The sequence below is a fragment of the Tursiops truncatus genome, chromosome 17, assembly GCF_011762595.2.
Source record: "Tursiops truncatus isolate mTurTru1 chromosome 17, mTurTru1.mat.Y, whole genome shotgun sequence".
Classification (NCBI taxonomy): Eukaryota; Metazoa; Chordata; class Mammalia; order Artiodactyla; family Delphinidae; genus Tursiops; species Tursiops truncatus.
This window is the reverse complement of record NC_047050.1, coordinates 1,208,915-1,281,003: the sequence shown is the minus strand read 5'-3', so window position 1 is coordinate 1,281,003 and position 72,089 is coordinate 1,208,915. Positions and strand designations below refer to the sequence as shown.

Sequence of the window (72,089 nt, the reverse complement as noted above, 5' to 3'; positions counted from 1 at the left end):
TGGGCAGCTTTACGGAGAAAAGCGTTAACGTCTGCTAACTCACTGCAGGTCAACATCACACAACCTGTCCATCTTCACCCAGCAGATTGTAGCCAAACAGCAATGATCTTACTCTGTTTCATGGACCTTTTGAGAGGATTGTCTTTATCATTCAACTGTGACGCCGCTGTGTTTTTCACTATCGTACGTCTAGTCTGTAGCACCTCGGCTATGCGAAGTAGTTCAATAGTTCAAGCTGCGGTGCGTCTCAGGGTCACCTCAGGAGTTTGGAAGATGCAAACCCTGGTCCTCCCACAAGCCTGGGTCTCTGTTCCTGTAGCTCTTCTAGGAGATGCTACCACATATCAACTTTTGAGGACCTTATAAAGTGACAGGCAGTGAGATCCAGAGCTCTGTAGAGTTTTCTAAAACACTCTCTCTCAATTATTTTTATACAGTTCCTCATGGTTTTCTCTCTTGGCACATTGAGAAGATTTATATTCTCTGGTGTTTCCAAGTGTCCAGGTGTTTTGGCATCTTATACCCTAATATACAGACACTTGACAGAAGCCAGGCCTTGCACACACACCCCCGAAGCACGGTCTACCAGATGCTTTTTGCAATTTTAAAGTTTCAGCAGTCCCCCTTGGCATGGTAATTGTTTACAGATGTTCAGCATGAAAGGATCCTTGTGGGTAAAGAAGAGAAAAATTCAAATCTATAAACAGGTTATGTTTGCTCTGCTGGAAGTGTAGGATTGCTGTGTCTTTTAATAGAAGACAACACATGCTAATAGCATGAAAAGAAATATCTAATATCAACTCGATGTAATATGTGGTCTCTCGCTACTATGTAATGATCCGAACAAAAACAGAACATCTAAGTAGGTTCTGACTTTGCCACAGATGCAGCCTGGTCCTTCCCTTGATCAATAATCACAGAAGGGGAAAAGAACACCTGGAGGTACTGAATAATTGCTTTAGTTCTTCCCGAGTCCCGTCTACCGGAAGAAATTGATGCTCAAGAGAGATAATGAGCATTTGCTTCACGACACAAAAATATCAGGGAGCACGCGATAAGGATTTATGAATTAGAAGTACAAGTTCTTACGTTCATGGAGCTAAAACATTTCGAGCAATGAGAGATAGAAAGAAGACAAGGTCATGCCAAAACTAATTCTGTATTGGATAGGGACAAATTATGAAATTAGAAACTAGACCTTTTGAAAATCCTGAATGCACGACTAATATGCATACTGCAAACACATTAAAATAGCCACGCCTTTAAAACTGTTTTAATATGTAAAATGTTCTAGCTATCAAGAAATTTAATTTACTGCCTTGTATACTTTACTTAACATTATAAAGATGTATAAGTTGTAAATAATGAATGGGTAAAATTTTATTCTTTTGGAAAATATTTTGAATAAGCCGATTTCAAATGCATTCACGATTGTGACTAAGTGGTAAGGATTAATTGAAGAACTATCAACATGTAAATATTACTTTAAACGAGTACTTCATCACAGAATAAAGTGAATCGTATAATTATGGGCAGTATATCTTATTGGGGCATCTAAATGTAAAATGCCAAATTATAACTATTTTTAGAAAATGCACATTGATTGTGTTAAATTATGCATATAATATTAAGATTAAAACAAAGACAAACAAAGCCCCCAAACTTGACCTTATTCATAGTTATTCATTCATTTACCCTAAAACCAATTTCTCAATACATTATAGAGTTGTAACTTTAAAACTAGAATTGTACTTTTAGAAAAGCATCCGGGTTTTGAAATCAATTAAATAAGTCAAGCCAAAATTATGTTTTATTTTCTTTCTACTTTTCACCTTGTATTTACATGGCTACGTTCCATTCATATATATGGAATGTGTGTGTGTGTATACTTTAATAATGATATATAATTCACATATACACACACAACTAAAAAACAGATTACTCTTTCAGATGTCGCTTTATGAAAAAACAGTGATGGGGGAAAAAGCCATTCTTAAGAAAATAATACAAGAAGAATAAATAATTATGTCATGAAAATATCTCACTGCTAATTGTTATCTCTAGCCAAAGGGAGAGATTAAGTTCATTGTTCCCTGGACTGGCGGCAGAGAAAATGCTCCGGCATCCTCTTGTGTTTTCTTACATTTCCCAGATTGTTTTACATTTAGGTTCAGCCCTTGGGCCTATAGGATGGGAGCAGACGGACGTGTGTTACTTTCAGAATAAGGCCGTTTGAAGTGGGTGTCCATTCACACATACTCTGCTTCAGATCGGCACAGCTGGAACTGAAACACTTCGAGAGGAAGGCTTTGCGGAAAAGAGTAGTCACCTGGAGAGAGCAACTGTCTCTGACCCACCCAGACTGTGATTTGAATCAGAAATAAGCCTTTACTACGTTCAGCCATTGCTCTTCAGAGCTGTGACTGCAGCGCACCCTTGTCCAACGGGATTAGCACAGCCGTCCACAGTGATAAAGCCAAGATCACCTCCACCTTGTTTTATGTGTTTGTTCTTCGGAAAGTTGGAGAAAAACAGTTTTCTATAATTAATTCTTCTGCACGTCACATTGCTATTAAATCAAGAACAAAATTTCTCTGCTTGAAATTAAATTAAGCAATTCTAATTTACCCAGTCTGTGCATGGGAAACTATTTTGCCTAACAAGTCAAAAGACTCATCCCTTTCTCCATAATAACTAAATATGGGGCAACAATCTTACATAATAGCAAGAGTGCCTAAAAATGCTAAAATAAACAGAACCCCAATTCCTCGCTCTTCCCTGTGTAACAGTATCAAAGACTACAGCACACGTAGTACTACTGCCTCCTATTTAGATTTTGATTTACTGTTTCTATGTGACAATTTTATTATTTGTTTGGATTTGGTTTCGAATGACTTTTTTTTTCTATTTCTTTTTCTTTTTGAGGGGAGATCGGATGGTGCTTGATTCTGAGAACAGTCCTGACGGTAAGATCATGTACGTGTAGAGGATTGACTTCATGCACAGATTCACCTTCTGGAGATGTTTGCATTTGCTAACTCAGCGAGGGCACCGAAGGGGCAAATGGGTAACTAGTCCATGTGTTCTCGGCCCTGGTCTTTCAGGAACGCGTGGTCAGCGCCCCAGCCGAGGGCTCTCTCCAGAAGGTTCCAGAGTGCCTCCAGGCCGACGTATCATCTGTCAGACATCCCCTCTATTCTGGCACCAGTGGGTATCTGGTGGCTTCTACACACGCACACACACACACACACACACGCACAAACACACACATACGCAGACACACACTCAAATCTTCCACTGCGGGTCCTCCCTGGTTTCACTCTCTGTATCTAAAACTCCTTTTTTTTCCTGTCATGAAACCTTCTCTTTCGGGAGACGACCTTTTCCCGACCCTCTGGCCATCCTTCCCCATATCCTCCAGTTCTGTGGAGTTGTGCATTTCCTCGTGATGTAGGTGGGGCCCCCAGGGCCTCCAGTCCAACCCTCACGGTTCTGTCCCCGAGGGAGCCTGGCCTTGATTGGGGATGGTGGCCTTAGCTCTCCTCCCCAGCACACGTTTCCCACATTGCCCATAAAGCTTTCTCACAGGGTCAGTGTTTCCTAATACCTTGTATCTTTTCCTCTCTGACAGTATTAGAAATAGATACTGTCTTCTCTTTTCTTCCTTCATCTTCTTAAATCTCCTCATCCTAAAGTTTTTCTAATTACGTGTCCACTTCTGTCATTCATCTTTCTGAGCCCAAAGGCACCATCTACCTAGAATGGGGTAAGTACTGTGGTCAGGAAGGCAGGATTCCTTATGAGGCCGAGAACCTCAGCCGGGCCGTTTGTGTACATTTTCACTGCACACGTGTCAAGTGGTGTCATCCAAGATCCCCTGGGTCCATCACATCAGTTACTCGCTTGCCCGGCATTTTCTAAAGTGGAGGATCGTCAAAGCTGCTGTAACGTGGGTCTCTCTGAACTTAGCTGACTGCTTACTATTCTTAGCCTTCAGAAATATTGGGAATAAGCATGGAAATGTTTTCCAACAAATCACCAAGTATATACAAAAGCAGACAGATGAAGACTTGCTAGCAGTATGTTTCCATCCAGTCAGATTTACGTGAGGCCCTGAGATGTGCACAGCTCACACCAGGCGGAGACGGGGGCAGGGATGCTCTTTCACACCATGGACGTGCTCTGATCCATTTCCAGCCACACTAGTGTATTCTGTCCTGCCGGCCTTGAACACGAAGTCGAATGTCCTGGTTACCCACAGTCTCATCGCGAGCCCTCAGAGTGGTCACATCACCGTCAGGCTACAGCAGTTCTGGTTTGTTTTATTTTTAACCAGATGTACAGTGTGGCCAACACTCCTCAACTAACTCACTGCATCTGCAGGCGCATTGCATCCACAACATTGTCTCTGTCTTCCTGCTGAATATCATCTTTTATTTAATTTTAAGTATTGAATTATCTCCATATAGTTGTTTTTAAGTCATTGCAAAGTGACACCTTTTCTTGAAAGTTTCCGTCAAGCCTGCCCTTTCCATTATCTCCCCCAATTACTCCCCACCTTGGAAACTGATTCATTACTATTATGGTGCCTAAAACGGATACAATTTTAAGTATCTTTTACCTTTATTATGATCCCACCGTTGGGGAGGGGGTTGGTCGGTGTAGTGGTGTTTAATCATAGTCATCTTTCAAAACCATAATGGAAAATTAACTCAGGGCAGCACATGTCCTTTCTGCAGACACAGTGATACCGTGCATCCGTATGAAGTGATAACATGACGTTTACATTCGCAGGTGTCACACTTTCCAGTTTATCTCTGGCTCCCAATAGCTTGCCTAACATGTGCTATATAGTTCGTAAAAACTTGAATGATTACACTGAATGAATGATTACACTGAATGAATGAATAAATGCTGATGTCACTTCTCTGGAGAGCCCAGGTTTGTCACTGTCCTTACACCCTTACACCTGGCTCCTCAGATAAGTAATTTGAAGAGAGAAAAAAAGCGTGTGGTGAATGGTAGGGTGGAAAAATCACTGTCACTTCGGGTGGGTTAACCCCCCAGACTACTTCCAAGAATCTGTGGGCTCTAAGGACGTAATTTACGATTTCTGCCACACAATGACATTTTGGTATACTGTGCTAATCATCCCAGAGACTTAGAAATTCTATAACCTTTCACAGAATATAGAGTCGATCTTCAATGAGTTTTTATAGCCTGCCTGTTTCTTCGTACTATGTAATATATAACTCAAACTTCTTTAACATTTCAGAGGAAATTTCTTATTTGATAGAGCAAGCCAAAGTCAAAAAAGATATCAAAAGTGGCAAATGCAAATTTGTATCAATTCTGTTTTGAAATTAAACCCACGGGACACCTTCAGCCTGGCTATATTTTTACTGCATGTTTCTTCCTGCAGAACTGTGACTGTCCTTCCGGCATTTAAAAGCCCCTTCGCTGGAAGAGCTTGGAGGGTGCACGGCCTCAAGCTGCTTTGTTTCCTCTTAGACGTTAGAACCACTGCTGCCTGTGGGCTGGCTTCACCCCTGCTGCAAACTCCAAAGCTCCAGCCTTTCCACCAGGTACCGTCTTCCCACGCACCTTAGTTCACGTTCCTGCTTATCTGGGACCCCTGTACGTCCAGCCAGCTGCAGGGGAAGCTAACAGCCGGAGGAGGCATCCTGCCAGGGCTTTTCTTCTCTCCAACCAGAAAAGGGAAATAAAATGAAGCCAGTGTGTGACACTGGTTCTGGTCCATGCTGGTGACAAACTTCCTTCCAAGTGGGATAATGGTTTACCTTAAAGCTCTGGTTCCCTGCTTTTGTTACGGCGCTTTCAGAATTCTCTTCTGCTTCCTCCTCTTTTTAAAAAGGCAATCGGCTTAGGAAAAAACCTTCTGTAAAATCATTTTGCTAAATTGATACATAGACACAAATTTTATACATGGTATTTTCCTTCATAACATTTACACAGACACACAGACACCAATGCACACTCACAGTATGTAATAGATAGTTAGATGTGGATAATATTATCTATCACCTATCTATCTACCTATCATCTATCTATCTCACGCTGTGTGTGTGTTTCTGTATGTATATATGTATAGAATATTATCTATCTATCATCATTTACCTATAAAGAAATAAGCCTGTATTGACTCACTACCAATTGAAGAAGTAGAAGGGTACCATCTATCTATGCCTTCTCTACTTCAGGTCTCAATCTCTCCTTCCAAGGTACAGTATCTTGATTTTGTGTTTATCACCTCCTTGCCTTGTTCAAAAATATTTGTCATGTATGTATATATTCCAAAGCATATATTTTTCACTTTAGCTGTATTTGAGCATTAAATAAATAGTGTCATATTTAATGTACCTTTCTGTAGCTTTCGTTTCTGTTTAAATACTGTGATGTTTAAGCTGTATCTGTGGGCTTCCCTGGTGGCGCAGTGGTTGAGAGTCCGCCTGCCGATGCAGAAGACACGGGTTCGTGCCCCGGTCCTGGAGGATCCCCCATGCCACGGAGCGGCTGGGCCCGTGAGCCATGGCCGCTGAGCCTGCGCGTCCGGAGCCTGTGCTCCGCAACGGGAGAGACCACAGCAGTGAGAGGCCCGCGTACCACCAAAAAAAAAAAAAAAAAGATTTATCTGTGAGGTTATTCTGTAATTGTACTTTGTTTACTTTTCTGCTCTGCAATGTTTATTTCTCTGTACAATTCTTCTTTTTTTTTTTTTTTTTTTTTTCGTTACGCAGGCCTCCCAAATTTCTTTAAGTCTTCTCTACTGTTGGACTCTATTCCATTACTTCAAGTTCTGTTCTTTGCAATGGGGATTGTTGCTTCATACACCTGTTACCATTCACCCCAAGTGTAATTAGGTCCCTTCCACCAAGACATCTCCCTCCTTCTCCATCCCTACACCTCTCCCTGGACGAGAGGTAGAAAAATTAAAAAGATCAATATCTTAAATTTAAATGCTAGGGTCTGTTTAAATTTTTCCTGGTCTATTTAAACAAAGGCACTGTCTACTTCAGGTCTTCTCAAAAATTATTAGTTAAATGTTCATTATTAAAGAGTGCCAAGTAAAGTGAGAGCTGAATTAAAATAAATCAGCCTAATTTCTAAGCTTCCACAAAGCAGAATTTGTTGTAACAATGATATCTTTGCCTGATGGAAGAAAACTTGTTTGTACTTCAGTTCTAATAAAGAAATTTCTCCTGTAATAAAGCAATGAGATTTCAGTTTGACTTATGCCACTGACATTCTAGACAGAAATAGAGAGAAACAGGTAGGCTGGTCGTATCCAATACCGACACCCATGTTGACAAGAAAATACTGTCCTGATGTATTAAGATGACACAGATTTGCTAATTAAGGTACTTTGAGCTGTTGCAGATGCAAATACAATGAATTCTGGGAGAAATTGATGAGGAAAACAACAAATCTAAACACTGAATGATACGGAGTAAAACAGCAGAGACGAGATTAATTTCTTCTTTACCTGAATTTGTCAAAACTGCTTCTGCTTGAACTGTACACCTAGACTGGCTGAATTTCACTCATATAAACTATATCTCCATTTAAATTAAGGAAAACGAGAAGGCTTTTTTCCTCTCCCTCTTATCTATGGAGTCCAGAGAAAACAGTGCAGCAGGGGACAGCCTCAGTGAGCCCAGCAGTATCCTCACACCAGCCCCTGAACTCAGAGTTGAAAGAATCAGGTTAGAAACCCACGAACACCGCTTGCTTTGTGAAATGGCCATGCTCGTCTGGATTTAATTTGTATTGCAAAATCACATGATTAACTGAATTACCACTTTCTGTGTAATAGAAAACATCTCATATTAAATTATTGAATATTATTTAAACAATCACAGAGTTAGCTAATCATTAACGCTTACTGGACGTGCTATAGTCAATAAGCACAACTTGAGAAATGTAATTAGAAGTTAATTTTATTTTCTGTCTTTATTTAACCTGCTCCTGGGGGTGGCATAAATCACTTTTCTGCTCGCTTCCAAGTAATAAAAGCCCTATTGCAACTTTAAGGCACTGTCATTGTGTCAATAGATGCCCTTCTTCCACCTCGGAGTGTGAAGTCATTCCAGAAGCGAGAGTGTCATCCCTCCTTTCCTTATTCTCACGGTCCTCCATCCCAAATGAGCCGCTCACTTTGGATGAAGGGTCAGCATACTCCGTCCTGACTGGTCCTGTCATAAGCTGACTCCCTGCTCTCCCCAGTCTGCAGCAGTGTAAAGCTGAGTGTTTCCCTCACGGGTACAAGAATGGCTTTTCTGCTTCTTCTTCCTGAGGCTCCCTTGCTGGATCCCTCCCACCACCCTTCCTCTGAATTGTATCCTCTAGGGCTACATTTCCCTCGGTCCCAGCCCCATCACACTGCTGGGCAGCCCTCCTGGACAAACTAACACGATGTCCCCAGGCTCTGTCGCACATGCCACTTACCCCGTGCATGCCTGGCCGTTGACTTCTGGAGTGCGAACAGATCCCAACTAACCCATCTCTCTCCCCTGAAGCTGGAGAAAACGCCCAGCTCTGATTTCTTGCATCTGTCCTGTGTGGGTCAGACCTCAGTCCAGAGCACCCACAGATGCAGGGCTAAGCCGCTAGTGGTCCTGGATGTAAAGTGAGGCAAACAGAGCCTCTAATCCTTCCCTGTGGTGAGTGTGGAATATTTTTCCCCCCAGAGAAATGCTTTCAGAACAGACCTGCAGTTTGTACTCCTTGCCACTTTAGATCCCCCTTTTGAATTTTATAGCCCTTGAAATGGCTCTTGTCCAACTACTTTGAAATTTCTGTCCGGTGGTCTTAAACCTCCCTTTGAACTTTCACATTCTTTGAATTTTGAACTTGCCGTTGATGTCCTTGCATAACGCATTCTTTTTTTTTTAAAATAAATTTCTGTGTTTATTTCCAAAATCACTGACGGACGTTGGATTTGCTCTCAACTCTGATGCATTAGTCAGTGTTCCTTCTTTGATAAGTAGACATGCGCACTAGCAATCTACCCCAAAGCATCTTCCTGCTCTCAAAATGATGGAATAGGAATCATAATTTTCCCACAATCAAATAATAAATTTATGCTGTGAAATAATTTAACTATCCCTTAAAATTAGTATAAGAAGAGGCCTTAAATTTATACCAAAGTTTGTGTGTGTGTGTGTGTGTGTGTATTGGTGGTCAAGTTTAAATTTTCAAAGTTATGAAATGATTGGCTCGTAAAAATTTGATGGGCAGGGACAGCTGTTCATTCATAAAAGATCTGAGACTGATTAAAGAAAGCTACTGTATTTCTAAAAATGATCTTCTAATAACACAAGAAGTATTTTCCTCTTCAAAGTTAAGCGTTCTTAAGAAACAATTTGAATTCCGGTTCCGTAAGGACAAAGAGTGAAACTATTTAAAGTTGGAGACCATGATCTGATACAATGCACGAACTTCAGAGAACTAGTAAGATTTATAGAACATATGATTGCATATAAATGAATCACAATGTAGATAAAAAGAAGCAAAGACATCAGTTCTGGAAGAGATAAATAACATGTCCTAGCTTAAATCGCCATTTCTCGGCCTTGGATTCTTTGCTTAGGGTCATTTTTACATATTGTTTTAGAGTGAAATTTATAAGTCACGTCGACAGCCAGGCATATTCAACATTCATGGACTCGTCTGGCCAGTATTTACTGAGCAGGACACCTGGGTGATGGGCATAAAATATGAATAGACATGACCTACGCTGTACTAGCGTTCATTGCAGAGGAATTCAAATACCTCATTAAATGGTGAAATTGTCCTCACACGATAACTATAAAGGATTGGGGAACACACAGTGCAAACGAGGAGGGAGGGAGTTTTAACCACGTTCTCTCAGAAATGCTTGGCGAGGTATTATACTCGGTCACAGTAGGATGAGTTCTATTGGCTGGAAAGGTTAAGGGGAAGACAGGTGAAAGCACAGAGATATCAGTGACAACTCTGCTTTTTTTTTTTTAAGTTAGCGGTAATTCTGTTTAAGTGAAGCATACAGTTATATGACTGAGAACTTTGAAAAGGAAATTTAGGGCTGGATTGTTGAGGCTTTTTCTACAATGATTAGCTGTTCGATCTACATATTTCAGAAGAGAATTCCTTAAGAATTTAACTGAGGTCATGGCATGAAATCATCTCACATCCCTCTGGGGCGGTCTGGAGGATGCCGTACTCAGGGGTGGAAGCAGGTGGGAGACCAGAGACAGGAAAACAATTTAGGGAGCTGACGTAGACTCCGTGAGTGAGTGCTGCAAACAGTGTGGTAAGAATGGAGAGGGAAAGCCATTTGTGCTGGACATAAGCTGATGCACAGGAAATGTCAACAATCGCCACGCAACGCTTTGAATTTAGGGTGCAAATATCTATGTATGCTTATGCACTTCCTATGTACCACCTCTAGTTTCAAGGTTCCTTATGGGTTGGAAATCACTGACTCACTCTCTACTCTAAACCATAATGGAACAGAATATTAAAAAAAAGAATATATATATATATGTATGTATAAGTGAATCACTTTGCTGTACAGCAGAAATTAGCACAACATTGTCAATCAACTACACTTCAATTTTAAAAAATGACGGAAAAAATAATAAAATAAATATTTAATTGATGTTTGGTGTCCAGACAGCTGTGGTGTTCAGATGAGGGGTGGTCTCAGGCTGCCTGCGGTGGGAGACGTGTTTTCTCAGCTGAAGCACAAGTGGTTCGGCGGGGCGGGGTTACTACCTGTGACCACACGCGCTGTAACGTGGATATTCCACACTCACAGAGATGTTTCCTATTCAGCTGTTGAAAGCAATTTACTATTTTTGACTTTCTTAGGTTGTACACAGAACAGAGACATAAACTGAAGGTCAGCCAGTGAGTGTGGGCCCTACAGACGCAAGTGGGGATGATCGCAGGAATGCGGGCGGTAAGGGACTCGATCATTCTGTCTCTCCATCGATGCAAACAGCAGTTTCCACGAAGCCCGACAGCGCTGGCGTCCTGGGGCTGGACCAGACCACGGAGAGTCAAGAGCTCACTCGAGAGCTAGCATGCACGACGGGCCCTTGTGGGAGAACCTGCTCCCATGACACATTAAGGTTTTTCATAGGAGACCACTGACCAGCTCGACACTGCCTGAGTTCATCAGCTGCTGCAGCATGAATACAATCTTGAAGACACACTGCAACTCCAGACACCCTGTTATCTCTTTCTAAATAACTGGACATTTCTATTAGTCACAAGGACGATTTTAACAGAGAGGAAAATACAGAAACAAATTGTGATTAGTGACTAATGGCAAGACCTCTTATGGCCTGTCTGTTTGTTTCTCCACAGTAAAGTTTTGGTTGGAAACATACTGAAAGAGGTATTGCAGATTTCATATCTCACGTGAGCAGCGGGAGACATCTAGGTTTTGTGGCTTATGCAGTTGGGAGGGCCTTCACTGAGGAAAATGAAGCAAAGTTGAGATTACAAAGGTCCATCTAAAAGTGAATAACGACTTAGAATAAAAAGGAAATCGTAACAAATTTTAGAAAGCTAACCAGTAGAAACATGCAAGTCCAGAGAAGTAGAATAAGTACTTATTCACGAAGGGCCTGATATACCTCTATGTCCTCCTACCACTCTTCACTGCAGACACTCTCACTGTTCTCTCATGAGACCACGACTTTGCACCATGCTTCTGCACATGGAGGGAACCGACTGGTAACTCAGGTTTTCCTCCAGCGTGGTGCAGTGCGATTTCTCTCATGATTTACACGCGTTGTATGAAACGTGGGCCTTCACGTACTTCACGCTCTAATGGCAGCGTCCACCAAAGGCTATCAGTGGAAGTGACCGAGTCATGTAAACATGTCCCAGGAAGCCCAGACTGTGCTCCCGTAGCTCCCCGGAAGCCGCTGGCCTCTGCAACGCCCAACATGGAGGGAAGCGTGAGAGAGGAGAAAAGAATAGGAACAGACAGCTGTCTGAACCAATCGTAGTTAAAACATCCCCCTTCTGCACAGCGTTGGGAGACTTGACCCTGCGGGCAGGCCTCCAGCCCGTTCAAGGCCGTGGAGGGAGAGGGTCCTCAGGCTGCTGCTCTTGCCTCACGGGAAGGTTTCTCCTCTGTACAACTTGCTGAAGGGGAGGCGAGAAGGTTCTAAGGCCAAACCCTGGCCCAGCAAGAAGAGGGCCGTGACCCGTGCCAGCTGGGCATGGGCTGTGATGCAGAAGCTAAGTGCTTATCATCCTTTCTGAAGAAACACAGCTCTTCTTAATCAGACATGAAACATTTGCCAGGGGAAGGTGGCAACCTTCATGGAGGGTCTCATCTGCTTTGTCCAGGGTGGCAGCCGCTGCCTGCACCCTGCTTTTGAGCCCCTGACACGTGGCTGATCTGAGCTGAAAAGCGCTGTAAGCAGGAGACACCCTGAATCTCAAGGACGTGAGGGTCTCCTTGTGTATCTGTTGCTGGCCGCTGCTCTAAGGAGTTACTCAAAGTTGGATTTTCACTAAACCAGTATTGTTTAGCCAGTAACAATTTTGAATGTTATGCCTTGAACTCTCCATTTATCTGTGGAATGAAAGAATTGAAACAAAGAAGAAACAGGATGATAGATATCAACATTATACAAATACCCGCTGATTAAAAAAGACTTCTGTACTCGGTGTGTGAAAGTTGTCATCAGTGATAAAACGTAAAACTGTGGCAAGTTATTTTTTGATACTTTTATTTTGGAATACGTATAGATTCACAAACATTGCAATCTTATACAGAGACGTTTTGTACACGTTTACTCAGTTTCTCCCGATGGCCGCATCTTACATAATTACGATATCAGAATCAGGAAACTGACATTGGTAGAACGTGCGTGGTAGTTCTGTGCCGTTTTATCACATGTATGGATTTGTGTAACTACCACCCCAAGCAACACACAGAATTATTCCGTCACCACTTACCTCTCCCTCTTGTTGCCCCTTTGTGGTCAGAAGCACCCCTGTCTCATGCACCATATTCCTAACCACCGGCAACTGCTATTCTGGTTCCCGTCTCCTTAACTTTGCGACTTCAGGAATGATGACGTGGCTATTACCTATGTGGATGCGATGAACAGTCACAGATTTTGTGTACACGTGAAGGCTTTGTTCTATGAAAAGTTTTTCAGGCTCCAGTTAAGGTCTTATAGACAGACCAATCATAGGCTTAATTTTATAGAATTATTGTCTGTGCAGAATTACAGGTTATGCATTGACATTGGATTTCATTCTCTGGAAGTTTCATAATTGTAGGACTAATTTCTTAAGACTATTTGTAATATTAGGTTCAGATTCGCTCCCTCGGGTTCAATTTGTTACCTACTTACAAAGTCCCATAGGATTAACCTGCGAGTAGAGAACTGTGATATGATTTAAGGAAAATCAATACCAACCTCTTTCATGTTGTGTAACTATAAGTACAAATTAAATACACTGGTGAAGAATGGAAAATTTTAGCCAGATAATTTAATTTTTAATTATCACAAAACTAATACCTATGTAAGGAAAATATATTTGCTCACCATCCCTATTTTTACACTTTCCAGGAATTCATTAACTAGGCTTTTTTTGTGTGTTCCTTATAAACGCTTCAGGGTGTAACCCCTCACTTTTTTCATCTCAAGACATTAAAGAAGCAGAATTTGTTATCAGACCTCACTGTCAACGGGCAGTAGGTAATGATATATTAGCAGACTCAGCAAAGCAGTTTTTTCAAAAATTTTTCATGTTTTTCATGAAGATACTTGTGAAGAGTATTGGCAAAATAATTTGAAGAATACCCCTCGATTTGATGTGTCTTATGTTTTTCACAGTTGGACCGGGGTGATAAACTTTGGGACACGTACCGCAAAGGTCAAGCGTCCTACATGCGTTCAGGGGTGTGGTGCTAGCGTGGGTTATTGCTTGTTACGCTGTGCACACACTTGGCTGACGTGGCATCTCCTGGTTCCTCCGTGGTAAAGTTAGTATTTTTTCCTTCTTTCCTGACATCATTCCTTAGAAGTGAGTCACTATCTCCAGCCACAGCCAAGGTGGATTAAGACCCACCTCCTGGAAAGAGCGACATCAAAGAATCTGTTTACCCATGTTAAAGCCACCCCAATATGCAATACACAATACACGTCTGTGGGAGATGCTTTGACACTACCCAGCTACCCTTCTTCTCCTTAAGGGTTTGCCGGCCACTGTTAGCATTTATTAGTCGATCCTGGCTGCAGCGGTTATGATGATGGGCTCCTAATAGTGATTTTCTATTTCTCTTATTCCTTCCAAAGTTAATATTTACAATTCTCCTGTAAGGAAAACTTGTCCCTTCTCCCTCATTTATTTATTCAATCATTTATTTATATCAGTATGGACTCAAGAATATTTATTTTACCCTTTGGGTTGTAATCTAATGTCATCATTTATTTTGTTGCTCAAATTCGTAGAGCATTGGCCATTGAAGGCTCTTTCATATCGATTCTGTGTCCTTTTGGTGTGGCCCCATCACCTGCTGTTATCTTTCGGCATCTCCTGAATTTCTTGCAGTATAACATGCTCCAGGCACATCTTCTATTTTGTCTTCCCTGGTCTTAGAATCAGCATTTCTCCAAGGATCCCTCTTTGTTCTAACTGAAGAATGGTATTAGAAAACAGTAACTGGGTTCTAGGAGCTTTAATTTTTTCTGTGGTGTCATTTCTTTGGGCTTAAACAGTGACAGAGCTAAAAGTATAGGTATGTATACTAACCCACATATGTCTGTATAGTTTTGTATCTATCTGTCTTTTTACATATTAAGATAAATATGGGTTCATACTGATACATCTGACTCTAATCCAGTTCCACAGGGCTCCTTCTAGCATCTCCTCCCTCTTTGTTCTTTTTTAACTTGTTTCTCTGACACTGGAAAACTGGGATCCCATCCTCTGTACTTTATTGACTTATATGTTCTTCAGGGTAAAGTAGTATGGGACTCTAGCAAATAGAGTTGAGTGCACAGCCTATGTACACATTTTTTTCTTTTACTTTAGCCTTAAGATATCTAGTCAAGGGACTTCCTTTGTGGTGTAGTGTTTAAGAATCTGCCTGCCAGTGCAGGGGACACGGGTTCGATCCCTGGTCTGGGAAGATCCCACATGCCGCGGAGCAACTAAGCCTGTGCCCCACAACTACTGAGCCTGCGCTCGAGAGCCCATGAGCCACAACTACTGAGCCCACGTGCCACAGCTACTGAAGCCCACGTGCCTAGAGCCTGCACACCGCAATGAAGAGTAGCCCCCACTCTCCACAATTAGAGAAAGCCCGCGTGCAACGACGAAGACCCAATGCAGCCAAAAATTAATTAATTAATTTTAAAAAAGATATCTAGTCAAAATCCCAACATTCTGGTTGATTATTTAAAAAACTACCTGCAGTAATGTTCTCTGCTTGTGATGTACATCTGCATCATCTGGGTACCACTCAGTGCCATCACCCTCAAAAGTCCGCTGTGTATCTTTGTCATCAAGCACCCCGTCTTCTTGCACTTCCAGCAGTCACTGAAGCGTTTGTACCCCTATTTCTTACTGTTTCCCCCTGAAGAAATCCCTTTAAGTCTTCTTATAGAATATGTCTGTTGGCAATCAATGCTCTCATTTTGTTTGCCTGAGGATGTCTTCATTTCTTCACATGGCGTTCTGAAGAGATGTCTCCCGTAATTTGTATCTTCCTTCCTCTGAAAATAATAACCCCAGTGGTAATGCTCACTCCTCCACCAGCTCCCCTTCAAGATTTTCTCTTCGTCTTTCATTTGCAGAAGTTTAAATATAATATGCCTTAGAGAGAGTGCGGTTTGTTTTGTACTTATCCTTTTTGATGTTTTCTGAGCTTCTGGGATTTGCTGTCTGTGACTAATTTTCAATTCCTGAGCCAGTTTTTCCTTATCTATTTCTTATGTTTTAATCTTTCCCTCTTTTCCAGCTAAGAATCCTATTTGTTAAACTGTTAATATTGTTTCATGGCTCTTGGGTTCTCTCTCTCGCTCTCTCTTTTTTCATTCTTTTTTGTCCTTTGCATCTTAGTTTGTAAAATTGTATTAACCTGCCTTCAAGTTACCTGATCATTTCCTGAACTGTGTAGTCTCCTGGTAAGCTTATTAAAGGCGTTCTTTATTTCTGTTTCTATGTTTAAAACTTTGCTCCTAACATTTCATTCCTATCATTCCTACTTGACGTTTTCATACGTCAAGTTACCTTTATTTGATCTTGTATACTCTCTACCTTTTCCATTAGCGCCTTTGCATAATAATCACCGCTATTTTAAATTCCCTTTCTGTTTTTCTCACCACCTGGGTTATTTAATGCTGATTTTGAGCTGCTCTGTCTTCAGAGTGTGCTTTTGTCTTCTCTTGGACGTGCCTCATTATTTTGGGTTGAAAGCCATACGTGTGATGTAGGACAGTCGATGCTGAGGGGTGTACTGTTGTCATGCTTGCAGAAGAGGGAGCCGTTCCTCCTGTGAGGACTGCAGCGTGGGGTGTGTGCCAGGGCGCCAGCAGCGGGGCCGAGGCGGGGTCCGTGCACAGGAGCTGCCAGGCTGCTCTGTTGCTCTCTTGTCCATGGAAGAAGCTAATCCCACAGCAGGTTTTCCCAGTGTTTGCTCCTGGTCTGCCTGTGGGTCCCTCCACCGGGCCGTGGGTCTCCCTTTGCACTGCTCCCCAGGGGGACAGCCCAGCCCTCTCAGCTGCTCTTTGTGTCTGTACTGACAAGTGCAGTGGGAGGGGTGAGGGAGGGGCTGTTTGCAATGTTCTGATTAAGTCCGTGTCTTCCCAGATGCTGTGAAATGGGGTGTGGCCCTTGCACACATCCCGGCCCCTTCTCTGGATGTCAGGCGGGACGAGTGACTTTCTGCTCTTTTCCCTCCCCCGCTGGGCAGTGCGTCTTCACCCGTGATCCTCAGGCTCTGGCTTTTCTTGTCCATCTCCTATGAATTAAGCCTTTCCCTGCTTGGTGGAGGTAGAGGTCTCAGTGCTGGATGGAGACTCGGCAGTAGCCGCTCTGTTCTCCTCAGCCTGCACCCTGGGCGGAGCTGCTCGGGATTCTCTGTGATCCTCCAGGGACCAGCTCCTCCCAGGCTTCCCCGAGGAAGAGCTACCCAGTGTCTACAGCCAGCGGGGTTAACGTACTCACTCAGTGTTGAGCGATTTATAAAAAACGTCCAGGCCAGTCTTGCCACTGGCTGACCTGACGCTCCGCAGCACGTCTGCCTGTGTGATGAGCTGCGGTTCCCTCTGCAGGAACCAGCCTCGCTCCACCTTACCTGTTATTTGTTTGCACTGCAGCCTGGTCTTTGAGTTCGTCGTAAATTGTATGTAGTCCAGCTTCTTTCTTATTGTAGGGTGGGAACTATGTTCTTACCTGGTCTAATTCTCTCTGAGCTAAAACTTGAAGTCTGCCGAAACATTCAGTTCTATCATGTCAAATACTGAGCATGTTTTCTTTTGCCCTGAGATGTGTCTCCTCTCACTTTATTGGTCTTCATGGTACAGATATGCACTCAGTCATTTAGCCTGGAAACGTAGAGTTGCATCTGACTGACTCTCTCCACATCTTTCATCCTTACATTCAAAATATTGCTGATTTTTTTCATATATATTTCTGCTTTCTTCCTCTCTGTTTCCAGTTTCTTAAGGTAGACTTGTTTGATCTCATCCCCAGATTTCTGTGCTGTCTTCTTCTCCTTGCAGGGGTCTCTCCATGCAGCAATCCGTCATCCCCCAACTACTACGGGAGCTTCTCAGAATCAGAACTGGATCACACTGCACTCACACTCAACGTGTCTTCAGCGCTGTCTAGCGAAGGATAACAGTTAATATTTCTGTCGTGGCTTGCAAAGCCATGGTCACCACTAGTTAGAGTGGCTTCTGAATGTCCAAGGACTAAACCCCTGCTCTCTGACCTTGTCCTTCTGACACTTGATGGTCCAAAGAACCGACCAGCCTGAACCAGTAACTGTCTCTCTCTTGAGAACAAGAAACACACAGGATCTGGGAATCAATGATTTAAATACAGAATGACGGGTTTTTTGTTTGTTTTAGAGTCATGTTGAGAGTGAAACGGAGCGCCGTTATGATGTGGGCATGAGCATTACAAACTGAAGAAACTGGGACAGTCCCAGGACAACCCTGCTTGCCTTAATATCAACGCAGGTGAGCCAAGTCCCCAAATCCTGCTACTGACACGGGGCATCTCTTACTCTGCCCTTCTCAATGTTTGCCTATTCAGTCCCCCAGTGATTTGAGTTTTATCTTGTTTATATATTTGCTGTTGTTTTTCTTTCACCTAGTGCAGTTGTTCAGTTTTATTCTATGTTTTGAGATTCTCATTTCCCTAGTTATGACTCATGCCCTGGTCACCTGGTAGGTCTGAAGATAAGCCTTGGAATTACCAGCTCTTCCTCGCAGGCTGGAGATCTCCGTACACCTGCAGCTTGTGGTTGATACCCTGAAACATACGGATTCTTCTCCCACACAAGCTGGGCTCATGACCGCCATCCCTTGCCGAGTTCTGGGAAACTGCTTCTTGCTGGGTTTTGGTCTGATCTGTCCGTCAGAGCCCCCAGCAGGATACAAAAGTCACCCTCAGATGCAATTTAAAGAAGTCTCTATTATAAAAGTGTAAGAAACGTTTAGGGAACCAATAAGGCACCTCTGGACTAACCAAAAGCAATGAATAGAAACAAAAAATAAATAACTAAATAATGGACAAGCAAGATGGAACTAGAAGATAAGGTTTTAAAATAGCTGTAATAAATATTGTTTAAACTTTAAAGGAAACTTTAAAGGAAAATACGAGCATAAGGAGAAGAGAGACTGAAGACGTTAAATAAAACGTCTAGAGGTAAAAAGTACAGTATTTGAAGTAAAGGAAAATGTACTTTAAGGGACAAGAGATTAGATACTGAAAAAGAAAAGCTTAGAGGATTAGTAAATTTAAAAATGAACAGGGACTCAGTGACATGTGGAACTGGAGTCCCAGTAGAGGGCAGGAGGTGCTGAAAACAATGTGCGGATAAAATGATAGAAAATTGTCCAAATTTGATGAAAATGATGACATCACAGCTCATCGAAATTCGAAAGACAAAAAAAGAAAACATACCAAGACACACTGTAATTAATTTTCTGAAAACCAGTAATAAGGAGAAAAAAACTAAAGACAGCTAGAAGAAAAATACCCATCACATGTAGAAGGACGAATGTAACAATATTTACAAAGTTATTAGCAGAAACAATAGAAGCCTGATGACAAGGAAATGGCAGCGCTAAAGTACCACAAGGAAAGAATCTGTCATTTAGGTCTATGCCATGTGGAAATATCTTTGAAAAATAGAAAAAAGAAAAACATTTTTCAGAAAACAAAGAGGAGGGAATTTGTCACCAAGAGACTGGCACTACAGAAAGGCCTTCAAGCAGAAGAAAATGCTTTTGTATAAAACCTTGAATATACTAAAACAAAACAAAACAAAAACAAAAAACACAAAAAGAATTAAAAGGGCTGAAAATGTTGACTATATAAGTAAATATAAAGAAAAATATTTTCGTATTTTTTAAAGTGATGGTCAAATATTTAAGGCAAAAATAAATGAATGTATTGTGGACTTTGTCTTAACTGAAAAGTAAAATGTATGATAATAGTAGCACAAAAAGCAGGGGTGACGATCTGGAGCGGAAGTAGGAGACAGGTGTTGTGATCCTGACAGGCCGCAGCACCAAAAGTTGTACATTAGAAGGTGAGATACTGATTTTCATGACATAGCCAGGGCTGGCACACATCTCTCTAAAACTAATAACTTTAGCAAGAAGAACCAAAGTGAATTATGACTAAAATTGAGTTTCTTGATAATCCTCACAACCAGAAGGTAACCGGTTACGCTACAGAGATTAAAATGGAAATATAAGTAAATAAAACAGAGGATGCATCTATTTTAGAAATCTGATATTTGATTGTATTTTCAATGAAATAATATTTTTCATGCATAAAGTGTCGGTAGTAGATTCTTCACTATTTTTTTGAAGGTCAAACCTAAATGAAATCATATAGAAAAAACAGTATCAAATTGATTATTTGATTCTTTCAATACTTGAACATTACGTATCTTTTGTCTTTTCAAAAGGACTTCAAGTTCCTTGTGGTTTGATTCTCGTGGGTGTGTACGTACAGGTGTGTGAGTGTGAATGTTACCCGCTTACATTTACTACCACATGCGATCTGCATCAGTTGCATAAAGCATTCTTGTCTTATTAACTGAAAACACGATTCACAACAATTTAGAGCATACTGGACTACCAAACCACACCAAAATTTACTGTGTCACTCCTGAGTCTATCATGCAGTTGAATGGTGTGCGAGGGCTTTTAATTTGAACTAAGGAGGCAGACTTTTTCCCTTGCACAGACGCAATCCACATCTTGGGATAATAATGTCTGTGCTGAAAGAGACCAGGGTCTTCAGTAGCTGTCAGACTCTCAAAATTAACGGTCAATGACAGTACGCAGGCACGTCAGATACAATTATTTTTGTCTATTAATTGGTGGAAAAGACGATTACGGCTCTACGTAATATGAGCAGTAACATTCCATTCCATGTTTGAACTTGGCACATTCAAATCTTTTCATTTAATTTTGTAAAGGGTATAATATTGACTTTAGGAGATTTTTCATCAAAGAAAATAATAGCGCTTTTCCCTCTATTTAACTAGTATATATAAATCACCTGCAGAAAAGTGATGGCTCTGTCGTTGCTAAACCTACAGATATTGTATCTGCCTTTGACTAGTGACATTGGTAAACTGGAGAAAATGAGCATCACGTCCATTTATCTTTATTGTGCACTGTATATGTGATTCTCTCTCATTTGCAGAGCTTATGAGTCCAGGCTTGTGGCCCTTGAATCATTAGGCTGAAGGGTAAGTTACGCAAACTTCTACTTCCTTTTCCCCACACGAGCCCGCGAAGCCGACTCGAGGTTCTTTAAGACACAGGAGCGTGTGATTTGTAACTGGAAGGCCTTTCTGACGAAAGCATCTGCTCTCGTGACGCACAGAGCACTGTGGCCAAGGCGCAGGGCACTCAGCGTCCTGCTGGGAGAAGCGGTTTTTCTCTTCCGCAGCTTCCTTTTCTATCTTGAGAAGGTTTTCAGGTGCAACCCGACTCTGACCCACCAGCCAGCGTCAGACTGAGCATTCACCCCTCTTACCCTGCAGCTCTTTCTTCTAATTAGCTTTCATAATTTTCCCGAGTTGTTTTTTGAATTTTATTCAAAGCTTACCGTAACTGCACCATTTTCATTTAGTCCAAAATGCTCCCAGTGCTTTTCCAGACAGCCGAGGTGTGAAGCTCGTTGCTTAAATGCAGGGAGTCATCCATCAGGTCAGTCTGTCAAACGCAAAGGTAAGGGGTCAATAAAATAGACTCGAACAATTCCATGACTTCATAAAGTTACTGAATGAAAAGGGATTCTCGAATGAATGTAACATATAAGAGTACCACCGCGATTTATTTTCGTTACGGATAAGTTTACTTTTTCCCTCTGATACTCAGAGATCATGATCTCTACTGGATCCCGGTTTTCTTTACAAAGGTCAGAACCCGGTGCTGCTTTTTCCACTTCTGTGATAGCCGCAGCCAGAAAGCCGGCGTGACCGAGCCCTCGGTGCCAGGACCCTTCTCAGTGCTCTGCTTGTGTTACCTTATTTGCACCTGTGAGCCCACCCTGGACAGAGAGAAAACAGGCTCTTTGGGGGCCAGGGGGTGGAGCTGCTCCATCCCACACCTGGTGCAGGTGGAGCCGGGGCAGGGCCGGGGTGGGGGTGGGGGCATCTCCCAACCTCATAAATCAAAGAATGAGAGTAAAAGGACTAACGCCAGCTCTAGCAACAGTATTGCTTCAAAGAACTATTATCATCACTATTGTTATCATTACTATTTTGCGGTTCTGTTCTTTTCTTAGCACTGATCCCACCAGGATTATGCAGCCAAATACCCCACCCATTCCGGATAAGCTGATTCAAAGTATGTGAGCGGTTTAGCAACCCCGTCTGCTGCAGCAGGAACGAGGATATATTCAAAGAAACAGAATCGCCAATAAATCATTTGGGAACAATTGAATTCCCTATATATAGAACTACATTGAAAAGGGTTGAATATACCATATACATACACACTAAATATATGAAATTTGTCTACACACAAAAACATGCATTAAATCAACACAGTAACACAAACACTTCAAAATAATCATAAGTCTGTCTTATAGCATTTCAAGTTAATTAGAAGCAATCCAATAAAAAGAAGCTGAGACTGGACAAGCGTTATGAAGAGGCAGTTCACAGAGAACGGCTCTCAAACGGCAGATACAATAGTAAAAAGTTGCTCAATTTCATTATACACAGAATATTAGACATGAAGATTGTAATGAGCCAACATTTTCTCTTGTTGACATAAATGAACCCCTTAAGAATAGTAATTGTTGGTGACAGAGTAAAGGGAAAAAATGGGTATTTTTGCCTGTGGTGTAAATTGGCATATCACTTTGAAGGACAGTTTGGAAGAAGGCAGTAAAGCTGAAACTGGACATATCATAAAACTCGACAGCTATCATCATCCTAGTATCTACCTTGGAACCACGCTGGGAAGGATGAGTGTGCCCAGGGATCCAGGGCTGTTTGTTGGAGCAATAAGAACAAAAAAGTAAAAAAGTAAGTGATCAGCTAGTAAAGGGTTGGCCACTCTGCAGATGCGTAAATACAACGTGGTGCACTGATGTGCTGGAGCATTAGACGTGTAGCAAAGCAAGACAGGCCACACACACGCACACACACACGCGCACACACACACCTTTTTCTGGGGAAAAATAAGTAGAATAAAAGAGTTGAGGTAACACAGGCATAACTGATTGGTGTTTATCTGTTTGGTCTGTTGCACCTTATTTTGCATCCTTCAATTAGGCAAAAAGGTATTTTACTGTATATCTTTTAAAATATGATTTAAATATATCGTTTTGGTATTAAAAATATAAATAAAGATAGTGTCTTTCCATTAATTTCATTATCTCTGTTCAAAATAAAGGAACATTTATATAAAGCAATGACAATTCCCTAAAGAATAAAAATTCCTTCTTTGGGTATGTCTTTAAACTCATCCCTGGTCAATGACAAGAATATATCACAGGAAAAGATGACAGATTCGTTGCTATGTAAGTGCAGATATACAGCACTGGCTTAGGGAGGGCTCAGAGGGTAGAAAAGGGGCAGCTACCACAGACTGGAAGCAGCAGGTGTGTCTACGCAGCGTCGAAACACCGGGTAATCTGTTGCTGAAATAACCAGCGCAAGGCCGCCCACCTGCTGTGACGATATTCCTTCCATAAGCCTGGAAATGTGGCTGGAAAGAGTGAGAGTCCTTGTGTGTGTGGCAAACATTGGCCATTTCTAAAAGCACACTGCAAAAGAGAACTGAACTCCAGCAAGGATGGGGCAGATTTCATAAAGCAACGGATAAGACTAAAGAGAGCGCGAAGAATGGGACGGGCCCTGTCCTGGATTCCAGACTGAAAGAAATAAGTCTGTCAAGATCTCTCTCAGTGGTAAAAGCCCAGCACCCAGCTAAATAAAGCGACAGTCTTGCAGGGATTATAAGACAAATATGCTTCTGCACTGATGGTGCTTGTATCCTCATGGGAGAGGCAAGCACAGTCAAGTAAACAGGTTGATGCTAAGTATTAGTGACTCATCTTAAATGGGCTACAGCCTGGGCGTCGTTGGACAGCTTCTCTAGACGCCTCTGAGCTAAGAGTAAAAATGAGGACACACATACAACGAGGTTAGAGAAACGTTTCCCTGGAAGAAAGAAAATTAGGTGCGAAGGGAAAAGGGGCCGCAGTGGCCTGAGAGAAGTGAGATGGGACGGGAGGGTCGTGAGTCACACATCGCTGGGGGGCCCTGGCCGCCCAGGAACTTTACTTTGTGATACAGAAAGAGCAGCACATCCTATACGAAGCAGAGGCAGCTCTGAGGGCTCAGAGGAGACACCCAAACACAGCCCTGGGAACCGGTCAGAACAGAATTTGCACTCTCCAAATGTATTAAAAAATATTGACAGCAACATACCCCGTACCTGGAACTTTGTTATGACCATTTCACAGGGACTCAGGGAAGAAGAGATGATTTTATTTTTTTAAATTAAAAAAAATTTATTTTATATTGGAGTATAGTTGATTTACAATGTTGTGTTTTGGGTGTACAGCAAAGTGGTTCAGTTATACATATAGATGCGTCTATTCTTTCTCAAATTCTTTTCCTATGTAGGTTGTTACATAATATTGAGCAGAGTTCCCTGTGCTGTACAGTAGGTCCTTGTTGTCTGTCTATTTTATGTACAGTAGGGTGCGTACGTTCATCCTAACTTCCTAATTTAGCCCTCTCTCATCCCTTTTACCCTTTGGTAACCATAAATTTGTTTTCTGCGTCTGTGAGTCTGTTTCTGTTTTGTAAATAAGTTCAACTGTATCATTTTTTAGATCCCACATATAAGTGAAATCACGTGATATTTCTCTCTCTGTCTGACTGAGATGTGACTTTACTTCCCGTGGATCACGTCTGAGCATGTGTCCCAGCCAGTCCCACGCGGCCTGAGTCATAACGACTTTATGTTCAGACTCATCTGTAGAAACGGGCGAAGGAAACTCAACGCCGAACATTGCTCAAGAGAATCAATAAGACATTTGCTCTGTGAGTAGAACATAACGTTGTTAGACATAAAATTAGGGTGGAGGCATAAACCTGATTGACAGCCTCCTTGGTCCCTTTCCTCTGGTGGCGGAGTCGCGACTTTGATATCCAGTAGATGCTTGGGAAGCAGATTACTTGAACGGGGGGCGGCGAGGAGGGGACAAGCAGAAATAACGCCTTAACACCAGGCACTGCTTCCATCAGATGCAGCCCAGGCCCCGCGCCTTCTCTGCCTGTGTCCTTCCCCCTCCCTCCCTGACAACCCTGTCCACAGGTGACCCGGGGCAGATCCCTGGGAAGAAACGTGTGATAATTCTGGTGAACTGAAAACCAGCTTTTTTCCCCTTTGGACCACAAGTTTCACTTTCACCAGGCCCCAAAGTGTCAGACTCCACTAGTATGTTCCTGGGTGTCTGTTTCATTTCCTGCACAGGTGGGTTTTCTGTGTCAGGACCAGGAGGTTCCCCGGCAGGAGGGCCGTGCAGGCGGCCGGGCGAGTTCCCCGCCTGGTGACAGCTTCCTCATCCTCAGATGCCCGCCAGACCTTTCCTCTGTGGAACCACAGGTGATGCCAGGTCATCCTCTGGAGACACACGGCTTCTCTTCCACGGCTGGCACTCTTAATACCACCTCTGCGTTGTGATGTTGACAGGTGATGCCATTTCTTTATCATAATCCACAATTTTAGCTACACGTAATCAATCTTACTCTAAAGATATATTTACAAGCTTTCAAGGAAAAAACACTCAAGTGGTTTAACTTCTGCAGAGATACTTTTAAGCATCTTGAGTCATTAACGGTTGCACTTACCTTCTAGTTGTAATTATCAGAGTGGTGTGCACACAGCTATTATAAATAATAAATGGATGTGGGAAAATGACTACTCTTTTGAAACTGTAAGTGATAGACTTTTGGAGTCATAAGCTTATTTTTATAACAGCTTTTTAGATCAATGCTATGAATACATGATCCTGGAATATCAAATATTTATCACAGAGTTGCTATCATTGTTTTTTAATGTGACCCAGCACATCCGGGGAAAATGCCAGGCTGATTATGTCCGGACATAAAGTGAGTAATGCATTTTGAATGAGGCAATAGCAATTAGATGTGAAGACACATAGATGCATGACAGTAAGCAATGGTAGAATTAAAAAAAAATCTTATGTTACCTTCTGGCTTGGAAGTGCTTTAAAGAGCTTAATTGTTTTATTCATTTTTACAATTTTGCAGAATTGAAGACCTTTGCCTAGTATTTAGGATGTTAATGGAGCCGTTCATCTAACAAAGAGAAATTACGTGTAGACACTTGAGTATATTTGAAGAAACCAAGCCATGTCAAATTGAGGGGAAAATATTCTTTTCCAAACATCTTCTAAGCCTCTCAAAGTAATCTAAATCCTGAAAAATAGATTCGATTCCTCCTTTGGATTTTTTTGCCTGTGAAGGGAAATTCTTGAATTTGGAGAACAGTTTCCCAATGAGAAGAATATACGGTCCTGACCCTTTACAGAGTTTAATTTGTTAAACAAATATTTATTATGCAGCCCTCATTTGGGAAATATTTATTGTGGGAATTTGGATGAATCGCTTGGTGGCTCAGGTGTCAAACTGTATTTGTGTGTGGAGTTGTCACGGGAAGAGGTCATCATGGCCTTGACCTTCTCCACTTGGCCGCCATGGGGCTCCGAGGAGCTAAGTTGCACCCAGCTCCCATAAACTTGAACTCTTTTATGAATCAACACCTTCTTGATGCAGAGTATGAGAAACGATTTTTCCTGTCTTCTCTATAAAAATAAAATATTTACATTAATTTCTTTTTAAAAAAATTTATTGTATTTATTTATTTTGGGCTGCTTTGGGTTGTCGTTGTTGCATGTGGGCTTTCTCTAGTTGTAGCGAGCAGGGGGCCACTCTTTGTTGTGGTGCGTGGGCTTCTCATTGTGGTGGCCTCTCTCGTTGCAGAGCATGGGTTCTAGGTGCGTGGGCTTCAGTAGTTGTGGCTCACGGGCTCAGTAGTTGTGGCTCACAGGCTCTAGAGCGCAGGCTCAGTAGCTGTGGCGCATGGGCTTCGTTGCTCTGCGGCATGTGGGATCTTCCTGGGCCAGGGCTTGAACCCGTGTCGCCTGCATTGGCAGGTGGATTCTTAACCACTGTGCCACCAGGGAAGCCCTACATTACTTTCTGAGCAATTCAGAATGATGGATTTAAAAACCCCAACAATGTGTTTTGGGATTTTATTAAGTAGAAAGTGTAAAGGCTGAATAAGGAAATGGTCGCACTGACAGCTGATATTTATTGACAGAATAGTGTGACTAGTTGAAAAGCCAAATGTTCCATTTCAACAGCACTAAAAACACGAAAACTCTAAACACACTAGTCTCCCCCCCAAAAAACTTCATCTGATCTGCTGATAACGTCTTTCTGAAATCAGCACTTGTTCAGAGTGCGAGATAAGCCTCAGGATCCAGAGAATTAGGGTGGAAAAACAGATGATGATGATCCTGGATTTTATACTGATATGGTGGGTGTATCTGGATTATAATGGGAGAGAACACATGGCGGACAATGAAACACTGGAGATCAAAGGAGCAAATCGAGGCATAAACATGGGAAGTTCAGGGGAGGGGAGAGTGGTCACTGGTGGGTCCTGGGACGCGGGCTCCGAGTGAGGAGAGGAAGTCCTATGGGGAACCCGCGTGAGGTCAGAGTGTCAGGGGCAAGGGAAGGGGCAACAGGTGAGAGCCAGCTCTGACCCCATGTTGGATCTGTTTCTTTTACTTTAAGCTTGACGCTCCACTGCTTCTGTTCACTGAAAGGATACTGTCTCTACAGAATGGGCTGCCTCGGGGAGCCCTGGCCCGCTGCCTGAATGTTAAACCAAAGTGCCTTTGTTCAGGGAAACATCCTGACCCTGCCCACCTGTGAATGGCTGCAAGAAAGAAGAAACTAACACATCCCCTCCCCGAGGCTGGCCATTCCAGGGAATATTTGCAAAATTTACGGCCTTTTTACTTTACATCCTCATCTCCTCCCCCTCTCTGTGCTGTCAAAGACACTGGCATCCAAACCCCGAGGAGATGGTATTTTGAGACTTTAGTCTGCCGTCTTCTCGGTCTGCTGGCTTTCCGAATAAGGTCGTGTTCCTTGCCTCAACACGTCGTCTCTGGTTTATTGGCCTGTCGTGCAGCCAGCAGAGCAAGCTTGGACTCGGTAATAAAGGGACAGGTGTACGAGAGCCCCAGGTGTGCAGCAGGGGAGCTGTACCAAGAAGACCAAAAAAAGACACCGCCCTGACACGTGTCTTAGTCTAGGGGTACTTCCGTGTGTGGCTCTGGTGACCGTGCACATAGAAGTCATGGGTCTCTAGGCATAAGTTCAAAGGGAAACTTGCTGATTGAAGTTAAGATCTCCTGTGTCACGAAAGAACCGAAGTGGAGGATGAATGGGTTTAATATTGTCTGAAATGAATTCAAGGTAGATTGTCATGAAAAGACATGAATACAGAGGGTAGTAAGGGAGCAAACTTGGAGACGTAAACCATCCCCTCGTACACTCAGCCTGCACACAGCTTACTTTGCATTGGTGTGACTGACTTTGCTGTTAGACTGTCTTCAACAGTACTTCTTTCCAGAAACTGTAACTCTAGCAAATGGTTTGACTGCTCATTCCAGGAACTTGGGGCGAGACCCATAAAACGCTTCAAGGGAAGCATCAGTAGGCGATGTGCTCCTTTTAAGACTTTGAATCTCCCATCTCAGGGACCTGGCTTTTCTGTTTCCACCAATCCTGGTCTGGAGTATCATGACCCTTACCCAACCCTCATCAGGTGACCCCTGTGAAGGGTGTGCTGTAAATCAGACTTTCAATTCTCAATGAATTCTGCACTGAACCTTCCCTCTCTGAGGCTCTCACCACACTCTGTGGGAAGGTGTTCTCCTTTACGACTCCTGGAAATATAATGATAACCTCAGCTTTGTCTCATCTGCAGGTCATGCTGGTGACACTTAGGGCGGCCAGTTTGACAAGTGTCTGGAGGTCTCACACAAGCCTCAGTAAAAAGACTTTATTGTAGAACAACGTTTATTGAATCTAATTTCACAATACTCATTTTATTGCTTCTTCCTGGAAATAAGACTTCTGTGAAAACAGGAGTTTTATTGGTTTATTTACTTACATTGGTAGAAAAGCATTTGATAAATCTTTTAATAAATCAAAACCTTGTTACAAGAGAACATCAGCCATCTCACATCTTTAAGGACCTGGAAGTGAAAATGTTGGCAGAGTCAAGAACTACGGAAAATCTGAAATCCTACTTATGGCTACAGTTGCAAAAATGGAGCCTGGCTTTAAAATATTTGTCATTAAAAGAGACTGAGTTATTCAACATGGTACATATGAGAAAACAGTTTCTGCATATATGGTACCAGCTTCTTCCTAGACCACTATATAACTGAAATCTTTAAAACAATAAAATGTTTTTTATAATGGTCCTCGTCATTAGAAACAAGGTAGAGACGTGTGTGTGTGCATACTAAGTCACAGGTGGCCTGTCTTAAGCACATACCCACCTAAAAATATAGCCTAAAAATGTATCAAACACCATCAAAAAGAAATATAGGAAGAAATCGGCCAATAAGAGATTCATGGTGATGTTAACTCCCCTTTACAAGAAAGACATCGGTTGGGCAAACAACCATTAGAGCTATTGGAGATTGAGTAATACGAATATTATATTCAAGCTATTAGATTTTGGAGAACACATACTCCTTTTGAGCAGAATGGAATATTTACAAGAATATCTCTATGTCTGTTACAGAACATAGGGACTCTCAACTGATTCCAAAGAATCAGTGTTCAGGGCCATAATGCTTATACGTGAAATCTAAGAAAACTGAACTCAGGAACAGAAAATTAAGTTTTGGTTGTCGAAGGTGGTGGGTGGGGAGATAGTGAATGTAGCCAAGGAAGTGGTGAAAAGATGCGATAGAATGAAACATTAACAACAAAGTAAAACTGAACAAATTCAAGACGTTAGAACCTAGATAGCATTTTATTAAGTCACCTTGAGTTAACAGAATCAAGAAGAGTATTTGAATTAAAACCACGGAATAATAATGAAAATTCTACAAGTTAAAGTGTAACTTAGAACAAAATTAACACTTTTGAATATAGTTATTAGGAAACTTAAAATGATTGTACTGTCTTTGTGGGTTTAATATGCCACGAAGGAAATCCTGAATGACTTATAGTTGATTTTTTAGTTCTCATGGAATATTTGAAAATATAGGGTTAAAACAAAAAAGAGAAAAATAATTGCAGATGCTGGCATTGAAGAACTCATGCACATCACTGTTTAGTAGAAACGTAATTCTCCTTAGAGCTAAATCACAGGGCAAACAACCTGAGATCCACTTTTCTAATTCAGGTTAGTAACGAGGACTACCGCAGATGAATTTGTTATAGTATCTTTCTCTCTTTCTCTCTCCCTCTCTCTCTGTCTCTCTGTCTCTCTGTATATATCTTCTATCTATCATCTATCTATCTATCTATCTATCTATCTATCTATCTATCTATCTATCTATCTATCTATCTTACGTTATCTATCTATCCAGCATCTATCTATGTATCTATCTCTCATCTGTCTGTTTCTAACATCTGTTATCTATCTCTCAAACTACCTATCATCCACCCATCTATCTATCTACATAAAGAATATCTATGTGTTCTTTATTTGTGCAGCTCACGTAACTTATTGGGAAATTCAAAGTGGTTTTATTCGGAGCCTGGTTTGAATTTCAGCTGTTTCACCAATTTGCTGCAGGCGTTTGCACTCATTGCTAATCTGTACAATTCAGATCTTCATTTCAAATGAAGATTTCAGTTTAACTCATTTACTGAGATGCCCGGAGTAGTAACTGAGGCAGGATGCTTCTCTCATTAAAAACAAACTCTATATCAAGGGCACCATAATCCTCAGTATTTACCCTTTTCACCAAAAAAACAAAACAAAACAAAACAGCCAAAGGTCATTTGTTGTATCTCAATTTTAGAAAGAACTCTGGTATTTGTGGGGAAAACCATAAAATATGGATAGGTATTTATCCACCCCTTGAGGTGTACAACAGCTGCACAAGAACTAGTGAACGGAGAGGAATCCGGTACAACCAGTCGACTGGGAACAGGCACACACGACGCTGAAGAGGGGGGCTCGGCTGTGACACTGGAAAACCAGTCAATGCCACCCTGGAGAGCTGATACGTGAAAACCTGCCAGAAAGATCTAAACAAATGTGCGTGCTCCTTTGGTTCCAAGTCTCACCCATTTCGGACAAGACGCGCTCACGTGTGGGGCTGCTGAATCTTCCCAGCAACGTGGCCATCAGCTGCCTTTCTCCTCTCTGGGCAGCTGTCGTCTCTGCGGGTAGGAAACGCTCCCTCCCCACTGCTCCGGCTGAATTTCTTTGTCCCCTGATCTTTGGAGCAAAGACCTTTATCGGTGATGACTCTCTCTGTCAAATGCATGACTGGGTCCATTTTTATTTGTGCCAAGAGAAGACCTCTGAGACCTTCTCAGTTTGGGTTATGTTCTTTGTATGGTGGACTTTGAATTGAATATGAAAACATCTAATTTATATGTAATTAAGTGAATACTCAAATTACAGGATATAAAAGTAGACCAAAGAGAACAAGAAGAAGTACTTTTAAGAATCAGCATGAAACTTCTGTACAAAGTTCCTACAGTGCTAGGAAAGATTGGTAGAGATTTTACCAAACGTGTCCTACGTTTCTCTGAATCTGTAGAAGGAGAAAATCACCTTGGGATTCTCCCTCCCTCCCCCCCCTTCTCCTCCCCCTTTGCTTCCTTCTCTCTCTCTCTGTCTGTCTCTTCCTTAATTCCTGTCTTTTCAATTAGCAATAATCGCACCTCGGATAAACCTCACTGGCTACGATCCTGCCACTGCACAAAGCTTGAAGAAGAGTCGCCCTCGTGTGTTCACCTTTAATTTTGTGGACTTGAGTTGGGTTGGATGGCACAGGTCTTCTTCCCTGGGCGGAGCTGCCTTGCCTAAGAGCCCTTAGCGGGCAGAGCAGGGAAGGTGGTTCTAGGAACATTTTGGGAAAGAAAGAGGTGGGACCCTGACCCTTTCCATTGTGAGGTTCAGTGTTACCGGGACACGTCCTCATTTTGCTGGCGGGAAAGGGTCTTAAGGTGCAACTCATCGTGATACGTGAGGCCTGTGCAGCGCAGAGGTGTTTCCGCGACAGTAACTGTATTTGGCAACCACAGGTCTATCCATCTGCACAGTAGTTGTGCTTTCAAAACATCACGGGGACAGTGGTTGAACACAGACCCAGGCCCAGGCTTCCAGCGGGCGTGGAGAAGGGCAACGTTTGTCCCCAGGCCCTGCCAGGGACGAGGGGTCAGGTCCCCCAGGCTGCTCCCGTCTGATGCTCCGCCCACGGCAGTGGGCTGCCTTCTCTTTCAGGCCAAAGAAACACCTCCAGTTTTCTATATGTTTCTCAGTTCACTCCCTTTTCCTCTCTAGTTTCTTGGGGGTTGTTCAGAGCCATCAAAACCCAAGACAGACAAGCTACCAGAACTCCTAGGTATTTATAGCCCAGAAACGCTGAAGCACGCAGAAAAAGCACCTACACACAGGATATTCGTAGCTGCATTGCGGTACCGGCAAATTATGTGAAACAACATTAATGCTCATCAATCAGGAACTAATTAAATTATGTTACAATCTATATAATGCCACTTAAAAAGAATGAGGCTGTTCTGTATCTGGTAATAAGGAAAGATACACGAGATACATTGACAGGCACACAACCAAAGTGGAGAACGAACTGTGCCGCAAATGGCCATTTGTACGGGGAATCAGAGGAGAAAAGAAGCAATGATTCGAGAACAGGGAGTAGGAAAAGGCTTATTTTCAGCACATTGTGCCTCGTGGATATTACATAATACACACAATGTAATACATACACACGCACAAAATATATCCACTTACTTTTTTACTAGTGAATTAAACAACTAAACATCACCAAAAGCAAGTAACTTTATAAAAATAACACCAATGGAATGGCTTGAATCAATGAAGTCTAAATTTCTGTCTAACCACTAAAATAAACTATATCACAAAATAAAATAATAAATCAAGATCGTGAAAAGTCTAGTTCTGCAGTCTTAGATGTGCATTAATTATTTTGATTTTCTAGAGCATAAATAAGTATATTCCTTTACCAACGTAGTGAATGATACATTTATAACGTATAGGAATTAATAATTTCTAAAGCTGCCTTGTTAGCCAGCATAGAGTGTGCTCCATGCGCTGCGAGAGCTGGTTTAATACACTCATTTCCTACTCTTAGGCACACTTTCAGATTCCACTAATGTTGAAAATGTGCACTGAATTTCTGTGTTAAAAGCTTTGTTTTAAATGCAAGGAGTTATTGAGATTTGCTTTAGAATTAGTAAATACCCAAGAAAATTAGCATTTATATGACATTTTATGCCATTGGGGAGATTTGCAATTAACCTCTAAATCTTTTCCAAACATCTTTCTAATCCCAATTGCAGGCAGTATTATTAGTAAGATGAGTTTACAAGAACAGGAAGGTAAACAAGAGTTTGTGTAAAATCGTATATATACACCACTTTACTTAAGCATGGATAATTCTTTCTTTTTTTAACATCTTTATTGGGGTATAATTGCTCTACAATGGTGTGTTAGTTTCTGCTTTATAACAAAGTGGATCAGCTATACATATACATATATCCCCATATCTCTTCCCTCTTGCGTCTCCCTCCCACCCTCCCTATCCCACCCCTCTAGGTGGTCACCAAGCACCAGCTGATCTCCCTGTGCTGTGCGGCTGCTTCCCACTAGCTATCTATTTTACATTTGGTAGTGTATATATGTCCATGCCACTCTCTCACTTCGTCCCAGCTTACCCTTCCCCCGCCCCGTGTCCTCAAATCCATTCTCTACGTCTGCGTCTTTATTCCTGTCCTGCCCCTAAGTTCTTCAGAACCATTCTTAAAAAAAATTTTAGATTCCATATATATGTGTTAGCATACGGTATTTGTTTTTCTCTTTCTGACTTACTTCACTCTGTATGACTGACTCTAGGTCCATCCACCTCACTACAAATAACTCAATTTCATTTCTTTTTGTGGCTGAGTAATATTTCGTTGTATATATGTGCCGCATGTTCTTTAAGCATGGATAATTCTTGAAGGTTATTCATACAAAAGTTGTTTTCTTGTTTAATTTTGCCTTTTTTTGTTTCATACACTATGAGATAGATGAGTTTTATACGTTTATGAATATTTTATTCAGTTACGTACTGATTAATATCAGACTGTTTAGTTGTTTGAAAAAGTATAATATCAAACTGAAATACGTTTTCTTTTCCATTGTAGATACTCTTTACAACCATCATTCAGCGGATGAGCAGGATACTAACAACAACAGAAACATTTCTGAAGCATTTTGCATTTCTTTATTAGTGTCCCTGTATTCGTTCTAACTAAAATTCTGTGGTCTCTTCCTTCTTTATTTCCTGCAATAGAAATTAAAGTAGAGATAATCTAGGCAAGAATGAAAGTTTAATGACTTAGTGGGAGGAGATCAAAGATTCCTGCACCCAAAACTGGGACATATATTTCCAAAGGACTTAATGTACTAATTTGTTAACAAAACACACAATTTTATACTACGTATTATTATTACATCCAGGACACATACCCCATTACTATTCTCCCTGCTTTTATCTGTAATTTATTCACAAAACTAAGATGTTGTATTTTGAGATTTTTTAAATATCTGTAAACAGCTTTACTCTGATATTTTGACATGTGATAAACTGGACAATTTCCTAAATTTTGACCTAAGTAAACACCGTGAATTCGTCATCACCATCATGATGACGCACACACTTATCACCCCCCAAATTCTCATTGTCATGACGACTTTCAGTAAGGCTGCTCTGAACAGTCCCATACGAGACCTTCTGTGGCTCTGGACTTCCATTTCTCTTGGGAAAGTACAGAGGAGTGGGTGGCTGGCTCCCGTGGTAGGTGGATCACCTCCCAGGGCAGCTGTAACAAACCCCCAGAGAGCCAGTGCCTTAAAACAACAAAAATGTATTTTCTCAGCATTCTCAGGCTGGAAGTGCAAAGTCGAGGCGTCTCAGAGGCTCTGGGGAGGACCCTTCTGGCCTCTCCCACTCCTGCGGTCCCTCAGCATCCCGTGCCCTGCGTCCACACCCCCAGTCTCTGCCTCCACGGTCCCACTGCTTCCTCCTCCCTGCTTCCGTCTCCTAAGGTTGCTGACATCAGCCGCGACCCTCCTGGGTTACCCAGGACGTGCTCCGCTCCTCAATGTCCTGAGTAACCTTAGTTCCTCAAGGTCCTGAGGATTTTGCCTTGTAAGGTCATATTCACCAGTTCCTGGGATTAGGATGGGGGCATATGTTTTGGGGGGCTGCCATCCAATCCACTACGACAGGTGTATGTTCAGCATTTTATGAAATTACTAAACTGTCTTCCAAAACGACTGTGTTCTCATTTCCCAACAAGAGTGTATGAGAATTTCAGTTGCACCCCGTCATCCTCCTTTGACCTGGTGTGGGCAGTCATGGTAATTTTAACCCATTCTAGATGGTGTGTGGGGATGTCTCAGTGCCGTTTTAATTCATATTTCCCTCATGGCTAATAATATTGAGCATCTCCTCATATGTTTATTTACCATTCAGATATCTTTATCAAGTTCCTTCTCAAAGCTTCTGCCCCTTTTTTAGAAACTGGGTTGTTTGTTTTCTTAGTACTGAGTTTTGAAAGATCTTTATCTATTCTGAATACAATTTCTGTAACAGGTACGTAATTTGAAAACATTTTATCTGTCCATGGCTTGTCTTTAGTTTCTCTTAATAGTGCATTTTGAACAGCAGAAGTTTTTAACTTTGAAAAAGTTTAATTTATCATATTTTCCTCATATGGATTGCGTTTCAATACCAAAACTAAGAAATCTTTGTTCAACTCAAATTCACAAAGATTGTCTTCTGTGTTTTCTCATAGGTTTCACATTTAGGCTATGATTTATTTGAGTTAATTTTTAAGTGTGATGCAATATATGAATTAAAGTTCGTAGAGTTTGCACAGGGATAGATGATGATTCCGACACATTTGTAGGGAATGTCCTAGAATTGGAACTGTCTTCACAGCCTTTCTGAAAATTAATTGAACACATGTGTGTGTTTATTTTTGGACTCTCTATTGTGTTTTGTTGAATTATTAGTCTATCTTCATTCTATACCACACTGTCTTAATTATTGTAGATTTGCATTAACCCTTGAAATCCTCCAATTAGTATAATTTCTCCAGTCTTTTTCTTTCTTATGCCAAGTTGTTATGGCTATTCTAGACCCTCTGAGTTTCCATATAAGTTTTAGAATCAGCTCCTACAAAACATGCCTGGCATTTTGGCTGGGGTAGCATTGAATATATATCATTTTGGGGAGAACTGACATCTTAACGGTGTTGGATCTCTTCGTCTGTGTACAAAGGGAATCTCCCATTCGTTTGAGTCTCCTTTACTGTCTCTTGGCATTTTTTTTTAAATTTGTCAATCGACAGGTCTGGCATTTTTGTCAAATTTAGTCTAAATATTTAATATTTTTGAGGCTGTTGTAAATAGCGTTATTTTAAATTTTCCATTTCTGCTAGTTTCTTGCTAATCTATAGAAAGGAAGGCAGCAGCATCGTGGCAGGTAGCATCACCAATGCAGGCAGCATCTATAAGGCTGCTGTGCACCTCTTTCAGAGGGAACCAGCAGATGCAGGTGGTGGGTCCCATATGTCCAGTCACTGCAACGGGTGCTGGGGCTGCTATTGGCTGTCACCCTCTCCTTCTCCGCTTTCACTCCAAGTCTCCTCAACTTCATCTACCACCTGGGCAGCCTCAGAAGCTGATCCCTTGATCAGCTTGATATGAGTCCAAGTTAGGTGGAGATGTCAGTTTCCAGTTAAAATGGGTCAAGAGATGACCAGGAGGTGTCCACGCACACTCCTTCCTGCCCTGGGCGGTGAGAGCAGCTCTGTCTCCTTTGATGGGGCAATTAGACTGAAAACCACTTGTTTTCTCAGACCACTCCTAGCGCCATCCATTTTCTCCAAAGCCTTTAGTTTCTTCGAGGCAAGAAGTAGAAAGGATTAAACACACGGTTTATGAAGGGAAATGTCAGAGAAAATGATGAAGGAACTGCAAGAGACTGGGAGAGCAATCAGAACAGAGTGAAAAGGGACAGAACGTTGAGGGAAGCACCCGCACCATGTGAGTTCTCAGGCATCCCCGAGTCTCCTAGCAACAAGTATCCCACAGCAACTAGCCGGCTCAGCTGCAGGGTGACTGGTTGGAAGAGCCCATGGGACCAGAGTTGTGCACATCATCAGTGGACCTCATGGTGTGGTACTGGGACCCCGAGTCCACTGCCCCGCCTGCACACAGGGGCCTGGAGAGCACGGTCTCACCAACTCATCCATTCTGACAGGGTTTGTATAAAATTGTTATTTATTTTTCTGAAAATGTTTGATTGCATTCAGTATGTCTGGACCTAGACATTTTTGTGGGAAGCTTTTAAATGAAAAATTCATTTTATTTACTAGATAAAGGGCTATTAATATTTCCCATTTTTAAAGCCATTTGTCAATTTTATTTAAATGATCAAAGGTATTAATATATAACTGTTCTAATATTTCCTTATTGTTCTTCTAGTTTCTCCAGGAATTTGGGGGATATCCCTGTTTCATTCTTGATTTTTGGAATATTTGTGTTTGACCTCTTTGTGTTTGCATTATTCTTGCTAGGTGTTTATTAATTTGATCAATATTTTCAAATAACAAACTTTTCGTTTTCTCAATTCAGTTCCTGAGTTTTATTTTATTGATTTCTGCTCTTCTTAATTATTTTATTGCAATATTAGCATGATTCTATATGAAAAGAATATGAACATGGAAACATGTTATATAAACACAGTCCATTTTCAGCAAAGGTGCAAAGGCAATTAGTTGGAGAGATTATATCATTTTTGACAAATAGTATTGAAATAATTGGATTTCCATATGCCAAAAAATGTATTCTTAACACCAGTTAAAAAATTAACTCAGGGACTTCCCTGGTGGTCCAGTGGTTAAGAATCCATCTTCCAATGCAGGGGACGTGGGTTTGATCATTGGTCAGGGAACTGAGATCCCACATGCTGTGGGGCAACTAAGCCCAAGAGCCGCAACTACTGAGCAGGCGAGCCACAACTATAGAGCCTGTGTGCCACAACTACAGAGCCCACACACTCTGGAGCCTGCATGCAGCAACTAAGACCCAATGCAGCCAAAAATAAAAATAATAAATAAATAAATATTTTAAAAAACACGTCAATGTGGCTTATAGATCTAAAGGCAAAGCCTAAAGAGGTAAAATACTTGAAGAAACAGAAAATCTTAGCAAGCTTGAGTTAATCAAATGTTTTCTTCATTTAATACCAAAAGCACAATGCATAAAAGGAAATAACTGATGAATTGCACTTAATTAGAATTTTAAATTTCCTGTTGTTTCAAAGATACTTTTAAAAGAATGAAAGACAAGCCACACATAGAATATACTTACAACTCACATATAGGATAGAAGGCTTATTATCAAAACGTAAAAAAAAAAAAAAAGCCCACTCAAACTTAAGCAAGCAAGGAGCCAAGTAAAATATTGGACAAAATGTTTGAACAGAAAATTCACAAAAGAAAATATTTGAATGGCAAATACGTGCATAACAGATGCTCAACATAGGTGGGTACTAAGAAAGTGCCAATGAAAACTGCAGTGGCATTCCATGACTCACCTAATAGAGAGTAAGTTTAAAAGGAGACCAGACTACACACTGGCAAGAACGTGAAGCAACTGAGATTCTCACACGTGGAAAGTAAATGGCAAACAGCCTGTCAGTTTCCTAAGATGACAACATTCACATACCCTATGACCCATCACCCCCCCACAATTATTCACCCAAGAGAAATAAAAGTATATGTTTCTATATGTTTTGCAGATAAATGTCCACAGCTCAAAACTAGAAACAACCAAAATACCCTTCAATAGATTAATGGATAAAAAGATTGTGGTACATCCCACAATAGAATAGTACTTGCCAGTAAAAAAGAATGAAGTATTGATACAGGCAACGTCAGGGATGTATAATCAATTCTAGAAGATGTTAACTCATCTGCAGTGGCCAAAGCAAGTCTCTCGGTTGCCTAGACTTAGCTTGAGGGGAACAAGGACAGTTGGGAGAGAAGCATTGCAAGGGTTACAGAGAAACTTTTGAGAAAGATAGTAGTGTTCATTATTTTTATTAGGGGATAATTTTATGGGTATATACATATGTTAAAATATCAAACTGTAAAATTTAAATATGGACAATTTAATGTATGTCAATTATACCTTAATAAGATTGTTGAAAAACTATCAGAAAAAGTATTTCAGAACTTTGAAAGTTACAGAGCTTTAGAGCCAAGCATTTTATTTCTCTTGGTGAATGTTCTACTTCTAGCTAATGTATATGTAAAGTTGATGGGTGAAGGGCTTTGTGAATGTAAGTCAGGTCAAGATGATTGATAGCGTTCTTTAACTCTGCCGTAACTTCAAGTTATATTTCAGCCACTTTTCCCAACACTTGCTGATGGAAGTTTGTTAAAATCTTTAATAATGAATAACTGTTTGTTATTATTCCCTTTACTTCAATTTCCACCATCTTTCTTTTTCCAGAAACCAGATACAATTAACTCGTAAAAGCAGGCCACTTCTCAATACTTTAAATTCCAGGTCCTTTTATTTCAACAAACTACATCGCATCATTTGTAAATGGAAAAATGGGTTTGAGAACAGGCAAACTAAGTTGAAGTAGTTATACCAACACATTCACTCAATGTTGACAGAACTACACAAAATAAAATTCTACGGGCAACACACGGCCATTACCATGATGGAACTTTGGAAAGTCCTCCGATCACAGCTCACATAAGACCATAAGTTACTCTTGCTTTTTTGTCCTAAGCCATGTGAGAGACAACCAGTGACAGACAACTCCCCTGGCCTTTCACTCAATATTTAAAGCAAGTCTTAGGGGTTATTCCTCTTCTTCACATAGACAGAGGTGAAAACACCTGGATTCCTGCCCTGAACTTTCAGGCTTCAGCAGAGGGCACCCCGAACTAGATCGGGGGCGACTCTTGCACTTAAATCTGTTGTCTAAGCAATTCTCTGGGAAGCTTCAGCGTTGAACACACAGAAGCTACCGCTTCAGCCCCGCGCATCCTGTAGGGAGCATGTGATACGTCACCATGGGAGACATCCACGCCGCTGATTCCCAGCCCTGCAGGCGGTCTGGCTACTGAGTGAGACAGTGCGGGGCTACAGGCTCCGCCCCCCGCGTGGGTGCTTTGCCATCCTTGAACCAAGGCTTAGCGTTGGCGCCAGCGTGCTTTCGACAGTACCGTGTTAGACGGAAATGGGCGCAGATGCTCCTGTGGCAGTGCTGCCACCATGTTCCTTGATGCGGATTCTGACTTCTGTGTAAGTTCCTGTAGCTCTACGACTGTCCAGGGGCTCAATGGAATCCATTTTGCCAACGCCAGCAATTAGACGTTTCCCATCCTCTGTGGAATCCAGAAGGGCCTTCTCGTGGGCCAGCACGGTCCTGGAGAGACTAGCTTCGAATACACCAGCACCAGCAATGACCCTGACACAGCCCAGTCAACATGAACTGTGCCGGTTTGTGATCAAGTCTCTGCGTCTCAAGGCATCAGTGTTGATCGAAAAATACTTTCTGCTCTAAAATGCCCATAGGGAGGTGCTCACACTGAGCCATCAGCTGACCCAGGACTCATGCATCCTCCAAAGAGAACTTTCTCATCTCAGCAGCATCTGTGTTTTGTCAATCCTGCAACATTTGTAGATCACGCAGCGAGCGGTAGGTGCTCTAAAGAGAGACCTGCTGCGAACCACATACATTTTGCCTGATTACAGCCTACCTTGTGTTACCACCTCAAACCCCAAGTTTCATATTTGATACTTCAGTTTCCCGTCCGTTACAATTTTCCAACAATACAATTCCATTCTCCATACTGAATTCTATTTGGCATATCTTCTACGTCTATGTACGTTGTAACTGGCAGCATACAGTGCTGCTGTTTCATGCTTTAAATAGTCAGATATCTTTTAAAAGGGAAAAAAAACGCACATCTTTGACATTTACCACATTTTTAATATCTCCGGTGGTCTTTTGTCTTCCTATAAATCCATTTCTTTCAATCCTAAAAACATATTTTACCATTGAAAAGATATCTCAGTTTTTGCTTATCAGAAAATGTCTTTATTTAACGCTCACTATTGAAGTGCACTTTTAATGCGTATAGAATTCAGATTTTTTTTCCTTTAATACTTTAAAGATGTTATTCCATTGCCTGGCATTTATAGCTTCTATTGATTTTTTTTCATCTCCCAAACTCCTTTTATTGGAAAACTACTGGAGAACGTCCTGTACAAAGTCAACTAGAATATGCATCATTTTATCTCTGTATGTAATGTGTCTTTTTTCTCTGACTGATCTTAACATTATTTCTTTATCTTTGTTTTCAGTCACTCAGCCATTATGTTTCTATACTTGACTTTCCTTCCATCCTTTCTTCTTCCCCCCTTTCTCCCTCCTCAGCTTCCTGTCTCCCTCCATCTTTATCATCACTCCCCCCCCCTTCCCTACTTCATCCCTCACATTAACCCTGAGGGGTTCCATGGGGTCAGTTTGAAAATATAGGTTTTAGTTTTCCATTTTCTGGTGCTGGAAGCTGAGCAATATGGTTGTACCTTGTTCCACACCAGGTTCAATCTCTGTTCAGAGGAAACAGGTGAGAACTCCGGACTCCAGGGATGACTCCCTTCCCTCCTCCCCAGCAGTTGTTTTGGTACTAAAGCAGTTTAGAACAGACGTTCATTTATATGTAAACAAGATTAGACTATGGGTTAGTAAAGCCACAGCAACCACAATTAACCTAACAGCTTCAAAAGAATCTTATGCATTGACTCAAATTGTCTTACTCCTTCAGTAAATAGATATTAAGGTGATAAGAAATGGCTTTTACATTTTCTTTACTATCCGTTAAAAAAATTCAAGCCAACTTCTAGAGAATGTTAATTTGATTAATGATATATGTTAAATCCTAAATTCTGTGTGGACAGAGTATTTTTCTAATAAGACACTTTAGCTGATGTTGAAGCCAGTATTGAAATGCAATTTGCCTTTTTTTCTCAGGATCCAGAATATATGACATCAGTTTTGCCTTAGTTGCTTCTGGGATGGCTGGGGGCGCTGAAAGGAGAAATTCATCCATAAACATTCCAGGAGACTTTCATCCTGGATCATCAAGTCGTCTCCTTGTAAGTCAGAGAAGATAAGAAATAGATAGCTTTTGGGGGGATACCAAAGACATTCATAAAGTATTTTCACTGCTTTTTCCTCTCCCAGCAAAATTCTTTTATCCATCCAATTACAAGAAAACTCACCTACCTGAATCAAAAGTCATGCCATGCAAGGGCCACCTAGAGGACCAGTGAGTGCTGGAGACTAGGGAAGGCCAGCTTATTTTTTCCTCTCCCTGTCATTTTAGGGTCAGAAGACAATTCAAGCAGAAATGACTCAGGCTTCATGTGCAGTGACAAACACCTCTGGAGAAGGATGCTGAGAGAGACTGGGGAAGAGAGAGAGAGAAGAGCTACCTCCTGAGGGTATCCTGATGGGAAGGAATCGAGTCCTTCCTTGTAGGAGCAGCTCTGAGATACCTACATGTAGCAAACTCCAGGCAACAGCGGGAAGCCTGATGATTTATGGACTAAGCCCTAAACTCTCAGCACCCCTGCAGCATTAGAGCCTGGGCCTCCACAGTTCTTCTCATTTTTTTTCACCACCCTAAACACAATAAGGATTTGATTCTTAAACCCGATCCAGCTAGACTTGGAAGCTTGGACAGTTCTTTCCCAGCTGCCACATGGGGTGATACGGTCTGAACCCTCTGCCCTTTGTCACCGGTGGAATCTGAGGATGATGTCGTCAGGGGTCACCCAGAGCCAAGCTAGTGCACCCCGTACCCAAGCTGGACCCCCTGTGCCATGTGCTGTCACAACCCACGCTCCATGCCCCCTTGAACACGGCATTTTCCTGGTAGGTGCTAAGAGCTAAGGTCTTCAGATTTCCAAACGTTTACATGAAGTAAATCTTGAAAATTGCAAAAACAATTGGATTTACAGGTGAAAAAAAGTGTTCTAGAGCAATTTTGACCTCCAAATATGAAAAGCATTCCAGACCGCTCCAGCGTTTACTGTCTCACTAGAACAGGGCCACCCAGCTGTCCTTCCTCTTGGCTTCTGCTTCTATTCTCGTCAGTCATGTAGCGTAAAGGACAACAATTGGTTCTGCAAACTCGTTCTCCTACTAGAACCTAAGTAGTTGATTCCTTTGGGTGATTAAAAAGAAAAATAATTATCGTTTTGTACAGTTTTGTCAATGTCATGCCACTTACACAAATAGTCATGTGATTGTCACAATCTCTGAAATATGTAAGAAAATCAAGGGAATAAATTCAAGATAGAATTATGCACATCATATTTAATTCCCAGCTAAAAAGTTGTATCTATTATATCTTACATTATAGCATCCATAACACATAGGTAAGAGGTCATTCTTCTATTTATAGCTCCACTCTGTTCATTGACGGCAATGTATATTTTATTACCTAATTAGGTATAGATTATGACATGTCATCTCAGTACTTCTGACAAAGCAGTTGTCTAAAACACATTCATTAATTGTAATAAAGACTTATGAAAGGAGGAAAGAAAAGAATTCTCTTAAAGCGTTTAAATGAGACTTAGGGAGCTTTTTTTATAACGTACTTGGTCGTATTTCTCTGTAGGCTCTTTCCTTTCCTCGTTGCTATATTTAGACAGAATATCAATAGGACACATTTCCGTAAGACGATTCTGTTCCAAAAATAAAATTGCAGGAGTGAGATCAGTTCTTTTAAAATTCTGAAGGTTTCTGCCAGGAGGTGTTAAAGCACAAAGGAAATTCTATCTGTTTGAGTTTGCGTAACATGGAAAATTACATTATTTTAAGAAACAAATATCAGTGGTTTTCTTATAACCTAAAGACAGAAAATGCTAACGAATGAAATATTTCTAATTAGACTTTAAATCTTTCTTAATTTTTCCATAAAGTTGCTCTCCATTGATCACTTATAAAAAGTTTAAGTACTCCAGTATTTCCTCAGATATCTGGAAAGTAATAGTTAATTGGATTGTGATCCAAAGTTTAACATTTTTAAAGTATTTAATCACATTAGACGGTGAAACTCCATAGGGTGAACTTACCATATACCACTATCTACCACACTCAAGACAAAAGTATTCCAGAGACAGAGGACAGTACACTGTGAAGGGGAAGAGAATCAGTCCCCCCAAAACATAACTGCTGGACACGAGAGTTGTTTTGAGCTGATTAAGAAAGTGCAGACACAGGAGAAACTCTGAAAACAGAGAAGTTCCCCTTTTGCAAGGGAAATCTATAATTGTAAAGGAAATTAAATTAGAAAGCGGTGAGTACCAAGAGGTAAGAGCCACAGAGGTAACTCTTTCACCTGAGGCTTGTCTGCACTCGGGGCACCTTTGTCTCACTAACACCTCCCCTCTCTGCCTCCCCAGGAATTGCTTTCCTGCTTTGAATCCCCAGACCCCATCCCTTTCCATAGATCGGGTGGTACCTAGGCCTCAGTCATCTGGCTACCTTCTGAGTCATATCTTTATGGGACTCTCATACGTACATAATTTTCTTCTCCTCTTAATCTTTTATTACAGGAAGGCTTCAGCCAAGTGCTCATAAGCACAGAGGAAGAATTATTTACATTGCTCATGTCTTAGATCAGTTGTCAGCATGAATGTTTAAATGAAAGAGCTTTCCCATTTATCTTCCATGGAGGTAAGTATCTGAGTTGTCATTTCTTATGATAGTAAAAGCATTTCTCCAGCATGTCCTGCTCTGAAAGAAAGACCGTGATACTATTCTGAGAACAGGTAATATAAAAATAACTTTCTATCTTACGGATCAATATAAAATACTTTATAGAAACCAATTATGTTGTATATATTGTTTGAATTTTACTGTTATGAAAATATTTGTAAATAGACAAAGACCATATTAGACTTCCAACAGCAGAGTGAATAAAAATGTATTATCAGCAAAGCAGTGCTACGAACCTATAATATCGGAATTTCGATTTCATTTTAGGCTTTTAAAAATGTCCAGGACTGTGTTTCCATTTATAGTTACAAAAGATCTCGTTAAAACTTGAAACAATTTTCATTTATCTGGAAGAAGACAACTTTAAATTGAGAGACACATTTCTAACCACCAGCTCAGCGAGTCTGCAGCAACATCGAACACACAGGGCAAAGTTTCGGAAAACACTGAATCCTACTGATTCCATGCTGCTGATTAATTTCTTCCCCCACAAGTTCCATGAAGAATTTTAGAGATTTACTCTCCTATCTTTTAATAAGGCCCTCAGAAATTCACTATTTCTACATTTTAATTTCCTGTACCTGTGGTGATAATGTGAAATTTTAGAAAAAAGCATTTAGAAAAGTGCTTCTATTTGCTAAGATAAGTTGAAAAATGGAGTAGAAAATGAAAAACAGAGTTTTGTATCCGTAGTCCAACTTGTCTTGGGGAAATGAACCTGGTCGATCCATTCAAAGGCCTGATAGACATGTGAAAGCCAAGTCCCTAGGGCCATGCTTGGACCACCTTTGGGGGTGGGGGGGACCAGCATTGTCACCTGTCTCTTTTCTCTCCTACACACACGACCTCTCCCTCCACTCTGGCTGGTTCTGATGGAAAAATGCCTTTCCTGAAGATTCTCTTCTTTCGACTTACATATATATATATGTAAGTCGAAAGCATATATATATATATATATATATATATATATATATATATATATACATACATATACATATTTGCAATTTACACAGAGACCCCAAATCCTTTCTCTCCAGTGTAAACTTCTCTCCAAACTCCATACCAGAATGGTCACATGCTTATTGGAAATATCATATTGCATGTTCTGCAAACATAAAACAGAAGATCTCCAAAATGGACATGACTTAACATCCCCTTCACCCACCCACAGCTATTCTTGCTACTGTGGTGCGTGTGATCACATGTCACAACGCATCCGATGCACTGGTCAAGAGCCATCAGACTGTACTGTGAAAAACAACCCCAGAATCTCAGCAACTGAGTGCAACAGTTTATTTCTTGTTTTTGCGACTAGTCCCACATGAGCAATTCAGAAAACCTTCAATATAAGTTTATTGAGTTCAAGTTCTCTTTTCTTTTACTAGCTCTGACCATCACTTGCAGGAAGAGTCACAAGAGTTTGACAGGACAGGATCCCACAGGGCAAGATTCTGTGACCCTGATAGTTGACATTGAACGATGAGAATTAGTCCTATAACAGCCTGGCCCAGAAAATTCAGGGATCCAACGCTAAGCACAGTCTCTAAGGGTGCAGCCTAAAGGCTTTGCTGGATGTTTTTTGAAACCTTTTATTTTAGAACAGTATTAGATGTACAGAAAGGTTGTAAAGATGATATACAGGGTTCTCACAAACCCCACACTCAATTCCCTATATTTCTAACATGTAGAGTTGACGTTTGAACAGCACAGGGTTGAACTGTACAGGTCCACTTTTTTTTGTTTTGTTTTGTTTTGCGATACGCAGGCCTCTCACTGCTGTGGCCTCTCCCGTTGTGGAGCACAGGCTCCAGACGCGCAGGCTCAGCGGCCATGGTTCAGGGGCCCAGCCGCTCCGCGGCATGTGGGATCTTCCTGGACCGGGGCACGAACCCGTGTCCCCTGCATCGGCAGGCGGACTCTCAACCGCTGCGCCACCAGGGAAGCCCCAGGACCACTTTTATGTGGATTGTTTTCATTAAATATATTGGAAAAAATTTTTGAGACTTGTGGGAATTTAAAAAAACTAGCAGACAAAATATATAGCCTAGAAATATCCAAAAAATTAAGAAAAAGTTATGTCATGAATGCATAAAGTACATGTGGATAGTAGTCTATTTTATCATTTGCTACCACAGAATATACACAATTTTATTTTAAAAGTTAAAATTTATCAAAATTTACACACACACACACACACACACACACACTTACAGACCCTGCATGATGACTTGCAGTGGAGAAAGATGTAAACCAACGTAGAGGTGCAGTTTTAAGCTGTTAACTGCCTACATGTAACTGTAGTTCACACTGTGCTACTGTCGTAATTCTCTAGCCCCTCCTGTTGCTATTGCAGGGAGCTCAGGTGTGCGAGTATCTGCTTAAACCAGGTGAGCAGTTGTCTCTCCAGTAAATTGCATATCGCAGTAAAAGGTGCTCTCTCTTGATTCTTGCCTATTTTCCATCGTGTTCAGTGCAATACGGTCAACCTTGAATGACACCATGAAAACCACGCAAAGTGCCAATAATGATGCTGAGAATGTGCTCCCAGGAAGCAGAAAAAAGTCAGGACACGACAAGCTCAATTGTTTGATATGCACCGTGGTTTCAGGTCTGCAGCTGCAGGTACTGCCACTTCAAGATAAATGAATCCAGTGTAAGGACGATTGTCCAAAACGAAAAGGGAATTTGGGAAATTGTCACTGCAACTATGCCAGCAGGTTCAAAAACCTTGCACTTTTGTGAAATACCTTTTTATTTCATATTGAACTTGCAGCTTTTATGTGGGTGCAGGACTGCTGTAAGAAAGACTTACCTATAGACTCTAACATGATTCCAAAAAAGTGAAGCCACTATATGACAATTTAAAGCAAAAGAATGGTTGAGAGTCCGCCTGCCGATGCAGGGGACATGGGTTCGTGCCCCGGTCCGGGAAGATCCCACATGCCGCAGAACGGTTAGGCCGGTGAGCCATGGCCGCTGAGCCTGCGCGTCCGGAGCCTGTGCTCCGCGACAGGAGAGGCCACAATAGTGAGAGACCCGCGTACAACAAAAAAAAATTAAAGCAAAAGAAGATGAAGGATCTAAAGCTGGAGAACGTAATGCCAGGACAGGATGGGTTGATGATTTAAAAAGAGGTTTCTCTTAAAAAATGCCACGATAGGGGGCTTCCCTCGTGGCGCAGTGGTTGAGAGTCCGCCTGCCGATGCAGGGGACACGGGTTCGTGCCCCGGTCCAGGAAGATCCCACATGCCGCGGAGCAGCTGGGCCCGTGAGCCATGGCCGCTGAGCTTGAGCGTCTGGAGCCTGTGCTCCGCAACGGGAGAGGGCACGACAGTGAGAGGCCCGCATACCGCAAAAACAAACAAACAAAACAAAAACAAAAAATGTCACGATAACAGGAGAAGCACCTTCCGTCCACAAGAGACAGCAGACCGGTTCCCAGATGCCATTAAGAAAACCATCAATGAGAAAGGACATCTTCCTGAACAGGATTTTAATGCAGAAGAAAGTACCCTTTTCTGGGGGGAAAATGTCACAAAGGGCATTTACCAGTAAGGAAGAGAAGTGAGCTCCAGGATTTAAGGCAAGAGGGGACAGGCTAAGTCTACTGTTCTGTGCAAATGCAGTCGGGTTTACGACCAGGACTGCCCTCGTGTATTGAGCTGCTGAACTCTGAGCTTAAAGGGAGAAGATAAACACCAGTTTTTGTTGTTGCTGTATAACAAGAAGGCCTGGACCACGAGAACCCATTTTCTGGATTGGTTCCATTGATGTTTTGTCCTTGAAATCAGGAAGTATCTTGTCTAATCTGATAAAAATATATAGGTGAGCTTGTTCTAGTTTAGTAATAACAAGTCATTTCAGTGGGAAAGAATGAGTGTAGAATTTCATGATCTAAGAAAGACCTCATTATAAACTAGATTTTTATTCTACGACCATTATTTTTTTTCTTTAGGATCTGTTTATTTTTGTTTTATCTTCTTTTTAAAAAATTTTTATTGAAGGATAGTTGATTTACAACGTTGTGTTTAATTTCTGCTGTACAACAAAGTGACTCAATTATAAATATATATGTACTCTTTTCATATTCTTTTCCATTATGGTTCATCACAGGATATTGAATATCGTTCCCTGTGCTCTACAGTAGGATCTTGTTGTTTATCCATCCTATATGTAATAGTTTGCAACTGCTAACCCCAAAGTCCTACTCCATCCCTCCCCTTTGGCAACCACAAGTCTGTTCTCTATGTCTGTGAGTCTGTTTTTGTTTTGTAGATAGGTTCATTTGTGCATGACAATTATTTTTAAATGATGGTATGAGATAGAAAAATTAGCAGCTTGATTTTAAGATACTGGCTTCATTTTTGACTCTGACAGAAAACAAATCTCCAAACACAGAGCTAGTAAAGACCCATCTGCTCACCATGAGAAGGAAAACTTAGTAACACCAGTTTAATTTCTGATAATGCCAAGTTTCTATTCTTATGGAAATGTTGTGATAATGGAATGGAAGTGTTTGGAATTGTGGAAGTGTTTGGGGGACAGCAAATTTTGTTTGCATATTATAAAGTTATTTAAAGGTTTCATCATGCACAGGAAATTGTAGAAAAAGAATGCTACTTAATCTAATGAGAAGGAGATTGCAATGATTAAAATCGAATATAGAATTACTGAATAAATTGTCTAACATGATGAATATCTACTAACAACAGTCCCCAGTATGTTGCAGTGTCCTTTTACATAAATTCTCCTACTGTTCTCTTCATTTCAAGATAACCAAAATGTATCGTGTGTAACTGTTTATTTTTGGTGAGGGTTTCTGTTACTGTGCTCTGATTTTTTCCGTGATTGATTTTGAACACATTTGTTTCCCAAATTATTAATTCATATAGTGATGCAAAAACAATCAGGCATTTAACTTAAACAGCTTTGATTAAATATCGCCCCTACTCTCATATCTATAAGTTGAATATTATCCACTTTATTTTATTTCTTCTCTAATTTCATGTGTAATAAGCCATTGGGTCTCTCCAGAAAAAAAATCAAATTATATAACTTGTGGGGAATTAGCACCTACAGATCATTGTTTCTGTTAAGTTCATATTTCCTGAATTTTAAATTCAGTGTTAATTAAGTAATTCACACATGATTTGAAATCAAATACTCAATTGATGCTTTTATAATGATCAGAACAAGCATATATCTGTCCCAGAGTTTCTCTTCCCTCTGTATATCATATATTTCTTAGTGGCAAAAATAAGTAACTTTCTAAAGAAAAACTCCCGTAAGCGTTCTCTCCCTTGATTTAGAAGTTAGGCTGGAGTCATGATGTATAAATCTTCATGATGCATTGACTCATTTTGAATAGTTTTATAATATTAAAGGAAGCTGTAGAGTTAGGAAGCTGACAAATCTGTTCATTAATAATTCACTCTATTTTAAACAAGTCATTTGATTTTCAGTATTTAATCTTGATACAGAAAGAACATGGGGTATTACTGCATATATTCTTATTCACATATTTGGTTTTATTCTAAAAGAAACTGTAAGCCCACTTGCTGAAATCTGGCAGAAATAAACCAATTACAAGGTTCAGATGGAAAATATAGATATTGCATGTCTCTAAGACTTCTCCCTGTGGTCTTCCATTGCTGGCATTTAGCAATCTGTCATTTTCCGAGATCATCAATATCCCATCTGCAGCTGACAGTTGCTATCAGAGAAGGGCTAGAAGCAGCTGCTTCCTAATCATGCGGAATATGAGGAGACGGATGCAGGAGTGTCTAAGCTGAGTAGCTGTTGGGGCTGGTACCTGATTGCTCTGACAGAATGCACAGTCAAGGTTCATCCCCTCATGAAGAATCTGCAGGCCCTGTGTGTGTCTGCATATTCTTCTAAATGTCAAGTAGATGTAACCAGGTTATGAAGCTTTAATTCATTTCAGTAGAAATGCATGACCAGGACAAAAGAACAAGAGTGAAAAGATCACACAGAGCTTGTCCTCAAACAGCTCAAAATCCGGTGGAGGATACAGAAATGTAAAACCAAGATGCAATAAGATGAATGTTGCAGGAGGACTAGAGAAATGACTAAGTTGGATCTTCAGTTTGGCATTTGAACTTTATGTCACCCCATAAGTCTGTGCGGGGAGCCATTAGAAACCCTTCTTCACGGTCCTCATTTTGATAGAGCATCGCCTGGTCACACTGTCACATTCTTCATGTTCCCAGACCTCCTGCTTCACTTTATTGTCCTGATGTTTAAGGATCTCATATTGTTCCTGAAGGAGCCCCAGCAGACGGAAACTAAGAGGACAGGCTGTAAAGGCAATGAGGCACTTTCATACATAGATGCTGCAAATCCAGTTCATCTCTGTAATGCAAATCGTTCAGCCCACAAACATTTTATCTCCAAAACCTTTAGTTTGCAAAGAAATATTTGCATTATGGTTGAACCTGTTTCGTATATTGAGGGAACATAAGGGCCCGGCTCATCTATGTCTCCTATTTATTTATGTTATTAATTTGGCAAATATAAATGTTTAATTGATTATCAGGCACTAGATGTTATCTGGAGGCATGTGCACAGAGCTAGGCCATTGGAAAAGTGAGAGTATATATATATATATATATACACACACACATATATATACTGGTTGATATATGTGCCCAACTAAAAGTACCATCTTAGCAACAGTTCTGCCTAAAACATTACTGAAGGATGAGAAATCATCCCTTCCTTGTTCTCATTCCAGAAATCTATTTTATCAACAACAGTAGCCAATGTTCTAGTCATGTGGTCTTTACAAATACACATTAATTGATGCAATTCAAATTGTTAAATATGTTTTAAGCCCTTATAAACTGTTTCCTGTTTGCTTTGTCTGTTATTTCATAAATTCTATTAATCTGGTATTAACTCCAATTTGGCTATACCTGAAGAAAACTCAGTAGTAATAATAACAACAATAAAAATGTCAACATCAATGACAACAATAATAATAATGAAGGTTTTTGAGTGTCAGGACTATTCATTAGCAAATACTTATTGTTTTTTCCTTTAACCCCTTTATTTATTTTAATTCCTTTAACCACCTTCAGTCGCTACATTGTATGATATTTTAAGCAAAAATAAAAACCTAAAAATATTATTTAAACAGGTCATTATTTAAATAAGTTAAGTCAAACAGACAGGTTTTATATGATAAAGAGTAAAATAAAGCCCTAGCTTCCATGCACCAAGTTGGGAAATCAGTTATAATAGCAAAGATAATGGATAACTGTAGACAACTCAACTTTTCTGGTACTAAGTATATAAAATGATGTTAACCCAATTTCGTATAACGAGATGCAACAGGCTCTCAGCCTCTGGGCTTCAGAGCATCAGTGTCAGTGTTGCCTGTTCTTCCGGGCATCTCAGTAACAATATTGAACAACAACTGCTCTCTGAGACTCCAAACCTCTGGCTTTGGTTTCTCTTTGATGGCCGAGGCTGAATTAAGGAATATGAGGGTCTCAGGCTGGGTTTCCCCAAAGCAGGTGCAGAGACAGGGATGTGGAGACCTGACATGTCCCAGGAGGAATTGGAAGGGGGGCTGGGATGGTCGAGGTAGTGAGGGCAACGGGTAAAAAGTCAAACTGCACTCACCCCTATTTCTTCTGCTCCCAGGTCTAAGGACTGGGAATTTTTATATCTTATTTGTAACTACTTCCTTTGGCCAACAGAATCAATGGAGTGAGAGGTGAGTCTTATACTGTGTCTTTGGCTTCCTTTTTTTTTTTTTTTTTTTTTTTTTTTGCGGTACGCGGGCCTCTCACTGTTGTGGCCTCTCCCGTTGCGGAGCACAGGCTCCGGACGCGCAGGCCCAGCGGCCATGGCTCACGGGCCCAGCCGCTCCGCGGCATGTGGGATCTTCCCGGACCGGGGCACGAACCCGTGTCCCCTGCATCGGCAGGCGGACTCTCAACCACTGCGCCACCAGGGAAGCCCTGACTTACTTTTTCACACGCTATTGAGCTGCACTTAGACTAAAAACCAGAAATCACACTTAGTGTGACACTAAGTGTCAGTAGTGTGACCACTGACAGTGCTCACGGAGCCGTTTCTTCTAGTGTTTACATTGTTCAAAAATAAGAGACAAAGTAACATTGGTAGAAAGAGGGAAGTAGGACCTCCAGTAATCCTCTCCTCCATAAAGGTAAAGAACACTGGAAAAAATAGTCCAAATCACCTTTATTAGAATTCTTATACCTCAAGGATAAAAGGATAAAATCCAAATAAATTGGAAGATGGGTTTGAATAAACAGTTCTTGGAAGATCTACGAATGGCCAGTGAGCAGATGAAAAGATGCTCAACATCATTAATCATCAGGAAAGTGTATTTCAATACAAAAATGAAATACCACTTTGCACCAGCTAGGAGGGATAAAAGTTTTAAAAAATATACTCAATAACAAGTTTGTGGAATAATTAGAACACACTTCCATGGTGGTGAGATTGTAAGTGATGCAGCCACTTTGGAAAACAGTGTTTTAGTTCCTCAAAATGTTAAACATAGAGTTATGATCTGACCCGCAATTCTGCTTCCAGTTATATACCCAAGAGAATGAACACACAGGCCCACTTAAACGCTTGTTCATGAATATTCATAGCAGCATTGTTCATGAGAGCCCCACAGTGGAAACAGCCCAAATATTCATGAACTGAAGAACAGACAAATAAAATATATGATATCAATACATACATAGAGTGGAGTATGTTTCAGCCATGAAAAGGGATGAAATGCTGACACGTGCCACATTGTAGATGAATCTTGAAAACATCATGGCAGCTGAAAGAAGTCAATCACAGAGACCACATGTTGTGTGATTCCACGTGTAGGAAAAGTCCAGAACAGAGACACTGGAGGCGGATGAGTGGTTGGCTGGTTGGCGTGTTTCCTTTGTTTTAACATGTGGTTTATCAATTCAACCTCCTAATACTACTCCAGATTAACAATACTTACTAATCTTGACACAGCACAGGTGACACCAAGGTCTTTTAGAGTGTGCTAGGTATGGACTCCTTACATCTTCACAGCCACTCTGTGAAGTAAGCACCTTTATCCCAAATTTACAGATGAGGAAACAGTACAGAACTGTTGGGTGATGAGTCCAAGGTCACAGAGGTGGTAAGGAATAAACGGGAGGTGATAACCAGGAAGGCTGAGCCTAGGCTCCTTCCTTCACTTATTTCTTGAGAGTTTAATTTTGTTCTTATTTTATAGACAATTTTTACATAGTGCTAATACTAAAATCTTTCCACTGAGATCTGTAAGGAAATGACAAACACCAGATATCCTGTCACGAGACAGTGGGTGGTGTGGACTATTCCTAACAAGAAGACTAGGCGTGAGTCTTCTGGTCTTTGTTTTCCGTCCCGAAAGTATCTATGTTTTCTCAATCTTACAGATAACTGTCAAACTTGTCATTTTGTATGTGAGCGTAAAATTATTGTAGTTATTTTTGTACAGTGCACATCAATTATGAAGGCAGTAAATATCAGAAAAATGCTTCTGATACAGAAAATCCTGCGCTACCCGGCATTCGACGGGCTGTTTCCTCACTGAGGGGCAGTTTTCATTAATCACACACTTGATTATAAACTCTCTTCTACCCTTCTCTCCATCCACTGCGCAAACTTCAGATTCATCCTCATTTCTTTCTCTGGTCCATAGTTTGTTTTCTGTTACACTGTCACCTTTTTGGAGGTGTTTAGACCATTCCAGTCATTATTTTATTTCCGCCACAGTTTAATCCGAATCCATGGACTGTCGTGTACGTTTAGAACTTGTGATGGTTAGTTTTATGTGTTAAACCGGCTAAGCTAGGTTACCCGGGTACTTAATCAAACACTAACCTAGGTGTTGCTGTGGAGGTGTGTTGTCGCCGTGGGTAATAATAACTACAATCAATTGACATGAAATAAAAGATTATCCTCAGTGAGGAGGCTGGGCCTCGTCCAATCAGTTGAAAGGCCTTGAAGGCAAATACTGAGATTTCCTGGAGAAGAGAACGTCCCATGTCACGACGGCTCTCCTAAGCTTGCGCTTCCAACCCAACCTGTGAGTTTCAAACTTGCCAGCCCCCGTGACCACGTGAGCCGTTTCCTCAACATAAGTCTCGCGCATGTGTGTGTGTCGATTATATTTTCTGTCGGCCTGTTTCTCCAGAGGGCCCTGACGGATACAGTCATCTTTTTGCTTTGCTTAATTTCTTTCTACACATTTCTGAGATCAGGAGAATATTTTCATTTTTCCAGCTCTCGGTTTTATTTGCCTATAAAACCTATCTGAAGAGTTCCATCCTTTTAATTTACCTTTAAAATAACTCTGCCTTGGAAGCAAGCCTTCACACTTGTAAAATATTCTGGATGACACCTTAGCCAATGGGAATTTCACTACGGCTCTTAAAATACTTTGGTTCCCTCTTTACAGTACAATAAACTACCATCAGACACAGCTGCTGTTAGCATGTGGGTGTTTTTGGTTGTCTGGTCTCTAAACCACACATCGCTATCAACTCCAATTCTGTCATTTTAGACCACACTTTCTTATATAATGATAACAATATTTTAATGTTTACTGTATATTTGGTGTTACTCTTACTTCTTCTCCACTTCAAATGATCACAGCCATCGTTTATCGTACTTAGAAACTTCCAAGAATGGTGTAAATGTTGAGAGCATTTAATATAAACTCAAGGTGCCTCGTGTTAATCTTGGCTTGTCCACTTACTGGCTTTGCAACATTGAGGAAACTTGCAAAATTCTCTGGACCTTGGTTTTCTTACGCAAAAGAGTGAGAAAAATAACTTATCCCATAGGGTTACTGTGAAAATTAAATAGTCAGTGTATGGAAATCATGTAGAATAATGCCTTGTCCAGAATAAGTTCTCAGTAAGTATTAGTAACGGTCCATATTTTCATTGCTATTTCCTTGAAGTGTCTTCTTCTGTCACAGATTCTTAGCTCCACTGAGCTGGTGAGTGTGATTATCATTAAGAAACACTACACTAAAACTCTAAACCTGTAAAGTAAAATGTTGCTGTCAACTCTTAAGTCTATTTAGATTTCTACAATATCTTTCAATACAACCCAAAATATGTTATTGTAAACCACACTCTTATGACCCTGTAGGTAGTAGTTCTTTTTTCCAGTAGACACAGCCTGTTAACTGATGTTCTCCAAGCTGCTCTGTTAATGCTCCCTGGTCCAGTGATGTAATGAAGCAAAAAGCATGAGCCTGGGAGAAGTATAATTAGTAAGAAAAAGTATGAATGCAAGATAACCATCAGCAACTGTATCACTACAACTGTGTCTGATTTAAGCAAATGTTCGTAGGAAATATATTGGACTTTGAGAGAAATATGCATTTTCAAATAATAAATCAAAACTTTAAATCATGTAAGTTTTTTGATGGATCAAATCATTGAGAAGGCTGGGACAGCAAGTAAGAGAAGCAGTTAAGAAGTTTAAATAACAACTAAATGCAAATCCAGAAGAGTTTGTGTTATTTTTCCCCTAGAAAAATAGAAACTCTCAATGTTATAGGGATTATTAGTCAGTTAAGAGTTTATCCTTTATCTTGACATATCATTTTCACTGTCTTTCTGTTTTAGAGTTTCTCTGTTTGGTCCATGTATCAAAGCCTATGCAATTAGCCCTTATTAACACCACCATTTGGAGTGGGGTCAGGGCCTGAGAAGAGTGATATCACTCAATCTAGACCCAAAATACTTGTTTTTTCAACTAGCCCCCAAATCTGTAAGTTACAAAATGAAATAGTCCTGTATGACTATGGTCATTTCACTAGAGGTATGACGACATATTTAACAAATATTGAACACCTGCAAAGTAGCAACCGCAATTCTATTCAAATTATTCCATTGCTTATTGTGGGTATTTTCCCTTCCCATATAAACTTTAGAATCAGTTTGTCAGTATCCCAAAGGCACTTGGTGGGATTTTGATCGGGGTTGCATTGAATCTCTAGATCAAGTTGGGAAGAACTGATACCTTAAAAATATTGAGAAGTCCTGCTTATGACGTGGAATATCTTTCCACTTATGTAAATCATTCTTGATTTCTTTCATCAGAGTTTGCAGCTTTGCACATCTAGATCTTGGACACGTTTTGGTAGATTTACACTTAAGCGTTTCTTGGTGCTCACGTCAATTGTGTGTGCTTTTAATCAGATTCCAACTGTTCACGGCTGGTGTACAGGAAACCAATTGAATTTTCTATATTAACCTTGTATCCTGCAACCCTGCTGTAATTGCTTAATGAGTTCCAAGAGTTTTTTAAGTCTTTGGGATTTTCCACATAGACAGTGACATCATCTGTGAACAGATCCAGTTTTACATCTTCCTTCACAATCTGTGTACCTTCCCTTGCCTTTTTTTTTTTTTTTTTTGTCTTACTGAACCATCTAAAAGTTACACTATAACGCTGAACAGGAGTGGTGAGGGGGCATCCTTGCCTTGCTCCTGATCTCACGGGGAAATTATCTTGGTTTTCGTCATTAAGTACCATGTACTTTTTTCACCATTAGGTATGCTGTGGAGTTTTGTAGATGTCCTTTTACAAATAGAAGAAGTTTCCCTCTATTCCTAGTTTGTTGAGGAGAGTAACAAATTTAAAAAATAATAAGACAGATTGACAGAAAAAAATCTAACCAGGACGTTTTTTGGTTTTGGTTTTTCTCTCCCGTCGTCCCCAGGACTTGCCTGTGCTGGACCCCAGAGGCTTCCTCCTCCCCAATCACGGGGGTGCCTCATGTCCCTCTTGGCCCAAAACCCACCCCTGCTCCTGAGAAGTGCTTCCCCCCTTCTAGGGGCTGCCTCCCCAGCCAAGGAGGTTTTTCATTATTATTACTGTACTCGGGATATCCTCTCTGAGAAGTAGAATTCGAAACCCAGATGAAATGAGAGACTTTGCTCTGTCAGAGCGAGGAACAAGACGATTCCAGGGAAAAGGAAGCAGAAGTACAGATATCCTCAAGTGTAACGATCTTAACTGAGTATCGGGAAAACTTTCGTTTTGTTTTCATTGATCTCCTTCGTTAATTCTGTTTTCTTTGAAATGAGATCTGCCTTGGACTTGGTGTTTTTTTCCTCTTACATGTTGTTCGTTTTCTGCACATATGGCTCTGGGTCAGAGTCTAGACGCCAGATTCAATCTCGACTTTTTAAAGAACGACTCTGATATCTGGGCTTATTTACTACCTCCAAATAAGACATTGTTGTTTTCTTTTAATGCAGGGCCTTGGTGTCCTCTTTAAACTCGTGGCGGAGTAGGAGGGTTGGATTTGCAATAGTAGGATATTATCTTTGGTCCGGGCAACCCAAACCTGCCTCGAATAAGTAGAGCTCTAACCTGCTTCTCTGATCAAACCAAACAAACCCAAACCAAAATGCATGGAACTTTCTAGAGTTAGGACTCCAACTTCAACCATGCTTTTGTTGCTCAAGTGCAAAGATTGAAAATTCCTCTCTCGCTCCCTTTTTTTTTTTTTTTTGAGATTTGTGTTAGTTTCTTATTGGTGCTATACAAAATTACTGCATATTTAGTGGTTTAAAACAAGGCAAATTTGTGATCTCTTACTATTTTACAGTTCCGGAGATCAGAAGTCTGAAATGGGTTTCAAGGAGCTAAAATCAAGGTGTTGGCAGAGGGAATTCCTTCTGCGGGCTGAGGGAGAAAGTGTCTTTTACCCTTTCCAGTTTCTGGAGGCCACCAAGTTTAGGGTCACGTGACTCCGCCTTTGTCATCACCTCTCCCCTGACTCTCCTGTCCTTTCTCCCTCCACCGTAAGGACACCCATAATTACATTAGGCCGGTAGGGACAATCCAGGGAAATCTCCCCATCTCTGTCCTGCCACAAGACTGGACGCAATTTTCACTTTGTCCCTTCCCTTGTCCGCTGACCAGTGGTGCATGGCTGCCTTCCCCCCAGGCTCTCACACTCTGTTGCTTCATTTCTTGATACTATTTCCTGACTTTACTAAATGTGAACGTATTTTTATGTCTTTTCTTTCTCACCGGTTTTATTGGGCCCATTAATTCTTCACTGCTCTAGTCTGCTGGTAGCCCTCCTCCTAGTTTTAAAGTGGTGAAATGAATTAAATTTTATTTTTATATGTACTCATTTATTCCAATAAAACATTGAGGGAGAAACATTCTAAAAACGTGTGTATATAAACCATCTTGAGTAGGAGGATAGTATATTTGATATGAAAAAAAGAGCTTTATTTTAAAAGTTTCTCAATTATTCTGAATACAACTTTGAAAAGATTTCAGACTAGGTAGAAGTGTTCTTTCAGAAAGGATTACTGTTTCAGATTGTAAGTATTTCTGAAAATCAATCTTCTGCTAGATAATATGTACAACTTTAACTTATAATTTAAACGATGACTTTAAAGGAATAGATGGATTTTCATAAGCACTTGCTGTTTGTGAGTTGGAAATTAACATACAAAGAGCTAGCATCCCTCAGGGACGGATGGCTGCAGTCTCTGATGGGCGAGCACTTCACGTACACTCACACACACTGCAAAGACCTTTCAGAAAAGCTCCATCGTTTATATACGGCTGCACGCGCGATCTTTTACTTTTATTGCCTATAGAGTTCCATATCCCTAAATGAAGTCTATAACTCTACATGGCATGGACTGGCTTCTCTCTATAAAATACCTCGTAAGTCTCTTAATTCGGAAAACAGCCACAGACCGACAAGAGCAATTTTTCAAGAACACGCTTGACTGCTTCATGTCTTTGTCATTTTGTCTCAAAAGAGTAAAATTACAAAACGTCAAAGGAAGGCACAAGACAGTATCAATACCTTTACACCATTTTTGAATATTACTAATTTGAGAATCTGTATATAGCTTAGTTTATCATAACACTATTTGAAGTGTGATAGAGTAGCTCTCATGTTCATCAATTCATACTATTTTTCTTCTTTGTTTTGATAGAATACATGTTTATTATTGAAAACCATTTCCACTGGGTTTACACGAAAATAGCTTCATGTTCACATTATCTCAGGGATAGACATACTATCCAGTTCTGGCCGACCAGAAGACATAGTGCTGGACTCAGTACTTGCTTTGAGATTCATGAGATAACCTAGGAAGGAAAATTGAGGGAAATGTCGGGGCTTCTGTGCGGTAATAAAAGAAATGTGGGGGCTTCCCTGGTGGCGCAGTGGTTGAGAGTCCGCCTGCCAATGCAGGGGACACGGGTTCGTGCCCCGGTCCGGGAGGATCCCACATGCCGCGGAGCGGCTGGGCCCGTGAGCCATGGCCGCTGAGCCTGCGCGTCCGGAGCCTGTGCTCTGCAACGGGAGAGGCCACAACAGTGAGAGGCCCGCGTACCGCAAAAAAAAAAAAAAAAAAAAAGAAATGTGATTGGGAAGGTGATATAAGCCTATAGGATCAATTGCCCTCACTTTTTCTCATAAGCTAGAGCTTTCTGAGAACGAATCCAACATCACGTAATGCAAAGGGAAGAGATAAAGAGACCCAGATTCCCGGTTGCATCATTTGAAACCCTAAATCCACCTACCCTGAAAATTCACAACTTGAACTTCCCAATATAATGATTCAATAAATTCCCCTTTGTGAGCTAGCATGAAGCTGAATTTCTCTCGTTTGCATCTGAAATAGAGTTGTCCAGCAGAATTGACGGGAGTAGTGGTACTGACGGGATTGGCACTAAAAAAATTGAGAATAAACTGGGCTGAAATGTGAGGGGTGGCAGTGAGGGTTCCCTCACCCTGGCTGTGAGTTGGCCCTAATTTTAAGTGATGGCAAAGCAGCCGGTAAACTATTGCCCAGTGGATCTCTGGACTGAGCTTATGAGCATCTGTGATTCAATTCTAGATTTAGATTCTAGATTGATTTGAGATTCAAGCTAATTCTAGCTTGGGGGAAAAAGCAAAGTAGCCCTCATAATTCGTGAATCAGAAGATATCATCAACATAAAAACAGAGAAGAGCGTGCCTCCAGATGAGGTAGAACACAGCATATTGCTAGGAGACTGATCCCTCACATCTGGGTCCATGTCTGTGATGAAACTCAGCCTTTGCCTACCAGATGATTCAACATCAGGATAGCTGTTTCCAATAAGGAACCTCAGAGCTGGGATAAAGCAAAGGACCCAAAAGCAGTCATGTAATACTTAAACTTCAAGCCAGTTCCAAGCCTTAAATTTCCCTAGTTTAAGTAATTTTCCAATAGTCCGTACAGTGAATATGGAACTTCTGAGCTCTCAATTACTGTTCCATATTTCTCTGGTCTTAATTATAAAATTAATCAAATATAAAGATCGCTGTGAAAATTGCATGAGATATATTCTTAACTTTTAAATAATAAAATATCTCTCCTGCTCAGATAATTAAACTTCCTTTCTCTTCCTTTCCTATTACTTTTTTCCTCCTGTCCCCATTTTGTCCCCTCAATCTTTTGTTCATTGGGCTGAATTTGTTGAATAGTTACTCAACAGCTGTTACAGGGTCCTGATTTCTTTTTCTTCTTTTTTTTTTTTTTGCAGTACGCAGGCCTCTCACCGTTGTGGCCTCTCCCGTTGCGGAGCACAGGCTCCGGACACGCAGGCTCAGCGGCCATGGCTCACGGGCCCAGCCGCTCCGCGGCATGTGGGATCTTCCCGGACCGGGGCACGAACCCGTGTCCCCCGCATGGGCAGGCAGACTCTCAACCACTGCGCCACCAGGGAAGCCCTGGGTCTTGATTTCTTAACTGCCTTCTGGCAAAATGAGTGAACAAGTTAAATTCTGAGTTCTCAAACTTTGGTGGTTTTGGACAAATAAGTGTGTGACCCAGATTTGGTCAACGAAATAAGCATATCTCGAGTGTCCTAGGAAGCCTTTTCCTTTTGGATTAAAAGAGTGAGAAAAGTAAAAGGTACCAATCTCTCTTTTTATCTTTTCTATCTGTCTCCTACTTTTGATGACAATATTATAAAGAAATTATGCCTGGAGCTGTGATGGCCATCTTGATACAGTAAAGTGGCACAAAGGAGGATGGAAGAGAGCCTGCCTGGGATGGTGTCACCAGCTGAGCACCTCCCCGCGGGCCCCTCCTCGGCCCCCCGGGTAGTAAATTCCCCTAACACATCACAGCTCTGTCCATGTTATTTGGAGGGAGAATGACAGCTCTCCCGCCGCAGATGATACTTGGCCTGATGGGAACCCCCTGTCACGTCCAAATCCCCATATCCCTCGGGGAGAGAGGTGTCTCTCTTTCAGAGGAGGTGGGTCACCCGATGAGAAAGCATCTCAAGACAGTTCAACCTCACGCTCCATTTTCACTGTGAGTTGGGGAAAATGTCAAAGACTCTACCTGTATGGATCAATTGACAGGAGAACTCTTGTTAGCAGAGATGAAAAGGCCAGTGGAGAGACGACTTACCTGCCCTGGCCAAGCCTAAGTAGTTTAAGTGTACGATCCCGCCTCGCTCAGGGATGCTCCAGAGGTCTGGTGTCGTGGTGAGGTGGCGCCTCCCACAAAGCAGCTTAGGGGAGCTGGTCTTCTTTCTTCTGCAGGCAAAACACTGTCCTGAGCGGCCAGAAAGGACTGCATCTTTCAGCTGCGTCACCAACTTTTGTCCCCTCTGAAATCCTACATCTCTGACAGAAGTTCTTTGGGAATAATACAAATTCCAACCTAGATATATCAATACCAAAAGAAAAAAGTGGATAGACATTCTTTTTGTGACATATTTTTTCCCACTGCATATCATTTTATTTTTTCTGGTTAAGAATCACAGTTAAAACTTTCTGTAAAATACAAGCTTTATGCTGCTCTTGAAGGGTATTACAAAAGACCGGGAGGCAGCTGTTCCAACGCAAGTTCAGCTCTACCATTACAGCACATAGAGGAGAGCCTGATGGAAACTCTTCTCTGGGCTGAGGAATCCAGGCCTTAAATCCACGCTTTGGCATCAAGTTGCAAGTAGATGTGCATTCAGAATCAAAAGCAGTCGAGCTATTTCCTGGAGAAAAAGTAAACGTGACGTGAGCCCAGGGGCGGGGAAGGCGGAGGGTCTGAATAAGTAATGACGGGGTTAGGATTTTCCCTTGTGAGGTCTCTTTGCATGCTCCCCAAGTCGCAAGTTTAGGAAACAAATGAATCTCTTCCACATCTGAGAAAATTTCTGCCTCTGCAACCAGATCTGGTCTTTATTTTTATCCAAAATGTTCTTTTCCAAGGGATTATTCTATAAAATGCTCCCAAATTACAAAATTCTTTAAATAATATTAACTTCATGAGACATCAGAAAAGAATTTTCAAACAGACGCCGTATATCTGGAACGTGAAATACAAATTTATCTTGGCATCTCATGGACCTCTTCCCCCTGCCCCTTCTCTTTCTGTCTCTGTCTCTCACTGTCCCTGTCTCTGTCTGTCGTCTCTGTCTCTCTGTCTCTCTGCTAAATAGAAATAAATTGCAGGAGAAAAGACCTTGAGACAGTAACTTCACACACACAATGGTTTTCGGAGCCTGTGGAGGGTCAAACTTATTCAGTAAATTAAAAACGAAGAGTGCTTGGAAAGGGCTCGCTTGATAGGAAAAAGTCCATTAAGCAGTGGGGACTGACAGCTGGCTTCATCAGGCGATGACATATTTGCGCGAACATAACACTCACTCTGCTAAAGGAGCTTGGTTTGGGCTGGAGCCAGGGACCAGCTCCACGTTTAGGATTCAGTCTTTGTTTCTGGTGTCAGAGCTAGACATTTAAAGAGCAGAAAATTCAAGAAGGGCAAAGGGCCATGAAAAAAATATGCGTTCTTAATTGTGTATGCAAAATATTCATATTTAATATTCCAAGCAACTGCAGTATTTAAAATTGTCCTCATGAATAATGTTTCAATTTTCTATCCTGAGGCAACCTTATCTTTCGTGACATGAAGTTAGTTTTGCTTTTTATTCTCATTTACTGCACAAGAATCTGATCAAGGATGTTACGACAACTGTTTATCGGCAGAGCTGAGAGGTGAGAAGCAGTGGCTTGGAGACGTGAATTGTGAGTCATGGAAAGTTTCAGTGAGGAACTTTCTTGCTTCACCTAATCTCAAGCAGCTTCATACTTTTCCAAACTTACTACATATTTGGATGATAAATAAAGGTATCCTTACCTTCTGACGTGCCCTCATAGGGACTTAGGAGGGTTTTTTCATTAATTTTCAACAGTAGTGAAAATAATAACTAGAACTTAAAAGATGCATATTTACAAAATTAAATTTAAGTTCATATTCTGAAAAGGCTGTTATTTGGGCTGTAGCTAAAGAGAGGTTTTGGATACGTAAGCTAACAGGAGGTTTACGGGGTAGAATGGAGAAGCAAGAAACCATTTCAACGTGTGGTCTAAGGTCCGTGAACACTCGGACACTGGATTGTCACTGTCATTAACCTACAACTGCTGCTGGTGAATAAGGGCTACTAACTGCACTGAAGGTCTGGATTCCAAGGCCCTGGAAACACCCGCGAGGATGGACACGTGAATTCTACCAGGTCCGTCCTTCTTCCTGTGCAGCGGAAGCTTCCAGAGCCCCACGCAGAAGCTAGTCTGGCTAAGAATCATAGAAAAAGAATTCCTGAGCACATTCCAGGCAGTTCACAGATCAGTGTGAAGGCAAAGCGCTAAGCTTAGAAAAGTGACAGGAAGCAGGGCGGCTCTGGGGGGCGTGGTGGCCGAGGAACCCCGCTCAGATCTGAGGCTGTCCCCTGCGGAGTGCGTGATTTCTAACCGTTTTCTTATTCTTGAATCACTTAGCTCGTGACTGGAGGTTCCGACAGCAGCGTTAAGTGAAGGTCAGTGCCTGGCTGGAGGAGGTGCCGGGCTTTGATTCATAATCCAAGCAGGTCAGCCCGTGATGTGAAAGAAGCCGAGTATGGTCATCAAAGAAAGGATGGATTCCCGGCAGACCGCTGTGTCCTCACCTGCTGGCCTGGCCGCTCTTCCCAGCCTCACCCTGCTCCGTGCCCGACCCCTGCTGGTCCCGGTTCTCGACGTGGTGCAACGACCCCAACATTCCTTCCTGAACCGTCTTGATCTCCAATCACTCTGCCTTTTTTCAGTGGCTGTAGCTCTACATTAACACTGTGATGCATGGAAACACTGAGGGGCCTCCCCGGGGACCCCCAGGGTTCCAGGAGCTTTCTCCCCTGTAGAGTCTCATGACGATGCTGAGGACAGGGCAGTCCTGCAGGGTCTCAGGGCTGCCCTTACGTGCTTCGTCCCGGGACGACACTGAACCCTTTCTGCTCATCCCTCATTGGCCAGAACTAATCACATGGCCCCGCCCAATAGCAGGATGGGGGGGGGGAGTTATGAGGACCCCTGTGCCTAGAACTGGGTGGGATGATGTATCACATCACCATACAAGGTGCATTCTGGTGGCATTACCAGAAGAGCCAGGAGGCATCTCGTATGATGCTGTGCTCACCGGTGTCCACTGTCCGAGCTCCTTTCCGGTGCAACTGTTTTCTTTCCCCACGAATCCCGTGTATGTTCTGGGGGCACACAGCAGTGCTTCTTATTACAGTTCAGTGTTTTTCCCAATTTTGTTTCACTTATGGCTGGAATGTATGCAATTTTATGAGTAGTTTTTCTAAAAACAAAGTGCTTTAAAACAAGTAGCAAATCCAGTCACGCAGGTATACATGAAATTAATGGTGGCAACGAACACATGTGCAGTAGTTTTTATTCATAAACTTAAAAATAAGAAAGTGATAACTTTCCCCTGGAAGACATAATATATAATAAAACAAGCAGCGCAGAAGGGGATCAGGAAACCTGACTGCTTTCATCTCTTGTCTTTGCCACCAGTTGTGTAAAATGAGGCAAGTTATTCTGACCCATTCTGTGTTTTCATTTCCTCGGGAAAATTGCTATTTCGAAGAGTTTGCAGACTTCTTAAAACCCAAATAGGAGCCCTGGGCAGGACTACGTGTCTTAGGCCAGCACTTCCGCTGGGACCAGGTTCTGCCGAATGCTAAAACGCCTGGGCGCCGGGCATAGTCACACAGGACGGTTTTCTTGTTTTTATCTCAGAGAACAGGATCCCGCAGCTGAGAGCACAGAAGCGTCCTCAGGACTCAGCCCTTCGGTGGGAGGTTGCCGCATCCCTCCGCCACCCTAATCTGCAGCTCTTCTCCTTTCTGTTTCTTACTGTTGGAATCTCATCTGCTTTTGAAGTGAGAACAACGTAAGGAAGACGAGGGCACAAGTGAGACACAGACCTGGGGGCCAGTGGAGCCGTTTCTTGTCATCGAGCAAACAGCTGCTTCCTGGAAGCCCCGTGGCCTCTACCCAAGGACCGTGGTCTGGGTTATGCGAGGTGATGTAATTTCTACTCGGTTAGGAAGTCAGAGGAGAAGGGTAGGTATTGATCAGGAGACTGGCAGTGTCTGCCAGAGAGAAGCACTTAAGGCTACTTTTTGGAACTCTGTCCCAGAGATTTAATTATTTTTTCTTTTTTCATTGTTTAATGTAAAAGGGCATCAAACTGTAATTGTAATAACTATTTTTGTCCACTTGAAATTAATATAGGCTAAAACAGAAGTAACCTTTCATGATGCAAAAAGTATTTCTTTAGCATCTGATATGGCCCGGACACTATTTTAGGCCCTGAAGGTGTACTGAAAACCAATTCAGAAGTGGCATTCCTTTCATTGAGGACATGTTCTTACTTCGGATACATAGTTAACCAGCTTTCCTCCAGGGGTCTCACAAGAAAGTCCTAAAATCCTGTGATGTAAATTATATCCAGAGAATTAGCTTTTTCCTGTACATCTACATGGTGTTAGTTATGTGCCATTTTTGGAAAAAAATGAGAAATGAGCAACAAATCATTTCCCATGTTTAGATAATTAACTATAACTGTGGGGCATATTGTTAAATGAAGTGATTTTTAAAGCAATCTCAGAGAGTGATACTTGTTAAGGAAAAGATAAAATACTGTGTTTAAAAAGCGACTGGTGAAATAAATAGAAGACCTTGAGTCCTACATCCAGCAAAACTGTTCTTCAAAAGTGAAGACGTTAAGACAATCCCTGATAAACAGACACAGAGCAGATCTGCCTCGCAAGAGTGATAAAGAGCACGTCAGGCTGAAAACATTCCACTAGACAGAAACTCAAATGCAAACGCAGAAATAAAATCACTGGTAAGGATCAGTACGGGCAAATATAAGACAGTATAAATGCATTCTGTTTTGTGATGCTTTTTTTCTCCTAAATGATTTAAAAGACAACTGCATAAAGCAATAATTACAAAGGTGTGTTGACTGTTTTATATGATTAAAGATATAATTTACATGATAATAATAGCAATAATGAGGGATGAGGAACAAAGCTACATTAGAACAAAATGTTTGTATATTATTGAAATTAACTTGATATTAATATGAACTAGATTGAGTTGAGCTAAAATGTTAATTTGAATCCTCAAGGCAACGCCCATGATAGCTCAGAAAATAAAGTAAAAGGAAAGCAAAGAAATTAAAATGGAGCACAAGGATCTCCATATTTTACAGAAAAAGGCAGTAATCCAGTGGACACTCGGCCTTTTTCCAGCTGAGAACTGTTGAAGGAAGTACCTTCACTCTCCTTGCTGGGGCTTCAACTCCTTAAAGTACCCTCACCCCTTCAGAGGGTGAAGAATAAAAAGTGCATCTGGGGGCTTCCCTGGTGGCGCAGCGGTTGAGAGTCCGCCTGCCGATGCAGGGGACACGGGTTCGTGCCCCGGTCTGGGAGGATCCCACATGCCGCGGAGCGGCTGGGCCGGTGAGCCATGGCCGCTGAGCCTGCGCGTCCAGAGCCTGTGCTCCGCAACGGGAGAGGCCACGGCAGTGAGAGGCCCGCGTACAGGAAAAAAACCAAAAAAGTGCATCTGAATCAGGGTGGCAGTTCCTACTGGTAATTCAAAGGTAAGGATTTCTGCCCAAGCTTCAGCAGGATGGTGACAAGTGTAGAAACAAGCACATGAAGGACTCGGATGTGGGAGAGGTACAGATGGATGGGTGGGCACCCAGATACGTGTAGAGAATCTCTATCTATAAATCTATATCCACACACACGTGCACTCAAGCCTGTGCTCATCATCACCACATGGAGACTGAACATAACGGGACTGATTCCCCAGGAGCCTGTAGAATAGGAAAATTCAGCCAGAGACGATTTCTCCTAAGGAATGGTGGTCCGTCGTGTAGACAGGCTTAAACCAGCAGGGAGCCCACCAAGAGGTAACAGAAAGACGAGCAACCACTGGTTACCTGAGACGTGAAAGCAGAAGTCTGCGACCTGCAGAGGGTTTGGGTGCGTATTTCTTTTCTAAGAGGGAAAACACACAGTCAGCATGAGATGAGCGTTAAGTCACATGAAGACAGAGGAGAGAGAAATCTCCGGAGACACTGCACCGTTGCTGTTGTAACCCAGCTTCTTACTTCCCAGGTCCTGCGGGTTAGGAGTCTGGCTTTCCTGCAGGTGGTCCTCTGCTCAAGGCCTCACAAGGTGGAAATCAAGGTATTAGGTGACTGTGTCTCCATCTAAAGGCTCAAACAGGGAAGGATTACTTCCAAGATCCCTCAGGTCATGGCAGGATTGATTGCCTTGTGCCTGAAGGACCAAGGTCCCCTTGTCTTGGTAGCGACTGGCCGGGGGACCGGCCTCAGCAAGTCAGGGCCACTTCACACACCCTGTCACAGTCCACGGGCCTGACTCACGAAGGGCCCAATACTGTCAAAGGGCTCACCTGCTTAGGTCACCTGGATGATCTCTTGAGGCTGAAACACAGTCAACCGATTAGAAACCTAATCTAGGGAGTGGCAGCCAATGTCACAGAGAGTATACCTCCACGGGCAGGGATCTCGGGCCGACCCCAGAATTCTGCCAACCACAGGACGAGAAGGAGAGCCTTCATGACAAGATGAAGTTCTAGGCATGGAGAAATCTCCCTTCGTACCTTCATATGAGGAATGAATACCCGGACACACAGGGAAAAGATGTACCTGAAAGAATATATCAGAATAAAAGAGTGTGTATACTCCCTTGATTAGTTTCAATGAGTGTTATAACCACTGTTCCATCTCAAAGGGATATCTTCTTGCCCGCCTCCAAATGTGGGTTGCTACAATCTGAACGTTTGCATCCACCAAAATTCATATGTTAAAATCCTAACCTCCAAAGGTGATAGGACCAGGAAATGGGGCCTTTGGGAGCTGTTTAAGTCATGAGGGTGGAGCCCTCCTGAATGGGACGAGTACCTTAGTAAAAGAGGCTCCAGAGGGACCCTCATCCCCCCCCCCCACGTAGGAACCAGTGAGACGTCTGGACCTGGACCCTCACTGACCCACCTGGGGCGGCCGGATCTCAGACTCTCAGCCTGCGGAACTGTGAGAAATGAGTGTGTGTTTATAAGCCGCGCGGCCAGCACAGCAGCACAGATCAACTAAAACAGGGATTCTATCTGAGCGTTCCACCACCATCAAGAGCAGCACAGGTGGGGACACATTTCCCGTTGACTTCCTTCTTAAAAACATCGTATATTCTACCCTCGAATCTTACCAATAATTTTTAGATGGGTTCCATTTAATCACGAGTAGTTCTACGTTAAGTGGATTACTGCAGAAACTACTTTTGTAGTTTCATTTAAAATTTTGATAACATCGTAATAGGAGTTGAAGTTGAATCAATGGTGGGGAGACTTGCTTCCCAAGAGCTATTTTTGCAAGAGCATCTGCAGTTGAGGACGGCACGTCTGGTGGACCATAGAGCAGCTTCAGAATCACGCCCCAACATTCAATACAGAGTGTGGCTTTATTATCTGATCATTTCATTTGGGGAGAAACACACTGAATTGGGGATTGGACAAGTTCAGAGATGACTCCCTGATATCCTGAAAGAAAAATAAAAAGGAGTCATGAACCGGACATACGTGTGTGCGCCATATTGATGGATGAAGCCCACCTTTCCCTCCATCAAACACTAAAAACAAAACCAAAGAATAAAAACTGGAAACCAGAGAAGTCTTGTGATGACGCTTCATTTTAATCGTTCTCCAAGGAAGATGCCAGAACACAAGACGATTGTGAGGGGTAGCGGCTGACACCCACTCTGAGAAGCCTGTGTGGCACAGTGGTGTTTTTAGATAATTTTGTTAGGAAAATGAAACAAAGGCTCTGGTTCCTTAGACAATTGTCTCAGCAGAGCCGTGACGCACTGTGCCGGAGACAGATGCAGGACCAGATGCACTGGGCGAGAAGCTCCTAATTAACAGCAGGAATTGTAATTACCTTCTTCTGTTGTGAGGGGAGAAGAATAATTAAAAAGCCAAGTCAAAGCAGATGCTCACAAAGGGCTTCTGATTGTGCGGGAGTCCTGGAGCAGTCGGCACTTGACAATATCAGGGAATCATTCTTCTTCCCAAAGTATTCCATGTTTTGTGAAATACTTGCTTCGGGTCTAAAGCAGTTGTGTCGGTGCATTTCAAACATTAGAGCAACAGACATTTAAGGCATAACTACCAGATACAGGTGCACATGAAGCTCCGATGCTAACACGACCAAGTGCCTGTCCTCGTGCAGTTCACAGTCTACTGTGATGTGACTATCCTGGGAACCAGCGCATTTTCCCGTGTTATTTAATATTAGATTTCTCTTTTCACCCTTCAGACTTGGATGAGTTTGGACCATGGATTTTAGCTACTAGGAAAATAGGTTGTGGTTGTGTAGTGATTTACCGTGACATCTTATCTGGGACCTGAATGAGGTGACCAGTCAGGTGACAATACTGAGGGACAGCGTTTTGGCCACAGGGGGCAGCAGGATCCGCAACGACCGGCCAGAAGCGTGTCGGCCTTTGGAAGAATAAGAATAAGCCGGGGGTGGCTGGAGTGGGTGAGCATCGGCTGTCCGGTGTGCGTCAATTTGACAGACGCCGCAGGTAAGAGGTACGGACGGCAGAGTAAATTGTCTGCAAAAATGGGTAAGGTCATTTCCCTCTCTGTACCCAGGCCACTTCTTTCCAGCATCTCTTTTCATCCCTTGAATCTGGTTTGTCTTTGTGACCTTTGGGAAAAGCATAGAGAGGGAGCCTGTTGCACCATCTCAAGTCCAGTTCTAACTCTCCCTCTTCAACCAGTGTCTCCACGTGAACAAGACGGGGCTGTCCCGCTGCAGGGCGAGAAGCAAGAAGAAAACAGAGCGGCTTCTCTGATGCCAGCTGCCTCCCAGGTGGCCTGGCCGCTGCCCCCAGTGCAGAGTGAGTTCAGCCTGGATCAGATGAACTCCCTCCCCAGGCCCAGTCCCACTTCAACACCGACTGACAACTCAAAAAATGCAGTCCTCAGCCACTAGGCTCTCAAACCCACTAAGTTGTGGGTTTGCCATGGATCAAAAGCTAGCTGGTGCGGATGGGAATCTACTATACAGAACATTGCAGGACGCGTTAAAGGCACCGGGGTGTTTGAGATCAGTTTTACATTTTAATGAGAGCGTCCTGAGTTGAGAATGGCCGAGGACGGACGCGCTGAGATCATTTAGGAGACAGCTGTGGCGACGAGCAGCAATAATGCTGGTTAGAGTGTGCAGTGGAAAACGAGGCGAAGGATAGATTCATTCATACCTTGAACCTGTAACAGGCAGGACCTAATGACTTAGAGTTCATAGGGGCAAAAACAGAATCCAATAAACGTTAATGTTGTGCTTCTAAGTTCCTGAGAAGGGTAATGTATTCACTGAGTGAAAGCAGAACATGAACCTTATCATCACAGAACTAAACTAGCCTAGATGTAAAGCGAATATTCACAAAAAATAAACGCAAAATTGCTGGTGTTGTAAACTTTTTAGATGCACAGATGCTATGGGAATATCTTTCGCCAGAGTCCATACAGTTCAGCTCTGTGCCACTGCGAATCAGCTTTCAGATTACACCTTGGCTTCCAAAGACATTAGTTTTCCATTACAACATTGAATTGTGGCCAAAATTCTTTTAGAAAATAAAATAGATAAGAAAAGATAAGGAATTCCCTGGTGGCACAGTGTTAAGCATCTGCCTGCCAATGCAGGGGACACGGGTTCGAGCCCTGGTCCAGGAAGATC

The 72,089-nt window shown here is 41.8% G+C and overlaps 2 long non-coding RNA genes and 1 pseudogene across 2 annotated transcripts; 2 read left to right on the top strand and 1 right to left on the bottom strand.

Moving 5' to 3' along the window:
* Nucleotides 1-17,081: 17,081 nt before the first annotated feature.
* LOC109548350 (uncharacterized) lies at nucleotides 17,082-21,851 on the top strand. Its single transcript, XR_002174437.3, has 3 exons — nucleotides 17,082-17,389; nucleotides 18,120-18,230; nucleotides 20,941-21,851. It is a non-coding gene; the product is annotated as an uncharacterized lncRNA (long non-coding RNA).
* A 1,426-nt stretch (nucleotides 21,852-23,277) lies between these two features.
* LOC109548351 (uncharacterized) lies at nucleotides 23,278-26,621 on the top strand. Its single transcript, XR_002174438.3, has 3 exons — nucleotides 23,278-24,808; nucleotides 25,242-25,460; nucleotides 26,042-26,621. It is a non-coding gene; the product is annotated as an uncharacterized lncRNA (long non-coding RNA).
* A 5,089-nt stretch (nucleotides 26,622-31,710) lies between these two features.
* On the bottom strand, nucleotides 31,711-31,780 carry LOC117308756 (U4 spliceosomal RNA; annotated as a pseudogene).
* Nucleotides 31,781-72,089: the final 40,309 nt, after the last annotated feature.